Here is a 72,089-nt window from a genome sequence, read left to right on the forward strand (position 1 = left end):
TCCTTCCCGGAGTTCAGAGAGACGTTTCTAAAACACAAAACTGTCCTCTCCTCTGTCTCAAATCACTTCAATGTCACTGCCTTATTCTGTGGATAAAAGCCAGCTAGTTTAGCCTAACAGACGAAGGCTTCATGTTCCTGCACGGTTCATGATCTTGCTCCATACCTGGCACACAGTGGAGGCCTTGTTCTTCCACATGTGCCCTCCACTCGAGCCATATTGAGCTGTTTGCCAATCTACGCCCCTGCTGCTTCTCTTCTGGAATTCTCTTCATTCCTCTCCCCTCCCTCCAACTAGCATCACCAGTCTTTGCTAGATAATTCTAATGCACCCTTCAAAACCCAGCTTAAGCAATACTTTCTCTTCCACTCCGAGGCTAACCTAGATGCCCTGTCAGGGTTCCTAGCAGCCAAAGGTTTTCTCCAGCACCCCTCAGCACTACTGGTTTATTCGTGTACAGGACCCTTCCCTACCCACCACTCACTTAGACCGGCGCCACTCAGAGTGACCTGTGGACGGTATGGAAGCTCATTGGTTAAGCAGTTGCTTAGGTTCCATCCAAGATACACCAAATTAGAATTTCTGGGGAGGGAGGCCAGCAATCCATGATTCTGTGTGCTAACAGCACGCCAGCACTACACTGGACCAGAAGCTTCTGAAAGCACACACCATGACTTACTGGTCTCTGACTCCCCAGCACCTCTCCTATTGCTTGGGATGAGGCAAAGGATCAATAAATAATTAATGAATGAATAAACGTTGGGTTAATCCTTTGAATGATTTATTAGATCTTATCTCTTTCCTCAGGAGCTAAATTATCCAGGAAACAGTAAGTATCCATCAGTCCATTAATGCCTCCAAATAGTCTTAGAATTGGAATTTTTCTTTAATTTTGAATTGTTGTCTCAGATGTCCTGAGTTTGTTTCAGCACTATTATAAAGTGGTGCCGAAATAAAGTTTAGAACTGGTTAAGACAACCACAAAAACGAAAATTCTGTAAGATGCATGGAATGTTTCTCGAAAGTACATTTTTTATGTATTCTACTGTATAGCAGAACGTGGGACCCTCTGCTTCAAGCTTTGAAAGATTATTTTGCAGCTTCCTTAGTCATTATCTTTTGACTTTTTGAACATAGTAGTTTAGGAAGGAAAATGCAAATTGTACAGCCCCAGAGTAAAAACTGCTACATATCAAAATATTATCTCATAGACCTTTCTGGTTTCTCACAAAATGGTCTTCATGCTATATGCTGTTCATAAAGATTTAATGCAACATTTCATGTTAAAATTAACAAGGCCACTCGTATGCCTTATTTCTAAATTTTTTCAGGTATAATTTCAATCCTCTAAAACTAATGTAAAAGAGAGTCTATTAAACTACTCACCAAAGTCATAAAAACAAAACATATACCTTAATTTTGAAATAATTTTGTTACTGTTGTTACACGAAGTAAAAAAGGACATCATTCTGGAAGTCAACAGCCCCTCCTTCATACCACTTAGACTGGTTACTACCCAGAACAGCTTAAAGAGAACTCAGTAGGAGTAAACCACTGTTTAAGTACCAGTAGTCTAATAGGTAACTTTAATTATGACCTGATTTATTTAAACTACAGAGTTGACAAGGTAAAGAGTGGGTGTTTTGTTTAACTATGTTATCTTAAGATTAGGGACTTTTTAGACGGCAAAATATGAGACAGCAGCATCTGCTGGTAAAATTACTGTCCAATGGACATTTAAGTAAACGGGCAAATAGAAAACGACCATAACGACAGTTAGGGTCTGCATAAATAGGAATTACACCCTGCCCACCACCCTCCCTCAAAAACGGTTCAGAAGAAGCAACAGGGGGAGATGCCCACGTTGGGAAAGCGTACTCAGATTCTTCAGCAACCCATCTACAGCTGCTAGTGTCTTACACTGCTTGGTATGTGACAAGGTCACTAGCGTCTTCACCTCTTCTTCCTCACAAATATTTTCATCTCACCTGACAATGTTGTCTTGGTTGAAAAGCTCTTCTCACCACTGCTTATGTTGGTTATGGAATAAATGAGGAAATTCTATATTTGAAAAATTTCCCACTTTTAGTTTTGTTAGATGATACAGTCTTAAAAAGGGGAAGAAAACATGAAGTTTTGAGCAAAGGGAGTAGTTGGTCAATAAATGTAAATGGCTCAGAAAGAATGTTGAAATGTACTAATTAGAAATCAAAAGGTGTAGTCAGGGGCCGGCCCGGTGGCACAGCGGTTAAGTACGCATGTTCTGCTTCAGCGGCCCAGGGTTCGGATTCTGGGTGCGGACATGGCATCACTTGGCACGCCATGCTGTGGTAGGCATCCCACGTATAAAGTAGAGGAAGATAGGCATAGATGTTAGCTCAGGGCCAGCCTTCCTCAGCAAAAAGAGGAGGATTGGCAGCAGTTAGCTCAGGGCTAAAAAAAAAAAGTGTAGTCAGCTTCTCCTGAAGCACCTCAAAGGCACACAAAGCCCTAATCTAATGAACACTTAGGATGACCACAGGTTTTCAGGGCCACTTGCTTGTTTGGGCCCCCAAGTTTCATACTGCTTAGTTCCTCAAGAAAGCTTTCCTCCTTCCTGCTTTCTTCCCAGGCTTTGCAGTTCAAGGGGTATTTGTAATTAAACTGATGAGAATGGGTATTTCCAGTTCCCTTATTCTTTGGAATAATTTCAAAAATCCTTTGAGCAGGTATGCTATAGAAACTGAACTCTGAGTAGATGAAGTGGTTAAGCAAATACACGGTTTCACAATAAACTCTAGGATAAAAGCAACAGAAAGCTGAAGAGAAAAAATATTTCTGTGTGTGTATATGACTATGCATGAATGTATTTGTGTATATACATAATTGATACAGGGCAATGCAATGGAAAACTAGTTGAGCACATAAAAATTATATTCAGAAGTCTCATATGTCATTTATTTTTTTTATTCCTAGACTTAAGCTATTGTAACACAGCAGGAAGAAGGGGCACTGGTCACATCTAAAGCTAGATGTATCAATACCCCCTTACATCCAGTGAGATCCACAGACGTTTGAGCAACTACAGCGGCAGAACGCCAGCCAACCACAAATGCCATAAGGGGAATATAAATGCATCCATTCACTCCCTCTCATTACCTCAACAGTCAAATTGCGAACAATGTAATTGATTAACATATTCATTGTTCTCTTATGCTTTTGCCTCAAATTTTCACTTCTTAGGAATCAAAGATATCTGAATACTTAGCAAACAAATGGTCCTGCAAAACCATCTCTGTAAAAGGCAGTGGCACCAAAAGTGCCAGAATGATTTTTTTACTACTTCAAGGGACCTACAAAAATACTAAGGAAAACAAATCTATGAACCAGTTTTATTTTTATTTGCATTTAACATGATTATACACATTCATGTGTCTAACAAGATCTGCACTGTTACATTAAAAATACAGTACAATAACATTCAACATGAGGTACTTCATATTTATAGATTTTTCCTTCATAAATAATGCTGTAAGCTACTAAATTCAAGCACTCTGATGCACAAGGGGCTAGTGTCTTGAATTAGCTGAGCTTATTTAAACACCTTAAAAAACAAAAAAGACATTTCAGTGCAATAATTATGTAGAAATTAGATCATTTACTTAAATACTATATTAAGATATGCTTAAAGAATGTTACATTAGAACCGCTAGCCTAGTTCCCCTTATCCCCAATACAAACAATGACAAGGACTGCCAGATACATCGGGAAAAGCATCTACAGAGTATTCTGTTTAATAAAGTTGTGTTTATACACTAGAGTTGCCCGCCTTGTCAGAACAATGTTCTGTAGTTTTAAAAGCTACAAAATTCGAGATTACCAAAGAAAATAAAGCAAGCACACTAGCCTTCATGCCATGTTGTTAAAAATGCAGAAGGGAGAATAGGATTTACAATAGAAAATTTCTTATTCTAAATACAATTTTCAAATTTAACCCACAGCTCTCAGCACCAGCCAATTAAATGGTGGAACTGTCTTTTTGAAAAAAATTTAAAGTCATAGTAATTAACACAAAATTAAGTTCTTCTATACCCAGTGTACAGGATCTCACGCGGCTTTCACCACACGGAGGGCAGCTGAGCTCACAGAAGCACTGACAGTGAGTGTTACTGAATGAACAATCTTCACTGTAAGGTTATCGCACCCACCCCAACAAAACCTCATATGATGAAATTAGTGCTAAATAACGTTTCTTCTCCTCTGGCCTAAAAACGAGTGCCTTCTAATCAGGTACATAGTCTACCAATTTGCATGGTAGCTGTGAGTTACTGAAAGGTTTAACCATAATTTACAAACAAAATCCTTTGCAGAACTATTTTTTAACTAAAAATGTACCTTTATTTCATAAATGTTTTGCCAACACTCCTATCTGTCATGTCCCTAATAAGAAATAATTGTTTGATAATTTTAGAAAGCTGTCCTGGGAATACTCATCTATAATCACCAGTAACAGCTTTGATCGTCCATGCCAACAGACATAGGTGATGGCAAAGGGGATAAGAACGTTTCCATAATCCAGTGTTCTCCTCCATCAGGGAAGCTGGCCAAAAGCAACAAGCCTGTGTCTACAGGGGAAGAAGTGGCCCAGAAGCACAGTGATAAGATAAGGACAGTCACTCACTGGGGCTTTGCTGGGGCCAGCAGGGGGACCGTTTCTGTCCCACCTCTCACTGGCCAGGCAGGGAGGAGGCAATTCCTGAGTCAGTAAACGCACTTGCATGCGCACAGGGGCCCACGCACACGTACCCACCCCAGGACTAACCCCTGGCTCCAAACAAGCCAGCTTTGGGCTCGTAGAGCAGGAGAAGGAGGCGGCCAGGGACCACACTCTGGGTGGCGGGGGAAGCCATCTCAGGATCACTGAGCAGAAAAGCTGCCCAGAAACACATGGATACTTCAACTGGAAGTGGACACACTGGACACTACCAGGGTCACAGGCACTAAACATCACAAGCCATCACTGGAGGAGAACTTTTTGATGAGCTTTTCCCTCCTTTGTTTCTATCATCCATGGACAAATAAGAGAGCTGGATGTGATGCTGATGCATTAAAATTAGGTATAATCAAGTGCATCTCCCCCGAACATTTTTTTAAAACCCTGCAGGCATATATTGGCACTTTAAGATGGCCAGAGGCCAGACAGATTCTAGCAGTCCAGAAACAGGACAGAATTATAATTAACTAAGAAGATAGTATGTGGTCAAAGATCAGGTAAAGTACATCTCAAATTAAAAAAAAAAAATCAATGAATAAAAGTATCTTATGACATTAACATCTAGTGCTACAAAACTGTTATTCCATTCATCTAAAGAATTGTTTGGTCCTCTTTTAATGGGAAAAGGGGAATAGGAATTCTATACAGTATGACTTATGAAAACAAGTAAATGGTGGGGATCAGAAGTTAAGCGGGGAGAAGAAAAGAGTTTGACTTTTCCAAACTGTGTATTCAAATGTGCCACCAATTAAACTATTTGTAGTATGGGACATTTTCAGGCTTTCTTTTTAAACTGTTTTAGTTTAAATTAATAGGCCTGCAACTTTTTTCTAACGACAATAAAGTTCTATAATTGAGTTACTTCTAAAAGAAGTGTCTGTACTGCAATATTCTGTCTTCTAAACTAAAAGAATATAAATCTGCTTGTAGCAGAAGTCACGGTCTAAACAAACATCTGATTTCTTATTTTCCTATTTTACACTGACACTCTGCAGTATTTAATATATAACAATCTCATGAATTTAGGGTTTAAGAAAAAGCAATGCCCAGAAGTAAAATATTTAAAAGGAAATAACGTAAAGCTAAACATGACTGTTGCCTACTTTCTAAATTATTACTTACTATGAAGCAAAACTTCTTTCAAAATTGTACACTGAGGTCTATCTGTTTTTTGGGGAAGAGGGGTTCTGTTTAAAAATAACTCTTGTCATTATTATTTTAGACTATTTATTTCTATTTGTCAAAATGAAGCCCAAAAGGAAATTCAAGGTGACCCAAAAATTTTCTTTAGGGGGACAAAACTGAGAGGTCAATGGGGCAGTTAGAAAAGAGCACAAAATCTCCCCAGGCATACAGACGCACTCTAAACCCCACAAAGTCTTAGTAAGAACCTGGCTCTTCTAAGCATCTAGTTAAAAGCTGAATGCTGCACTTTTGCCTGTACATAATTAAAAGGCTGAAAAAAATAAGAAACTGCCTACAGCTTCATTCATCACAAATTCCCTGCGCTTATCACGTATCTGCGGACGAGCTAAGCATCAAGCAAGGAGGAACCAGATGTGCTCCTCAGGGCTCACACTGCTTCGGGGAGTGTTCAAGCATAGAATATAAGTTCGGGGATCTGCCCTCCCTGTACCCCAGTGCCATTGGTGCTATCCGATGAGCACTGAAACTGGACTGTCACTTTCCCACACTGAACTTCCGTCATGCCTTCTTGTCCGAAGTAGCTGAGTTCGTTGCCGTCCAGTATCACGCTGGCTGTGTAGAAGGTGTCTGGCTCAATCTGCACTGGGTACTCAAACCACACAGGGAAGGTATTACTGGAGCCGTCTGAGAAGTACTTGCTCAAGTTCTGCCCTAGGACAACGCCCTGCCGCTTGAGTTCAATCTTGGCGCTGTACTCCGCAGAGCCACAGCTGGAGCCATAGAGCCCAAAGCCAGCGATGAACACTCTCTTATCAACTGCAAACTGGATGCTGTCACAGCGGCCCCGATAGCGCCACTGGTTGCTCCGATAGGCACACGACTGGAAACGGTGACAGCGCTGGGGGACAAGGCCCTTGCGGGCTTTACTCACAAACTGCAACTCGGGCTTCTTGGCTGCAGTGTACCAGAGGAAGATGTCGTTGGTCTCATTGAGAGTTAAAACTCCGGACTGTGCAGCACCATTTGCAAAATCATCCAGGGCCATTGTGGGTATGCGGATCAAGTAAAGTGCCTTTCCAAGGACCTTGCGCTTATTTTCAATGCTCAAAGCTAGATCTTGTCGCTGGCATTCTACTTCAGCCCAGTTGAGAGCTGCCTCAAAAACCACAATTTCTTTGGCATTCAGAGTTTCCCTGCGGAGGATACTTTCTAGTGTCTGGAAGTCAATATCACAGAATCCCTCAGACTTGAGAGCTAACTCAGCCTGGGCGTCAATGACCTCCCAGCAACGTTGGGTCAGGTCTGGCTCCTCAAACAGGCAGCTCTGGGAGAGGAGCACGCAGGCGTTCTTGGCGCTCAGGCTGGTCTCCAAAAAATTAACGCAGGCTCTGGCGAGATGAGGGACAATGTACTTTTTGGCAGCATAAAGAGTAGCCAGCACTGTGTCAGCAGCCAAATCAATTTCATCACAATAGATATATCTGAAAGGAAGCACACAGCATGTAAACGGAATTCTCACAAAACAAGCGCATCGAGCAAGAAAAGATGCAACTATTTTCAACTGAGTTCCAAGAAAATCATCTTATGTGATAGTTGTTACAAAAATGATTAGGGATTAAAGAAAAATCTAAAATATATTCATAAACTATTAATACTTCAACCCAGTAGTAAGTTTGTATAACCAAAGACATTAACTTTTTGTTACCCATTCTAGCCTTTATTTTATAAGCTGTATTCAATGTCTTCTCAACAAAATCAGAAGATACTAGAACTGTTAGAGAAAGAACTGCATATCAGAGATAGTTAATATTAAGAAAAAAATAGCAAAACCTATTACATATTCTGTATTATATCTAATCAAAGTATAATCCCCCATGTTTTAGGAGCAAAATATACATATATATATAGAGAGAGAGAGAGAGAGAGTTTTACTTTAAAATTTTTCTGCACATTCAGATAGAAACAAATGCCTTTAATACTGTAATGTCAGCAACGACTATATCTTAATGCTTTTAACTCAGTATGACTTGGATTTCTCCTAACCACAGAATAAAACCTGAGATTAAATAAGATATTTTTCAAGTAGCTCCAAATTCAATATATTATCAAATATGGACTTCAAAACGATCTTCCAGTTACCTTTACAAAGAATCCAACATAGGCTTTGCATCTGGCTTTTAAAAAAAAAAAACTCTTCTCCCCGACACATTCATTCCCCTTTCAAAATTAAAGAATTCTTGTTTTCAGATATATTTAATTAAAAGACAAAGTAAGAAAACCTAAATATGCACTATCTCTGTGTTCCTGTGAAGTGTCCTTCAACTAGCAGATAAAACACTTCTTGATGTTTTGGGGGATGATGGCAGTTGATCAAAATGGTACGTGAAGGAAGAAACCGTCTGCTTCTATGAGATTCTGCGGTTGACTAGCACAGTCAGTGAGAACTACATACAGGTGAAAAATACAGACTGATACTTCATTTCTAAATGTCTCCAGCTAAGGTGTTTGGCTACCTGCTGTGAAGTTTTCCTTTCACATAGTAAGTCATAGTTTTCCTTCCACACATAATAAGAAATTCGCAAGGGCTTCCGTAAAAAATTAAAAAACCACAATGATGGCAGTAAGAAAAATGTCCACAATCACAAACGGAACCTGTATTTCTGTTTCCCAGAAGCCCTTTCTCTCCTTAAGCCACCTATGACCAGCGAGAGCACTTGACAAAACTCCTGCAGCTGGTGATGCTCTGACCCGAGAATCAGGACTGCAGGGAGGACTCGAGCACAGTCAGCACTTTATAGCTCTGACCCTAGAAGTGTCAAGTGAGCAATCGTCCCTTTTTCTTGACAAACCCCTTTCCAGGTGTACTTGCTACTCACCCACGATGCAGGAGTGAGGCAAACCTGGCCTCCACTATCCCCAGTGACAACACTGTACTGATCCACTATGGCACAGCAGCAAATGGCACCTTACTACGTTTCTGATTCTTACCACTTCACGTGCACTGCACGGAGAATTTTAAAAAGCTGTATCGAGATATCTTCTAGGCAATGTATTTGTGAGAAAAGATGCTTGTCAAATGATGAATCAAATGACTTAGCTGAACCAAAACTCTCTGTGTTTCTTACTCATGTTTCCTAATTACGTATATATCTGGAACAACATAACACTACTCAACTGCAGTGAAGCCAAAATGCTGAACTAGTGTAAGCATTCTCCTCTGCAACAGATAATGTCAAATACGCCAGGCCGACTTGACGGGAAAAAGCAAGACAAAGCAAAAACTCTGACAGGTAAAATTGGTTTCTGTACGTATATTTCTAAAAGATTATAAAGGTCACAGTGTTGGTTGGTTAAAAGCGGTGGATTAGTTTACGTTTGGTACCTCACATGCTCACTGGCCTTTAATTTCCCTATCTCCCACTGCGAAAGTTCTAGTCAGCAGCAATTAGATTTCAAAACTATAACACGAACAAAGAATTAAATACTTATAAGTTATTAAATAACTATAATGCTTAACTTCTAGAATTAACTATAATACTTATTTTTCAGGAGGCAGCAGACAATACATAGCAACATTTTAACCATTTGTGGGATTACTGTCCAACTTGACCCCCTGAGTAATTTGTTCAATAAACATATTTATTCCAGTGAAGTGAAATCCCTACAGTAGCAGATAACCTTGAACTCTGATAGACTTGGTGTGCTAGAATAAAGATTTAACAAAAATCATATAAATATCATTTAGAACAATTACTGGATTTTAATTACTTGCTGGACTGGACTATCACATTGTCTAGCACCAGCACATGTCAAAGAAGTGAATTCTATTCACCTGGTTAATATGTACTGGATTCTGAAAAAGACTCATGCAACATAAAACTATTTTTTAATAAATATATCTTATAGCTTTACATTGCTATGTTACCAATTAAAGTTTTTCTGTATAAATCCATAGAAAACCATTCATCTCGCTCAAAAACTTTTCCTCTACTATCAAATGCAAATGCTTATCCTTAAGAAACGTTATCTGACTTTATGTAAGAGTATGCGTAAGTATGTGTGCATAAAGATCAGATTACTTCAACAAAAAGTGTTTTACATTTGCTAAAAAGAAATAATAACTCCTAGAAAACTAAAAAATTTCCTAACTGGTGGTATTTAAACAAGGTATGTAATTTCTGGAATTGTGAAACAAAAATCTAATTTACGTCCTTAAAGACTTCTTCACACAAAATGCTTCCAGAGAGAACACACTCGATCAGGTAGTACCTATACCAGGAAGTTATTTTTCTTTAATTATAAGTTGTTAAAAATCAAATCACTATATGTGCCACTTGCCCCCAAATCCCACGCCATGGTGTGACATAAATGCCCGCACCATTCCACACGCTTCCTACTGAGGGATGCACAGCAGTTTTCTCCAAAACCTTTACAAGGTAAGCAGCACCCTCTTTCTTCATCAGCCTCCCTTTTCTGTGACACACAACTTATATTTAACTGTGAAACCAGCAGAGTACAAATACAGCATAAACAAACTCTTTCCCAACAGACGAATGATGCTTACTTCAACATAGCAAGAAAAGCAGCAGGTTCAACATCTGGTATACGGATTTCATCTTTGTCCTCAGCAAGTTCTCCATAAAACATTGCATGGAACACAGAGCTCCCGACAGCTAAAACATACTGTAGAGAAAGGGAAATCTTATTTCTTGCACTAAATTGAAAGCATTTTCTCAAATCAATCCCAAATAACAACTCTAAGCAATCAGGTTTAGTGGGCATAGAGACCTAAACCTGCTCTTTTGAGAAAGTCAAGGTACAGGGTATCTTGCTGTGAAAGCATAAGGTAGCTGTTCATGCAAACCTGTCTCTATGCTAATTATCTCAAGGATTAACCAGATTAATGCACAAGTTCCCTCATTACAAAATAAATAAATAAAATAAAAGCTTATCTAACTGATTTCTAGGGGAAGAGTAAACACATGACTTTCCCAACCTGTCACAACTTCCCATGACCAGAGAGTTAAGAGGGGATGTTTTTATTCGGGATATAAAGCGGGGTAGAAGGAAACAAAGAAAAAAATTCAGCGTGGCCAAGGCCTTTTGGAGAGGCTGTTGCGTCTCTGTGGTCGGGTGCAACATGCACTGCCTGCCATTGGCAAGCTGCCCACCCCAAGTTCCAGGCTCAGAGAGGGTCCCTCTTTGTAAATCTCAGAACTAAATGGGTAATGCAGCTGTTGCTTACTTTGTGTCCTGGCAACCGCTGAGTCCCACCTGGTGGCCCAACCACAAAATGTACATCTGCCATCAAATCATTATTGAACATCACTGCATTTCTATAAACAGAGGCAATTCATTAATTCACAGCAGCCGAGTTTTTAATACCCCCTCCCCAACACACAAAACCCACAAAAGATCTGCAAGCTAAGCAAGAGTTTAATAACTTCAGGGTAAAGCTACAAATAAAGGTTCCAACTAAACAACTATTTGTAATCATTGCAAACACATGGAAAGTAACTAAAGTTAAAAAAAGTTACCCAAACTTTTCATTAGACTAAGGACAAATAAAAGGTTTCTATCTTCTATGGCCCATAGACACAACCCTGTCACTTAAATGTTACAGCTTGCAAAAACATTTTTATCTAAGAGGAAAACAGCTGTACTGTTTTGGAAAAGATACAGGGCAGTTTTCCATTACCAATAAAGCTCTGGGAAAAGAGGAAACACAGATTTACGTTAAAATACATTACAGATTACGCAAAAGCAGAAACTTCAACACAGGAAAACTTTTAAAGTAAATATGCTGGCCCTGCCGGCACTTACCTTTCTCTGATGGTGGGATAAAGGCCCTGCCAATTGGGGGCCGGAATAAGGTTATTGTTGCTGAGATTCTGCTGGTGGTACTGCTGGGCAGTGGTGCTGCTGGAGGGGGCTGGCTTTTTACGGGGGAATATATCAGCAGCCATCTTCTTCTTCTTTTTAGTCTTCAAGGTAATGATTTCATAACAAACTGGAGGCAACTTGCTGCTGTTGCTGCTGCTGCTGCTGGTATTTGTTTTCTTCGAGCTTTTCTTGGACCTGTTCTTTACCGTCTCTGGAAGCATCAAGAAGAAGGTGAGACATTTCATGTTCTTTTCCTTGTCATCTACCATGAGTACAGTGTGTCTCTCTTTATAGCCAGATATCCCAAATTGGTGCAAACATCAAGGAAAAGAGGCCAGCACGAGCTAAGATGTTAACAGAAACCAACACGCTGATATTTTGCTTCTTTTCTCAGCTGGGCAAGGTGACCTTTTCACTATGTTGAATAGAAACTGGCTTTAAGTTTTATCCAGTACTGGGTCTGTTAAATACATCCCCATCATGATTCCTGTTTCTCTTATTTGCTCATAAAAATAACCCAGTTTCCTAGATCACCTGAAAATGCTACACTGAGCAAAGATGACAGGCAGAGAGCCGTGGCACTTGTTTTCTGAATTAGGTTAGCAAGATGTGCTGGAGCCGCGCGAGTCTGTTCAGCCGGCCGAAGTTGTGTGGTGAATGGATCGGAGGAGAGTAGGTATTACAGCCCTGCAGATGGAGTCAGACAGCCAGTGCTCGGAGCCAATAGCTGAAGTCACCAATCATGATTGGACCAAGCAAAACAGTGACACCTATTGTAACGTGCATAGTTCTGATATTAAAGGAACAGCAGTTGCTTTCTCTTGTGTACTGTATTACTGTATATTTACGTAAGATAAACCTATGAAATATATTTGAAAACAGGAAAGGAAGAGTTTACGCCCAGAGATTTCTCTTCAGTAGATGTACATTTTTATTTCTCCAGTTAAACAAGCAGGATGAATTAACAAAGGGTAGAGACTGATTTCTAGTCTATATTTCTACTAAAATCTTTATCCCAGCAGCATTTAGTTTCAAATACATCAAACAAAATCTTCCATTCTACCAGCTAAAAGGGATTATTAATAGCAAAACCATACTAAACATATGTACTACAGCTTAATGGAAAAGAATGCTATTTTTCTTCTTTTTCAGTCTCTTTGAATTCAAGTTACAGTCTCCAGCAAAAGGAGAGAAGTCATGTGTGCACTTTGCCTCCCAATGTTTTCTAGCTCCTATAACGATCTTTGACAAGAGTCCCAGATCACAAAATACTGTTAATTAGACTAAGATTACACTAGTAGGCTTAGCTGCACTGAAACATAAGACAAACTCTAGATGTAAAAATAAGATTCAAATGAGAAAACACCAGCGTCGGTAATATCAGTAATCAGTGTTTAAAGGTTGTAACTGACTAAAAATATGCCAGATGAGGCCCTGTTCAGGATCTCAAAATCCAACCTAAATGTTATGGCTACATTTACCCTTGTCATAATTTTAAATTAAAGAATATAATCCACAACTTCTAACACAAAACCAACAATAAGGCTATTCAAAATGATAAATGTTCTGACGCTGCCTAGTTAAAATGCAAACATGTTCTCTCTGCTTTGAATCAGAAGGATATAAAGTACTATGCGGTTTTCATAGATGTGAATTCTCTAACAATTTCTAGCTTTGTTGAGCTAAGAAAAAACAAAAACACCTGCTGTAGGTTCCGCACATGCTTATCTATTCTAGAGAGAGACTAATGAAGAGGCTCAGTCTCCCCCAATATCTGGATTCCTCTCACTTGCTGGAACGCAGCAGCCATGTGCTGCCCGCCCCCCAATCTAATGCCCCCTTCCTGACCACAGCCCTGCTGGTGGCACAACATTCATCTGAATGATGAATGCCTGGCTGAGTGAGGGCCCCACAAACGGGAGCTTCGATTGCTATTATAACTCAGAATCTACTAAACACAACACACCAGAAATCAGGCTTTAAATCCCTGGGATCCTAAATCACTAAACTGAACCAAGGAATATCCTCTTGTCATCATTATTATTGTTATAACTGTTTGAAAGCAAAGCAAGACAGACTGTGTGTAAGAGAACCGTGATCTTTAGCACAAGGTTATTCACACCCATTTTAGATGGACCCTGAAGTGCTGCTTATTTGTCACAATTATCACGTTCCCAATCACAGGGCTACCACACACATACATACACATACTTCCAAATCGCCTTCAAACACACTAACACAATGCTGGAAAGAGAGAGATCTCGAAACTAGTTTTAAAAAGCACGTGGAGAAAGGCATGAAGAAGAAACAAATGAGTTTCTATATGAGCTAACTATTCAGGATATGGTTAAAACCAAAAGCTTTCTCTCCCTCCCAACTTCTACTGAACTTGCTGACCACCACCTTCCCAGGAAAGCCCCCAGGACAGGGAGGTCCTTCTGACTGGGATGAAGCCCATCCGTAGCTGGCTTTTCAGCTTTTCAGGTGAGAGAATAATCAACTAGAATGGAAAGGGATACGAGTTAATTTGAGACAGACATCCTCATAACTGGCAGCTGGACAGACAAAATAGAAAAAGCATAAAAAGCAGACACAAGACCTTAGGAGGCTTTGTGGTTTTTATTCATTTCACATACAGCTCAATATCCTTTACCAAGAAAGCCTGAAACAAACAGTGCTCTAACGCCACTAAAATAAAAAGAAAAGGAAAACGCATGTAATAGCTGAAGAAAGAATATTATATATTTTAGAAAACGTTCCTTCCGAAATTAAACGTTTCTGTTAATTGGAAAATTAAGTTTTGTGGAAAAGCCTGAATACACTAGTAAAATGAAGCAGGGCTAAGTCTGACTCACCTAGCACAGTGCTGCAGTGGGGGCATTACAACTCACAGATGTAGGGGCTGAAAGCATGGCTGTTCTAAAGTTATGTTAGTAACTACAAAAACTAATCCAATTTTTAAAAAATAAGAATATTTGAATTTTTGCAGCCATCTGAAAAGTATGGAAATGTTAAAATGACAACTGAGATCTTCCTTACCATGGTAATGGGCAGGTGACACAAGGTCCTTGCCACTCAGAATGTGGTCCAAGGAGCAGCAGCAGCATCTCCTGGGAGCCTGTTAGAAACTCAGAATCTCAGCCAGACTGTGGGCCAGAATCTGCATTTTAACAAGACCCTCCAGGTAATCTGTATGACATTCAGGTTTGAGAGAACCTCGTGTAGATAACTAACGAATGTTACAGCGTTTCCCCAGTGATCCAGTACCAACACGTGGTGCCACATTTTGCATTCAATTATCAAGTGAATGGACAAATAATTCAAAATAATTTAATTTGGCTTGGACATAAAACTTAACACCTTCACATCTTATTCTGAAATTCTTCTGATCAGGCCCTAAATCTCAAAACTCAGGCGTGTAGACAGCCAAGTGAGAGGCCTCAAAATATCTCAACTCTCTAGAAAGAAGAAGCTCAAGCCTAGATTATCTTAAAAGATAATAAGAGAGACGATTTTAGTGAGGAAAATAAAGGATTAAAAAATGCCAAATGTAAAACAGATGAACCACTTAGTATTTTTAAATAATCTACTTCACAATTCTATTTAAAAAAATTAGCACTGTGGCACAGCAAAATTAGCAATCAAGTAATCTGGTTCAGTTCCGGCTTGGCCACTAAAAATTAATGGGGTTGTGTGCGGGAGGATGGGAAACAGTGTTTGTCTGAACAAATCATTTAGCCTTTAAGGGCCTCAGTTTCCTCAGCTACAAAATGAGGAGGTTCATCTAGAATAGATGGGTGTTTCTCAAACATTACCATCAATCTACGGTAAGAAATGTATTTTATATTCGGACTCAGGACCAACACACACACATATACAAATGGAAAGAGTTCACAAAACAAAACTTACTCTTAGCATGTTATGATACACTCTGACATTTTCTATTTTATTCTTTTTTTCTTTTCTTTTTAATGCTGGTCTTGATTCATTCCATTGATTTCATGACTACAGTTTAAGTAACACTGGTATTGATTATTTCTAAGGGCTTTTAAGGTTTAACATTCCAGGGTTCTTTTCCATCAAGAATTTGGACCAGAAGCCACCAAATGAGGAAGAAGGCAAGTTTACATTGACCCATTGGAGCCCATGAAATCCCTCAAATTGCAGGCAAAATTGGGAGTTTGCATTTATTTTTCTGGAAAGAGAAGCCATAGCTGTCATCCATCTTTCAGAGTAATTCATGACTCGGAACACAATAAAAAGACTATGAAAATCTAAGATCAATTTGAATATACAAAATATTTGTATCACTCTATTCTCTGCTTTCATTTCTATGTCTATTTCATTGAACACAAATTATGGCTCCTTTCCTCCTCTTGAAATTAAATATAAATAGTTAAAACCCATCTGTTGAATCTATAGCCCAGAAACATCACCCATTGGGCTGAAGAATAATAAAGGGTACCAGCCCAATGTCTATTGTCAAATTTCATCTCTAAAATTTTTTTCCAACTAGTATTGCCGTTACTTGGTCCTATATCTCTTGAATTTTAAAGCTGCTAGACACACAGTTAATCTGCCCTAATGAAGTAAATAGGTCAAGAAGCCCATCAATCTTTTGTGAAAGTTTTCCCAAAATAAACCATGCTGATCATACAGTGTATTAGGTGTCAGGCATGCGATTGTGAGCAAGTTTAGGAACCAAGCTTAAAAGGTCAACTAATAATACTGAGTTTCAGAAGATTTTTATAATTGTCAGAAAGTTCAACCACCTTTACCTCTTTTCATTCAATTCCCAATAGTAACAAAATTATCAAGAGAATCCAAACTCATTTAGACCATCCTCTTCACCACTGGAAGGTGTGCCAGACATCCTACCTTTATTTAGTAGAATCTTGTTTATTCAGTTTGAGGAGCTGAATGAGCTTTGGAACTGAAAGGGACTCTAGAAATCATTTAATGCAACTTGGGCCCACAGATAAGGTAACTAGGTGTCTAGAAGATTAAGGGATTTGTGATAAGTCCATAGTTAAGTAGTGGGGCAACGTCTGGACAAGAACGCAGATTTCCTGACTGCTTGAGTAATTTTATCTGTTCCACTCACTCTAATTTTCATCCACAGTAATTACTCCACATCCTTACATAATGCTTTATCTACATATTTCTAATCTACTTTAAAAGGAAAATATATGTGCAAAATTTAGAAATGAAAACCACAAACATAGATACTCCACACCCTGCAGGAAGAAAGCTGGAAGGACACTTTGTGGCAAGAAATGGAGAGAAACTGTAACAGGGAGGAACATAAAAGCATAGCAGCCCCGAGGAAGCTGCTCATAAACAGAAGAGGATCCCCAGGTCAAATGAAAGTTAGAAAACCTGCCATTCATGGTTAACACCAACAAATTCTATGTCAACAACTAATGATGCTGACAACTCTTGTTTAACTTGCTCTAACTCTGGACTCCTTGTCTGGGCTTGTATTTGGTTTACTACAAGACACCTAAACAGCTATAGCAATGAGGTTAAGTGAGGATTAAATACAGTAGGGTGGACTGAAGAGATATACATCACTTACAAAAATTATCCACAGAATGTAACAGAGGAGAGTAATTTAACCTGGTAAATCATGATGGAAGAGTGTTTTGTGTTTGCTTATTTTTCTCTTCAATACCGAGCAAAAGTTATGGTTGTGATTTTAGGAGGTAAAAAAAATGGGCAACAAAATGTTGGTAGTCCCTAAAGATAGCAGCAGCTGCTGGAAAACAGACTATATGCTTTCTAAATTTGGAAATAAATAGGGAGTCAAGGATTGGCAGCAAGGTATAGTCAAAAAAGCAAGAGCCAGGAACAAGTGACCTTAAGGTTAGTTACTTCATATCTATGTGCCCCATTTTCCTCATCTGCCAAATGGGGTAATTATATCCAGCTCTCATCCCTTTCCCACATATTGTGAAAGCACGATTACGGGCTTGTGAAAGTGTTTGATAAAAGTTGAAAACACTCTGCAAAGGTAAACTTCCACTATTAGTAGCAACTGTACCCAAAGCAGGAAACATTTGTGATACAATCTGCCAAAACACAAAAACCCAGAGATTAATCTGGCTCCCTGCCCTTGTAATCTTCCAGGCTTCACAGCTCCTGACATTTCATCCCATCTGCAGGCTTGCTCCAGCCTCACCACGAGCCAAGCAGGTCCCAGGTTGCTGTGATCTTGGTTGGATTTTGTAGGTGAGGTTCAATAATCAAGATTTGTGTTGTGGATTGTAATGAGGTCCCCACTCAATGCCCAAATCTGCGCCTGGAACCCACAATACAGGCTGGATGCGTGCAGTGACTTGGAACCTCTGTGAGACCATCTGTTGACAGATGCCCTGCTGTACCCCGCTCCTAAAGAGAGGCCAAAGGTAGCCACCCAGCAATGTCTACACTAGCAACTCAATTTGGCCTCTCTCAACAATGACCCAGTTTGAATTCTAGCACCAAGGGTGATACCGAAGACAAGTATCTGAGCAAGGCACACCTCAGCACTGCCTGGAAGGATACCGCTCATGGACAGTCTCACTAAGTCGTCTCCTTTTTACCACAGAGCTCCAATTAATCGTAAATTACACTTTAGGTTTGGGGGGAAAAACGCCAAAAGGTAGACTGTGACAATTCTTTGAAGGCAGGAACAATGATCCTTTGTAACATTCCATATGGCATTTAACATGATACTTGATGATTATAGCTGTGTCTATGTGTACCTTGTTTGGAATACTAAACAACTCTAAATACCAAATCATTCTCTATCATATGTTAAATGAGATGATCTTGAAAAGGAATATAGAAAATTTATCATGAGATACTCTAAAGATAGCTATTTAAAGGAATACTACTATGAATTCTTTCGTAAAGTTTAAGATACTTACAAGGTAAGGTAAACAAGGTAACCAACTGCTAATTTTACATACTCTCAATCTCATACTAAGTTTCCTCATGTGTAAAAGTGTTGACTACATAATCTCTTTTCCACTTCTATTAAAGAATCTGTATAATGTGTGGCAAAAATAGTGATTTATTTATACATTTTAATATTATGATTACGATCAATGCCCAACTCAAACTCTTATGTGTATATATATGTGCCATATTTTATTGATTCTAAGATTCCTCTCCCATCCCCCCATTTTAGCATCTCTGGAATTGGGTTGCATCTTACAATTGATGGCATCTCATAAGTATACCTATTAGGCTTTTGTTCCCCTTTCTTCTTGGTACATAAAATAATGGCGTGTCTTACACTGATAGCATCCTACAGTCAGTAAAGTAAATATACAATTCAATAGAAAGAAAGGACTCTCTTCTTTAGGTTGGTTAATTATTCCCCTAACCAGGCAAGATGATGGCTCAGAATTCTGGCTGAACTACATTAGAATAATTGAGCTTTCATCGAGTAGTCATTTGATAAAGTATATAATCACAATTCTCAATTGAGACTGCTACTATGACAACCGATGATATGGTACAAAGTCTACATGGAAATTCCAAAATGAGAATTCCCAGTGCCGGGTCTAGTAGGAGTTCTAGTATTAACATATTTCTAACGTGTTCTCATGGCACACAACTATACACATAAAGTCATGTGCCGCATAACCACATTTTGGTCAACGATGGACCAAGTATAGGACAGTAGTCCCATAAGATTAGTACCATATAACCTAGCTGTGTACTGGCTATACCATCTAAGTTGGTGTTAAGTACACTCTATGATGCTCACACAACAACAAAATCGCCTAACAACGCATTTCTCAGAACATATCCCCATCGTTAAGCGACACAGGACTGTACATAAAACTGATTAGGAGAAGCCTATCAACCCTCTGGGTGATATTTGCTTAAGATACTTTATCAGTCAATCTAAGATTTATTAACTTACAAGAATGTTATACGCAGGTTAAACCAGGAGCTAAATGACTCCTTAGAAATTACTATTTTCAGAAAAAATAGAATCTATATTAAAATGTTAGTTTAGGAAGTAAAAATATTATATTACAATGATCCCATTATATGTATGACTTTCTCCTAGGTGCCTGAAAACAATTTATCAAAAGAAAAGTAAGATCAGGCATCAGGTCTCCTCTGAGAAGGCCCGAAGAGGGTTCTGATCTAACAGGAGCATTAATCCTACTGGAAATGGTAGAACGGAAAAAACCTTGCCCAACCATTGCTGTAGCTTTCTCCACGTTGTCTGTTGGCTTTAGTTGACAGAGGAGAAAAATAACGTGTTTCAGTCAAAGAAAAAAGTTTGTTTCATAGATAACCATTTTTTTACTTTTGCCAGTGACAGTTTTTTTTCCTGATTAGGAAGATAATAACCGAAAACATCTCCACAATCAGGTCATTAAAATCTAAAACTCTTGTTCACTTATATCCTTAACCAAAGAATGCCGTGATCTATTTGGGAAAGTCATCCTTTCCAATGAGCACATGGGATGGGAAGAAAAAATCCAGAGAATCCTCAAACCAAGAGATATTTTATATCAATCCTGATTATTAATGGGTATGTGTCACAGACCAATTTCCCCAACATCACAACTCAGTGAAAAAGTTCTATAAGATGAGAAGATTCCTGCATCCAAGTGGCCTTAAGTCACTCAAGGGTGCTTAGAAACGAGTATTGCTCTCCTATCCTTCAATTTACTACCACCCGCTAAAATGCCTGAAGTAACCACATAAATTATCTTAGTGTTTTTGGTAAGGAAGATTGGCCCTGAGCTTACATCTGTGCCAATCTTCCTTCATTTTGTAAGGAGGATGCTGCCACAGCATGGCTTGACGAGCAGTGAGTAGGTCCATGACCAGGATCCAAACCTGCGAACCCTGGGCCACCAAAGCAGAGGGCACGAACTTAACCACTATGCCACCAGGCAGGCCCCGATCTTATACTTTAAATTTTTATCAGTGTAAAATGAAAAGGACAGGTTTGGTAAAGTCAAGGCCAGAAAAACAAACTTTCATTTCTTATTTTAGCAAAAGAATAGACCAGTTACTAATTGTGCACTTTGACCATCATAAGACACACATTCACAAGGGCCTCGATTAATTTTTAATAAAATGCCTCCCTTCATTTTTACAATGTATGTGACTAGAATGAAATATAGTTATTTTAAGCAAACAATACAAGATCTAAAAATAAGAAATTCGCTACACTAAGAAATTGTGCGCTTTGGGACAACACGAACACATGTGAAGTTATAAGAAACCTTCACGCTCACTTTCTAACGTATCTTTTCTGGAGTGGACCACTAAGTGAAAAGGAAAAAGGCACATACACTTCTAAATTGAGTCACAAAAATATTGCCTAACAAAAAATTCAAGTAGATTTAGAAGCCTGTGACAGAGGATTATTATAGAAACCAGCTTCTGGCAAAAACTCAAAGTAAAATCTGTTCTAAGTCCAAATCAAAAAATATGTTTTATGCTACTTTTAATTGGCTTTAAAGTATACAATTCCCCATGACTGTTGTGAAGGACAGAATATAAAGGCACACTGTACTGTAAATGTTGGCATAACCTTAACTATATAAACACCAAGCACCATTCAGAGACGGCTTCCATTTGCTGCAGGAAATAATTATTTGGCACTGATAAAGTACTCCCTTGTTGCTTCCATCTCTCACGCTGTTGTATTCGGAATCAAAGCTCAGGGGGTTCTATACTTAACTTCATTGCATATGACAGAACTAAAAAAATAAGGTATTTCAAACAAAAATTCAATTCTAATAATACATTCAGCAAGTCTTTTTTTTTTAAATTAAGAGCTACCATATAAGTAGGTCAGTTCTTGAACTGCCCAGAGGTGTAGAATAAAATAATTTAATTGCTCATAAAATAATGCTCAAATAAGTCTCACTTAGAAAGTCAAGACTATTCATGGAAATATGTTCTTAAATTTGGGTTTCCTCAATCTCTACAGCACATAAAAATAGGTAGGCATTATTTACATGTGTACCTTAACTATAATGAGCAGATCAAAAGCATTCAAGTCAAAATACGTCTTCAAAAAGTGGCAACCTAACAATTACTTTATTATTATTTTTTTAATAACACAGAGAAGCAAATCACTTCATCACAGTTAAGAGCTACATGGACTCATACAGGATCCTTGGTAACAATGACGACTGGAACTAGACCAAGGAAGAGCAAACAGTCTGAAAATAGGGACCAAAATTTACAGGAGTCAGGGCTCGGCATAAACATTTTACTAGCCAGCTGTAGGCATGCCATGACCCACTAAGTGTTCAGTACAGAAGACCTAGATGATGTCAGTATTTCTTAAGGTAACATGCTCTCATAAAATTTAAAACATAGCATCAAAAAGGAAACAAAAAAGCATATTTATTAAGTGGCATGTGGCCAAGTCTTAACCAACTACTCTGGGCTGCTCTCCCTGAAGAGATTACCATGTGAAAAGAGGATGGTCTCTGTTCTATCAGCAGGCCAGGACTGTGGACCAAGCATCTATCCAGGAAGAAGGGAAGAAATTCTGTCTCACCTTTCTCAGGAGAGGAAGCCGCATGGTTTGCAATGCCATGACGCGACTCCAAGCTCTCTGACTCGTCCTCTTCATTCACTCACCTTGCAAACAAGACTATTCCGCACTGCAAATGAGCCCCTTGCTTCCCGCCATCCTCACTCCCCATTCTTCCCTCAACCCCACCCATCGGAAGCGTATCCAAGCTGCACAATGCAGTCCCAAGACACCTCAACAAGGAAGGTTTCCCAGTGCTTGCAGACTCTCTCCATGCTTCCCACACTCCATCTTGCCTTACGTTGACTGATTAGACTGAGTTCTCTGAGGCCTGCATCTCCATATCTCCTAATAAGAGCTACCGGCACCACATCCACACACGGCTATCAATCATTATGTAAGAGGAAGGAACAAGTCCAACACTTCCAAGTCCACCTAGATTGCATTTGTGGAGAAAGCAGCTGGTCCTGGGCTAAAAGGGTCTGAAGCTGTGGTCTCCGAGATTTCTAGCTGTCTGAGATGCAGGTTTATAAGAGGTACAGTGGTAAAGAACCTAGACATCCATTAAACGTGTCCCGAGGCTCTTCTGAACATGTCTAAGCACAAGTGTGGTTTTATAGTATCGCATTCATCTTGTAGCTAGGCCAACCGAAAATACTAAGGCTCAACTTGAAGCAAGTCCCCACATGTGCTCAAAGCCAGGCTTTGCCTCATGAGAAGTCTAAAATTTAACGTGATGTAGATATTTACATATTCAAAGAAAAGTGTGGCTTAACGAAGAGCAAGACTCAGTTACTAGGACAGAGCTGCCCTTATCAACTAGTCTCAATTCATGGTCTGGCAATATTTATTTATAGCACTAGCAGAGAATTTTAGTGATTTAATGAACCGGAAAGGATAACAAAATTCTCAGCAATTCACATGAAAGGAGAAAAGCAGTCATATGAATAACCTAAAAATATGGATAATTAAAAAGACTTTTATATGTGGCTTTGAAGTGTGTTTTGTCTATACTTAACATTGAATGGATGAATTTCCACTACATTAGACACACCCAATCTTCAAACAAAGTCATGAAACAGGCTTGTGTGTTCAGGACTGAGAATACGAACAGTTTAGAAGCTCACGTCTACCCTGCAACAAACCACGCAGCTAGGGATGACTTTCAGAAGACTGCAGAGCACAGCACAGTAGAAAAGTGCACTTCTTATACGCATGCGCTTCCGTGCCTCGCTTTACTAAGAACCACCACAGTGTTAAGTAATTAAGTGTTTGATTTTTTTCCAAAAATACAGAATTCTCAATGTTCATCTATATATTCTTACAACACTGTAGTAAGAATAAACGGAGATGGTAATATCAGTAGTGGAACAGCTGATTATCCCAGCCATGGCTGGAAAGCCTGTGTTTATGACAGGAAACTTTACCACCAGCAATGATTTTAAAAATCATTAGTAGGGTTGACAACATAAACAAACTGTTACAAAGTAGTGGTTTAAATTGTGTGTTGGAAAATAAAAAAAATAGCTTCTATTTCCAAATAAGGAGTTCAACTGGTCATAAAAGTGTATTCTTTGGAAAATGGGATGAGGTAAATACATTCTGTTTTGCGCCTGCTGTTTAAAGTTGTGTTTGATTTTAAAGTATTAAGAAGCACTTTAAGAAGTTTTGAATTGCACTGATTAAGAAAGTACCTGAAGTAGGTACAAGTGACGGAAGCCCTCCGACGCCCCCCACGTCACCTAGTAGTGGTGATGCACAACCAAAAGCCCTCAGGGGAGGAGCCACCTGCTCCAAACTGAAAAGGAACGGTTTACTACAGGAGCTTCAGACTATAAGGACTGGTCCATAGCCTGGCTCTGGGACTCTTTTTTTCTTTTCACTATTGAGGCTGCTGGTTCCTAAGCCACTTGAAGGTCACATCAGTGGACCCTGAGCAGCCAAAGAGAACATGCCTTTTGTTCTCCATTCCTCTGCACCCACACCTGGGGGCTGGCGGACTTAGGCATGGTGGTGAAACACCTTGATGAATGCAGATTAGCTACTGGGCATTCTTCTGCCGGAACCAATGTACTGCTTCATGGGGAATCTCTGGGAAATGCAGCAGTAAAAACTGTTTATTTTATTAAACCTTGGCCCTTGAGTACACATCTTTTTACTATTCCATATGATGAAATCGGAAGTATGCTTAAAGGATCTCTGGTGAAACTGAAATAGAATGGTTGCCTTGAGGAAAAATACTTGTGCAACTGTTTGTGTGAGAGCTGAACCAGCCGCTTTTTCCATGAAACACCACTGTGATTGAGAAAATATGCAAAGCACGCTTATTCACACTTAAGTATTTAGCAGACATTCTCTCAAAAATGAATGAAGTGAGCCTGTCACTTGAAGGAAAACTGACTATTTATTGTCAATGATAAAAGTCAAACCTTCAAGCAAAAATCAGAATTTTGGAAATCTTGATTATACCATCATGAGCTTCCCAATACTTAGACTGTTGCTGATGAGATTGGTGATGACATTAAATGAATGTAACTTTTTTTGATATTGTATAATGAAACATGTCAACATTTGAAAATTTGCATAACTCAGTGAACTGATGTTTTCTAGTAACAACGTAATTACGTTACAGAATCATGCATGGGTAAAAGGTCCATTCAATGTATCAGACAGACCAATGGGTTTTGGAGCACAAAAGTTCACTGATGGTTCTGAATTCCATGTCAACTAACCTTTAAGAAACTACCATTCAAATTTTGATGAGGTATCAAAGAATATCCATAATTATCTGAAAAGGCTATTAAAATACTCCTTCCTTTTCCAACTATGTATCTGTGTGGCCAGATTTTCTTCATATGCTCCAACCAAAACATTTATTTATTTTTAAACAAATAAGTAAATATTTAAAATTTGGGGCCGGCCCCGTGGCCAAGTGGTTGGGTTCGCACGCTCCACAGCAGCAGCGGCCCAGGGTTTCACCAGTTCAGATCCTGGGCAAGGATATGGCACCGCTCATGAAGCCATGCTGAGGCGGCATCCCACATGCCACAACTAGAAGGACCCACAACTAAAAATATACAACTATGTACCAGTGGGGCTTTGGGGAGAAAAAGGGGGAAAAAAATAAAATCTTTAAAATTTATCTTCGTTTTCATTTCTCCTCCAGTGGATATCAATAGATATAACGCCTATAAACAAAAGCTCTCTGGTCTTCTCAAAATATTTAAGATTATAAGAGTCCCAAGGCTGGAGGCAGCCAGGTGGCGCAGCAGTTAAGCTCGCACGTTCCACTTCGGAGGCCCAGAGTTCACCGGTTTGGATCCCGGGTGCAGACATGGCACCGCTTGGCAAGCCATGCTGTAGCAGGTATCCCAGATATAAAGTAGAGGAAGATGAGCACGGATGTTAGCTCAGGGCCAGTCTTTCTCAGCGAAAAGAAGAGGATTGGCAGCAGTTAGCTCAGGGCTAATCTTCCTCCAAAAAAAAAAAAAAAAAAGAGTCCCAAGGCCAAAAAGTATGAGAACCACAGATGCCCATAAGGAGTTTTGATTTTATTCTAAGTCTGACTGGTGGTAAGTTGCACTAGGTTTTTAACAAAGATTCTTAAAAAAACAAAAACCCTAAGTGATCGGGGCCAGGTTTCAACACATACCTGCTTTTTGGTTTTACTCTTCTAGAAAACAATAACTAATTCTCAATCACTCACACCAAAGAAGTTTTTTTGCACATTAGGTAGACAGAATGGAGGATACGAGAAATGTGACAATCTCTGCCACAAAAATTAATAGTACTCAAGGAGCTAATATTCTATTTGTTCTATGACACTGTTTGGCACCTTAGCTTTGCCGCAACCTCTGAAACGTCACAGAACACAAGCTGCAAGATATATCAAGAGAAACCTTCCTTGAGGACCTTCAGAGAAAAATGTAAATGGACTTTGAGTAGACAACTGTCCCTAGAAACTTCACATAAACAATCAAGAAAGAAGTGCATCTTTCTCTGATAATCTGCTTTCTCCTATAGCACACTGCTTTAGAAGAATTAGAAGTAGCAAGCTGTGCTGTTCCCCTAAGGTAGCCATGGCTGCCAATATTTAAGAACATTTGTTGTTCACTTTTTTCCTACATTTAAAGAGACACATTAGGTAGAATCTACCTCCTCCCACACCATTTTAATACCTTCCTATAAAACATTTCTATACAATATAGTATTTGATATCAAAATCTTTCCATGTATTAAGCAGTAGAAAACAGTTTGTTGGAAATAAAGTTCAGGTTAGGACTTTGCAGAAGTCCAGACAAAGGAAATATTTAATCTACCAGCAGTACCTTTTCCTTTAAAAATAGCCTTTTACTAAAGAGCTGATGTTCAAACACTTTCTCAGCTTCATTCTTAAAACGATTTTAGAGGTTGTGTATGTTAGTAGGATTGTGATCCACATAATGACTTTATACTAAATAATTATATATTACTAGAGAAAGGCTGGAAAATCAAAAATCTTGAACATCTGATTTTCCTATAACCCAACCCAAACACCCCTATATACTGACATCCCTAACCAACAGCCACCTGGTAGAGGACACCACTACTGGCGATGATTCTGAGTATATGGAGCTCTATGAAAGCCAAGAGTTCAGGATCAATGTTGGCATTTTAAAGAGTCTTTCATGGCACCGACAAGAGAAAAGTAAATTAACACAGAATTTCAGGCGAGCATGGGCTGATTCCACTAGGTTCCACAGAAATACTTGCTGAATAGTATTAAGTTAACCAGAAAATCTACTAATTCACATAAAGAAGTTCTACAGCACTCATTAAAATATGTACTGAAACCATCTGGGGGAGGGGTGGGAAGTCTGCCATGAGGGACTAACTACTAGGGGATCAGAAGTGACTGCGCTCTCCCTCCACTGCTGACCGCCACTCTCCAACAGATGGGCGCCAGCTTCAAGCATAACTCACCCTGTCTCCTAAGGCCACAGAAGAGGGTGAGGGGAAAACCAAGGAAGGGAGGGAGCACTCTGGGATGCATCCCTGCCAGAATGGGTCTCACATGGGGATGGGGAAGGGCTGCCCAAAAGAAAGCAACAGCTGTTTGGAGCCTGAACCTGCACCTTGGGCAGGAGGTGCTTCTGGGGAGCTTCTCACCATTTTTAACGTTGACAGTAAGATTATTTTGGGAAGAGATGCCTGCTGTAACTGAAATTAAGAATTTTATTTTCCAGACTTCCTAGGAATGTAGATCATTCCCTAATAACGTCTCCAATAACATATGTAAATGTGGTTTACCTACTACACTGTACATTCCACTACATTTTCCGTGAACAAGGGTATGAAAACAGGAGGCAGTCTATATGCACGCCTTTGTCTATCCAGAGACCTAAAGCATAATCACAGTTGAAGGCCAAAATTTCTCCCTCACCAAGCACCACTGTTCTGAAGGCATCTACTCAATGAATTTGCCTTGCCTTTGAAACTCCAATTAGCATTGTATCTGGGCTTTGTTATTGTGAAGACTCGTTCTTTTGCAAATATCACTGTTACAATTTATTTTATTTTGAACCCTAAACAGTCAGTACTATTGGCTAAGGCTGAATGGAAAGCATCGACTTGCCTTTCTGCTGCTGAATCACAAAATGTCCCTCAGTCTAGGCTATTAACACACAGCCCAGTTGGAAAACACACCTTGTTTTTATAGTTCTACACCTGGTTTTGAGACCTGTGTATGTATTTGTTCTCTTTGTGAAGACTTTTTTGTTAATTGCCATCTTTTCTTTTATTCATCCAGTTTTTTGGAAATGGTGATCTCGCCTACCCAGAACCAGCAAACATACCTTCAGTGTTGTGAAATTTTATTTCTAATGTGTATAGTGATCATGGCTAAAACGTTTACACCCTCTAACTGAATACAGGGACTGCTCTTGCTCATATACATTACAGAAAAAATAAGTAAATAAAATAAGGAACTAGATATGCTTCGAGGAAAAAAAAGTAGAAATTGAAAATTGTCGCATTTTATGTTTAAGTAACAGCTTTTGAGTTTGTGCATTTATAGAGTTACATACATTATGGTTTGGGTTTATCTATTCTTTGGTTGCTTACACAATCTCTAAAATGATCATCATTTTTTTGTACATGGCACCACCTATTTGCATAGCGACAGTAGAAACCATACAAATATTTCTTGCTCTATTAAAAGAGTAGGAAAGGGAGTCTCATGTTTTTGAGATATTCTTGGATTTGAAGGACACAAAAGGAGACTCTAGGAACACTGTAAGCAAAACTTTAAAATGACTGCTATAGCGATTGCTGAAGGCATGACTACAGTGTGCTCTCGTCTGGGAACTGAAGGCAAAGGACTGAGATCCTGTGATTTTGTGAATTCAGTATCATGCTCAATTATGTGTCTCTCCGCGGCTTTGAAGGGTTTCAACATCTCCTTATAGAAGAACTTATTTCAGCTAGAACCTCAGAAGAAAAAAGGTTTAAAGGGGACATGAGAGATGCCCTGAATAGCAAGAAAGCATTAAAGGAGAAAACAATGGGTTCCATTCCACTTGAACAGATCAGTTACAGACCCGATACAGTAACAATACATCACGGATATTTCCTAGGGAGCGCCAGGCATGGAGTATTTTGAAAAGCTCCCAAGGTGATGTCACTAACCACCCTTGGTTAAAAACTGAAATCCAAAGAGAATGGCTTCTAGAACACAATTCACATCATTCAGATGTGAATCAAGGCAGTGGCTGGGCTTTTCGCACAGTTAAGCACCTGGTCCCACACATTGGCACAGTTTAGCACTTTACAGACAGCATCCTATTTAATCCGCATAACCACTCTATGTATTATTATGTCCATTATAAATTATACATTTTCTGGAACTTTCCCCTTGCTAGTCGGATGCTAAATTATCAATGTTGGATCCACAGATGCCAAAGGACTACACTGCTTTATGAGAAACTCATTGGGAAAAAAACAGAAAAGGCAGACTACACTCATTCATGTATTCAAAAAATATTTACTGAGCACATTCTATGTACCAACACTTGGGACACATTACTGAACAGACATAAAATACTTGCCCACATGGAACGTTTGCTCTAGCAGGGTTCAGAGAAGGAGACAATTCACCAAAAATAAACAAACAAATAGGTCATATAGCAGTCTAGAAGGTAATAAATGCTACGGAAAAGAAAAAGTAGAGCACTTGCAAGAGGAATACAGGCATAGCTTGCAATTACAAATAAGGAGACCCTACAAGGTGATATTTCAGTGAGGACTCAGAAGGGGTGAGGGAATCGGGCCATGAATAATTCTGGGGAGAAAATATTACAGACAGGGGAAAAACCCAGCACAAAGACCTCAATGTGCTCAGGATGAGCAAGGAGGCAAGGATGGCTGGAATGGAGAACAAGAGAGGCAGGCGGCAGAAGGGATGTGGAGGAGACGGCAGTTAGTGGTAACCAGGTTGTGGCGGGCTCTGCGAATCATTATGAGGAATCTGACTTTTATTCTGAGTGAGATGGAAGGCCGCTGGAAGGTTTCAAGCGTAATCTGATTTAGGCTTTACAAAGATCACTCTGATAACAAATTAAAGGGAAGCCAGGGAAGGAGAGAGACCACTGCAATAATCCAGACTAGAGGTGCTGGAGATTTGGACAAGGAAGCGAGCAGCAGAGGTAGGAAAACGGGTTGAACTGGATTTGTTTGGAAGACAGGATTCTGGATGCATTCGGAAGATAAAGCAGCAGGATTTGCTCACAGCCTGGATGTAGAGTGGGAGAGGAAGAGCAGAGCCAGAATGAGTCCAAGGTTTCTGGCTTGAATAACCCGAAAACAATGGAGGTGTCACCCACCAAAATGGGGCAGGCTGCAGGGAGGGCAGGCTTGCAGAGAAGATCAGAAATCCAGTTTTACTCCTGTTTAAAATTGAGGTGTCTTTTACATATTCAAGCGAAGAAGTCAAGAAAGTAGCTGGGTCTGAGCATCAGGAGTTTAAGAGAGCTGCCTGAGCTGGAAATACACATTTGGGAGGCTTAAGAAGCTACATGGTATTTTATTAAAGTCTTACAAGTGTTTGTGACAAGAGTCCTACAAGAACTAAGCCCTGAGGCATTCCAAAATAACAAGCTGGTGGGAAGAGGAAACCAGCACAAAGTTTAAAAAAACAACTGAAAAAGAAGAAACCAGAGGGCTGATGGTATAGAAGGAAAATCAAGAGAGTGAGGTATCCTCAAAATCAAATGAAGAGAGTATGTCAAAAAACAGGGAATGACAAACCAAATTCTGCCAATAGGTAAAGATGAGAATTGACTGATGGATTTAGCAGTTTGGATTTCTTTTCTTTTCACTTTTTTTTGGTGAAGAAGATTGGCCCTTAGCTAACATTCATGCCAATCTTCCTCTATTTTTTGTATGTAAGATGCCACCACAGCGTGGCTTCATGTGTGGTGTGTAGGTCCACACTCAGGATCCAAACCTGCAAACCTCAGGCTGCCAAAGTGGAGCACGCACACTTAACCACTAGGCCACCAGGCCAGCCCCTTGGATTATTTTCTTTTGAAAAAGCCCTGTATCCTATCGCACCTTCACCCCAAAAGACACAATTACACATTGAATATGTTATCTTTCAACTTTCTCATGAATTGAACTTGTTTTTCTAAAGAATTATCCAAAAGGAAGGAATTACTCCAATTTAAAATTTGAGATTCAAATGAATAGATTTGTTAAAAAATACCAGTGATAGGGGCTGGCCCCGTGGCCGAGCGGTTAAGTTCGCGCGCTCTGCTGCAGGCGGCCCAGTGTTTCGTTGGTTCGAATCCTGGGCGCGGACATGACACTGCTCGTCAAACCACGCTGAGGCAGCATCCCACATGCCACAACTAGAAGGACCCACAACAAAGAATATACAACTATGTACCGGGGGGCTTTGGGGAGAAAAAGGAAAAAATAAAAATCTTTAAAAAAAAAAAAAAAAAAAATACCAGTGATAGGGGCCAGCCCAGTGGAGCAGCGGTTAAGTGTGCACGTTCTGCTTCTCAGCAGCCCGGGGTTCGCTGGTTCAGATCCCAGGTGCGGACATGGCACCACTTGGCACGCCATGCTGTGGTAGGCGTCCCACATATAAAGTAGAGGAAGATGGGCAGGGATGTTAGCTCAGGGCCAGTCTTTCCCAGCAAAAAAGAGGAAGATTGGGAGCAGTTAGCTCAGGGCTAATGTTCCTCAAAAAAAAAAGAAAATAACAGTGATAAACTTCAGATGCTATCAGTAATTTGCTAATATTCAATTTCTATCCTTAAAAAAATAAAAATACCTTAAGGTAAACTGGAAATAAAAGGACAGATTTTCTTTGTCCTGATAAGGACCGATGATAACCCAAAAGCTGTTACGGTACTACTGTTTTTCCTATTAAAATAAAGAACAACACAAGTTTCCACATTATCGCCATTACTATTTGATAATGTTCCAGAAGCATTTTATAATGTTCCAGAATGCTAACACTAATGCCATAAAACCAAAATAAAAGGTGTAATTATTAGAAAGAAGTAGACACAAGTGTCATTATATGCAATTGATTATATAACTAGGAAACCCAAGAGAATAAACTGCAAAGCTCTTAGCATAAGAGCCAGCTATAAAATAAATATACAAAATCAACAACCGTCTTATACCAGCAATAGCCAATTTGAAGAACCTACCACAACACCAACAAAAACATAAATATCTAAGGAGAACCCTAAAAGAAATATTAGGGCTTATGTGAAAAAAAAAAACAAAAAACGAACAAACAAAACCTCTGCTAGGACAGAGAGACGGTCTGAATAACCTTTCATAACCCTTAACAGAAACACTGAAAATTCTACATGTAGACTGCAGCTCTTGACAAAGAACCATAATACAACATAATTGGATATTTCTTAGTTCTAAGGATTTATCCACAGTCTTCCAGATTAAGATGGCAGGTTTAACAAAACATTCAATTATACCCTCTCTAAACTCCACTAAAATGGTAGTAAAGAGATCTTTCTAGAAGACAAAGACCCAAGGACTTCAAGAACTGTAGTGGAAACCACAACAAAATCATGAAAGTGGAAAGCAGATGGACAAGTAGCAACTTAGCAGACCTAAAAGAGTGAAAAGCTACACCACCAGTGAGGAAGGTTGAGAAGCGCTCCAGTTTACTCACAAACTAGAGGGGAAAGGGTGGCAGGCTAAATAAGGTTAGTACAGGCTGTCTGAGAAACCTTCCATCCCTGGAAGCCCTTCCCACTTCACCAGAGAGCTCTGCTGACAGTTCCAGAGCCCAGCAAGACTGGAGACCGACTCTCAGAAGAACAGAGAAAACAGGCAAGTCTCTGGACTGTGAGAGCAGAGGAACCTTCCCCAAAGTGACTCTGCACAGAGGATGCTAAGACTCCAGTCAGATGCCTCCAGAACACCAGCAGCTAGACCCGTTCCTCAGCACAGACGCTGGAAGACCACTCTGCCCAGCCCAAGAGGAAAGACCCTATGAACGGCCCTGTGAAAAACCCAGGAGAAACAGTGAACAAGCAAAAGGCTGCCAAGGAGACTGGGGGCGGAAAGGGGACCCCTGACTTTACAATATGGCTTTTAGTACTCTTAGACTTAAATTATGTGCATGTACGAAAGATAAAAAGATAATCTTTATCTGAAAGGACAGATGAACGTAATTATGATTTTTTTTTCCTTCTCCTCCCCAAAGCCCCCCAGTACATAGTTGTATATTCTTTGTTGTGGGCCCTTCTAGTTGTGGCATGTGGGACGCCGCCCCAGCGTGGCTCGACGAGCAGTGCCATGTCTGCACCCAGGACTCAAACCAACGAAACACTGGGCCGCCTGCAGCGGAGAGCGCCAACTTAACCACTCGGCCACGGGGCCAGCCCCCCGTAATTATGATTTTTTAAAGAACAGTGTGACTTGCTCTACCAGATATTTCTATGTATTCGAAATCTACAATAAAAAGATTTGGCATTGATTAAGATTAGAGATCAATGCATCGATGAGTAAGACCTAAAACAGAAGCAGACTGAAAAGTTAGCCTAGATTTTAAAACATAACAAAGGGAAGACCACAAACCAATGAGGAAAGGATGCACTATTTAAGAAATGATGCTGGGAGAACCGGCTAGCTGGGGAGGAGGAGGTGGTGTAAGACAATCCATATCCACAGGCTAAGATAGAATTAAAAATCTAACATAGTTCCAAAATGTTTGTTTCATTCACCTGACCTCCAGGCTTTCCAAACATAAACGTTTACAAGGAAAAGCATAAAGGACAAGATAGAGAGAGCTGACCATAAAAAAGTGAAATATTGCATTGTTCGGAAAACACCATAAAGTAAATTAAAGGGCAAATAATGAGCCGTGGGGGAAAAAAATCACTACCAATACGATAAAGCCACAATACTCTTTATTTAAAACAGGTATTTAAAATCATTTTTTTAAAAAATCATCAATTAATAAAGTGGGCAAAGTAGATAAAGGGACAATTCTCAACAGGTAAAACAAACAAACAAAAAGCAAATGACTAATTTTACTAGTTAACAAAAAATATAAATTAAATTAAAATACGACCACATTTTTATAGAAAATTAGGAAAGATTAAACACTGGCGTGCCAACACCATTCAGCGCGTAAGGGGATCAATGTGTCTTGGCATAAGCAATTTGGCAACAGGCCTGGAGAGTCATAAAAGCGTTCACCTCTGCCCCAGGAATTCTGCTATAAATCTAGCCCTAAGCAAGTCACACACCAAGTCTTTCAGACAAGGACTTTTATCCCAGCTCTGCCCACCTGTCTGCTAGTACTTTCTAAGCCTACTCCCTTTGCCAGACGCTGTTGAGAACCTCTCTCTACATGGTTCACTCCATCTCCCAAAACTCTATGTTGCAGGGACCCTTATTACCCTCCTTGTACAGATAAAGGACATGCAATTAAAGAATTAGGTAATTAAGTTCACTTAGAATGGAAGCGGCCAAGCTAAGATTTGCAACCAATGCTCAATATCATATTCTCAATCACTAAAAATGGAAATATAGAAAACTAGTTAAACTCTGCCATATCCATCATTAAAAATCTTATTTTCAAGGGGCCAGCCCTGTGGTGCAGCAGTTAAGTTCGCACATTCCACTTTGTCTCCCTGGTGTTCGGGGCTTCAGATCCAGGGCACAGACCTACACACCACTTATCAAGCCATGCTGTGACCAGCATCCCACGTATAAAGTAGAGGAAGATGGGCACAGATGTGAGCTCAGGGCCAGTCTTCCTCAGCAAAAAGAGGAAGATTAGCGACAGGTGTTAGCTCAGGGCTAAGCTTACTCAAAAAAAAAAAAAAGGCTTATTTTCAAAGAAGATTTAAGGGCATAGGAAATGTCCATGATTATTAAGTGAAAGGACAATATTTAAAACTACAGATGACATTAAAATGCCAATTTTGTTTAAACATGTCTATGCAGATGAACAAAAAGTGACAAATGGAAGCACATCATCCCAGGAAGAGTTGTGTATTTCTGGATAATGTGATTTTTATTTTCTTAATTTTATTTTTTGTAATTCCCAAAATGCCTACAACAGGGATAACTGCTTTTTTAACAGAATGTTTAAAAACAACAGAAATTCTCAACTGTAGTTGCTTAGAAGGCCTCGATTTTTTGTTGTTGTTGTTGTTTTGGTTTTTTGAGGAAGACTGGCCCTGAGCTACCATCCGTGCTCATCTTCCTCTGCTTTCTATGTGGGATGCCTGCCACAGCATGGCTTGCCGAGAGGTGTCATGTCCGTATCCGGGATCCGAACCCACGAACCCTGGACCGCTGAAGTGGAACGTGCGAACCTAATGGCTGCACCACCAGGCTGGCCCCTGGAAGGCCTCAATTTTTAAATACGCAACGAAAACGGAAAGACAAAGTCCATCAAATGAGAGGGTTTCCCATCATTACTCTTTTCTCAGAGTGAAATGGACATCAGCCTTACAGAATTTGCCTGATGGTCCAGTCAACTGAAATTCAGCACATAAAACGAGATAGTAGCAAGAGAAAAATCTCTTCAACTCCCAACACATCCTCCGTCAGTGGACTACTAAAAGCATTTTGGAATCGACTGACTGAATTCTGATTTATTCACACTGTAAAGTTTGAAAGGTTTCAAACAACAAAAAGCCTGAGATACAAAAATGACATACTTCCACACTATTTTGTTTTAAGAGTTCCTTGCAAGGCAACTTGGAATTAGATGGCTACAGAATATATACTTTGAGCATAAAAGATTGAATTTTTAAAAATTATCTTTATTTGGATGTGTGTGTTGGGGAAGGAAAGGAGTGGGCGAATCTGGACAAACTGTGCCTTTTCTTTGTTATGTTTAAGTATAACATTACAAGTGGTTTTTATTTTTTGTAAAGAATCATGGCAAAGCACTTTCTAGGAACCGAACAACTTAAAAGCTGATAAAACATTTTTTGCCACAAATTATCAAAGGTTTTTGGCATGGATATAGGATTTTATCTCACTTTTTAAATTTCTTAAATAAATCAGGACTTTAGAGAAATTATGCATACAATCTTTAGGTTTGTGCGCCCCAAAGGAAAATTCTTAAAAAAAAAAAATAGTTTCCAACTCATTTTGGAACTTTGTTAAAACAAGTTCTCAGTGCAAAGACTGGGAAAGAATGAATATTCAGGGGAGAACGACACGGCTGCTAGAAGTATGACCCCATACAATGGTATTAATAACTAACTCTGTAATTACTTAGACAAACTAGAACCGGATGAGCTCACCCTTACCTGCTCGGAGGCCAAAAACTGAAAAGGGTAATTCAACATCTGCAGGAAAGGAAGAGTCCTACTCAGAAAGCCGAAGGTAAGAGGACCCGCCCACTTCCCCTGGAGGACCCGCTGCTATGGGAACCCGCAGGAACCCTTCAGAGCCCCTACGGCCTGGGGTAGGCGGATCCTCCCAGAGGCTGGCGGATGGTTAAAAAGCGGACGCGGGGAGAGTACAGGGAGGGGGTTTGAAAGAGGGTTAAAAGATGAAAACGTGGCAGGGGTGAGAGAAGATGGGCTTCCAAAGCCCAAGAGAAATTCAAAAGACCAGTTAGAACAATGTTCTAGACGCCAGAGTCATTCCAGAGCTCAACTAAAGTTTGAGCCATTAGAGACGTTTCCCTCCCTCCCTGGGGTGGGGGGAACAGACCAGCCTTTGTGAGTTCCCGTCTAAGGAAAACGAAGCTACAAACCGCATGCTACTTCGTAAAACAAATCGTGAGTTTCTTCTACTAAACCAGTGGTTCCCAAACTCTGCTGCACATTGGAATCACCTAGGGGGTCTTTAAAACACACATTGTTCTAATTGGTCAGGGGTGCGATTTGAACCTAAGAGTTTTAAAATCCCCCAGTCATTCTCTTGTGCAGAGAATTTGGGGAACTACTGTATTCCATGATTTGACGAGGTGCCGGAGAGTATTAAAAAAGAAAAAGAAAAAGACAGCACAATTATCTTTGTCTTTTTAAGGCTAATAATAGAATTAGTTGGGTTTCTCCAAGCACACACAGGACAATAGGTTTCTTGATAAATAGGAATCCCCAGCACGCCCTAACAATACTTTCTTTGACATAAAAAGGCCGGGCAGTATAAGCTTTTTCTTCCCAAGAGACCAAACATCCTTCTCACTGAAACACCAAACTTACACATCTATTTTAAGAGTGAATGGGCCGTGAATGCCGCTCGGAACTTGGAAGACGAGCTCCAGGATCAGAAGGAAACTGAACCCCCGCAGCCCCCCGTCATTCGCCGGGGCCCTGCTGCGCCCAGGGCTGGGCCAGGCCAGGGTGTCGGCCCCTGAAGCCCTCAGTCCGGGTCCCGCCCCCCGGATCCGGCTGGCAGCGCCTCAATAAAGTTACTTGGGGGAAGTTTGCTCCGTTTTCCAACCGTGCGCCCCCAGAGCGAGGGGCGCGGCCCCGCCACCTGCTCGGCGCCAGGGCTCCCGGCCGCGCCCCCTCCCCTGACCTCCGTCCCCTCCGGGGGTCGCGCAACTCCGCGGGCGCCCGTGCGGCCGGCTGGATCAGAGGGGGAGCGGGAGGCTCGCACCGCCCCCCACCCCCCCGCGCGCCGCAGCACGTCCCCCACCGGATCCCTGGGCTGCAGCTGGCCCTGCCCCTTGGTCTGGGGCAATAGGACCCCCGCGCGGGCCCCACACCGTCCCGCCTGGAACCCCTAACGAGGCGCGCCCGCGCGGCCACAGCCTCTCGAGGCCGGGGGTGGTATCCCGGCGCCCCTGCATCCCGGGGCCCCATGCCGGCCCCGGGGTCCCGGTCCCAGCCGCGCCGCGCTCTGCCCCTCCGGCCCGCGGCCGGGAGCGCGCCCCTAGCCGGGCAGTCCGGCGCTGCGCACGCGCGGAGGCGCCCGCTCCCTCACCCGCGGCGCCCTCACTCACCGCCCGCGCTCCTCGTCGCTTCGGCAGCTGCCGCCTTCTGCACGGCTCGCCGCTCGCCGCCCCGACCCCGGTGCCCGCTCCTCAGGCCCCGGCCCGGGCACTCCAGATCTAGCGCCCGGCGGGCTCGGCGAGCACCCGCACGCAGGGCACGCTCCGCGGGGCCGCGCGCGCGTGCCCTAGCGCCGGGAGGGGCGGGGCCGAGAGAGCGGCGCGCCCGGAGGCGGCCTTGGATACGGGGCATGCGCACTGTGTGTCCCTTCCTAGGGTCCGGTTGCGGAGCGGCGGTAACCCAGGACCAGTGAAAGGGAGGAAAGTGGAAAAGTGCCAGGAGTCCCTTGTCCCAAAAACTGCAGTTTTCTTCTCTGGTTCATTCATCATTTAATATGTTAAACATTTATTGAGCACCTACTTTGGTAGAGCCGGTGTGCAGGATGCAGGACATCCTTCGGAACCCATTGCTTTCGGCTTTGGGAATCTTTCCTGGCACAGATTCGAGCCCAGTCTTTGAACAGATGAGGAGAGTGCGTAAATAAAGATCACCCAGTACCTAAAACTGCAGATCTTAACTACATTCTTCAGCAAATTGGAGAAGGAGAGTTGCTGCTGGCTGTGGTGATGAGGAAAACTTCTTTGAGAAGCCTGGTGGAGTAAGAGCTGGAGTCAGAAGATAAGTTCACCTGGCCAGAAAGGTGAATTCAAAGGCATAGGTGGCAAAAAAAATAAAATAATATGTCAGCTAATGAACCCTGTTGGGGACAAGTTTAACCTGAGTGTATTCTTCATAGTGAGAGGCAAAAACCATGGGTGGAAGGGTAGTCAAAGCTTGTCTGGAAATGATTTTTAATGCTTACCCTCAAAATTTAAGCTTTTTGCAGTGGGTAATTGAGAAATACTAAAGATGGGAGGAGAGGGGTCCATGGTGATCTGATTAAATACAGAATTTAGGAATATGAAGACTAGAGACATGAAATGATGTAGTATATATTCTAGTAAGAAGTAGTAGAGTCCTAAATTCAAGTGTTGGCACCAGAAAGGGAAAGCATGGAAAAGTTTTCAGAGATTGTGAAGGACAGGAGCATTCCCTAGCTTTTGTCACTGCTGCTTTGGGTGTACAGAGCTGTTGATAACAACAGACACCTACTTCGTTAGATTAAATTATCATCCTTGGTAAATATTTATTAGTGGACAAATTAGACTTCTAAAATATACAGCTACAGTCACTAAATGCTTCTTGTAACATGACTTTGGCCCAGGAAGAACTTACTTCTACTCAACTGAAAAACTGTTAATTTGAGAGATGGTGGTTGAGATTTGAGGCCCTCACTGCCACAGTCCACGTTCAGTTTCCCCATCAGGGAACGACACCAGCCATCTGTCAATTATCATACTGTGGCAGCTGGGTGTTGCTGTGATGCTGAACGCTATGCCACTGTATTTCAAATACTAGCAGGGTCACCCCTGGTGGACAGGTTTCAGCAGAGATTTCAGACTAAGACAGACTAGGAAGAAGGACCTGGCCACCCACTTCCCAAAAGAAATGGCCATGAAAACCCTATGAATAGCATCAGAGCACTGTCTGATATAGTGCTGGAATGTGAGAGGATGGCACAGAAGACCAAACAGGGTTCTGCTCTGCTGTACACAGGGTTGCTAGGAGTCTGAGTGGACTCAACGACACGAACAACAAGTATATAGTGAAAGACACGTGGGCTTTGGAAAACAAAAATCTCTTTTATAAAGTCCAGAATCTCCATAACAAACTCTGAAATTGTGCAAGTTACTTAATATCTCTGAGCTTTACTGTGCTCATCTACTGTGGGATGGTTAATTTTGTGTATCAGTTTGGCCAGGCCACAGTACTCAGATATTCGGTCAAACATGTTCTAGATGTTTCTCTGAAGATATTTTTTTCAGATGAGACTAACACTTAAATCAGCAGACTTTGAGTGAAGCAGGTGGCCCTCCGTAATGGGGGCGGGCCTCATCCAATCAATTCTGCCAGCAGACTGCCTTTGCACTTGAACTGCAGCTCCTGGGTCTCCACCTTGCAGGCCCACCCTTCAGATTTTGGATTTGCCAGCCTCCACAAGCACGTGAGTGTCTCTCTCGATAGATAGACAGATAGATAGATGTTAGTTCTGCTTCACTGGAGAACCCTGACTAATATACCTTGCAAGGTTATGAAGATTACGTAAATTAATTATCATCTGAATCTGAAAAACAGAGATTATAATCTTTAACTTGTGAGGTTATAAAAAATTAAATACAAGTGAGTAAAGCACCCAGCACGTAGGAGGGGCCGAATAAATGGCAACTGCTGTTACTTGTGAGTGAATATCAGAGACAAAACCAGAAGAAGAGCGAAGGTAGACACTTGCACTGTGAAAGCATTTTCTCAGTTCACTGAGCAATAATATTAAATTTAAAACAGATTTAAGAGGTAACAGAAGATTTTAGTCTCCCTAGCTCTGACATGCTACAAAGGTGATACATATGAATATTTAAATTATTTGCAAATAAATGCCATTTAAGTAAAAAGAAACTCTAGCTGTACTCTTAAAACACCAACGATGTAAAGCAGAGCTATGAATTCACCTCTGAACATTTTATTGCAATTTAAGTGCCTGTTCAGGTCACTCTACTTCCTACTAGGAAGGAGAAACCTAAGAAGAGCTTACTTTTGAAGTAATTCCCGGTCTCAGAGTAGGTGCATGATACAGCACTCAATCAATGTGTTCATTGAATTCCTTCTGGGGCACAGCTGTAGCAATTGGGAGCATGCAAAAATGGGTAAAATGTTCCATTTAATCTACAAATATTGCCATTTATTATGTACTAAGCAACATCCCTGCCCTCTAGGAATTTATCAAATCCTAGGAAAAAAACTAATAACCATAAGTATAATTTAAGGCAGAAGGTGGCAGTTGCCTTAGGAGGGACATAAATGATTGGGCCAATTGTGCTTTGTTCAAGAAGGTCATGTTGGGGGCTCACTCTCCAATCCTGCCTCCGTTGTGGCCCCAGCTTTGCACAGTTTAGTATGGTGCAAGCCAATGGGATAGAGCAACATCTTGTAAAAATATTTTGAGCAAAGTTGATAAATATCAAAAGTATCAAAGCAACATTCTTGTTCCACCAACTCACTTGTTTCAGAGTTTACAGGATACAGTAAGCAGGTGTGGGGCAGGAGAGGTATTTACAACCCATTCAGATGTAATCTCTTCTCTTTGTTTTCTCTGTCTTTATTGTCATGGCTATTGTTTTATTTAAAGGAGAATTTAACTTTCGAGTTAAAAAAAATGAAAACAAAAGACTGAGATAAATTTCCCCAACATAATGGAGATTTATGAGGAAAATACATAAAAACTAACATGAAAATAACAAAAGGTGGCGTTTGGATTCATAAAAGGACGAGGAATGACTGAATTGGAAATCATTAGCCAGGTGGACAGATATGACCATCATGTTTGTCCTGTAACAAGTGCTGTCATGATGTGACCTCTTTTTTCCTTTTGGCTGAGAATGAAATATTCCACTGTGGATGAGAATAAACCAACTCCAGGACTGGCAAAAGCAAGTGATTTGGGGAAAACATACAGCATTTTAGTAATAATTATATTTATTTAGGAAATGTCAATGCGAATAATCCATAATCAATCTATAAAGCAAAATTGGTGTGAGTTTACTATGAGCCAAACCTAAGGACATATAACCTGGGAGAGTACCTTCACAAAGGAAGGAAATACTCCAAAGAAGTGGGGTGTACAGAGTGGTCATATACCATCTTGGGACAAAGAGCATACATCACATGTGACAAGAATATCCCTTTTACAATAGTGAAGGGATACTTTTGCTGGCACAGTATGTCCATGGTCAGCAGGTCAGTGGTCACAAGGTGAACACAGCAAGTCAGCAATTAATCCTTAGTGTCTGGGAAGAGATGCTTGTCCTTAAAGAAATGCTGATATGGGGGAAACCATATCCCTATCTTTAATGGCATCATTCTTAGCTTTGGGACATTGTAAATGTTTAAAGCAGATGTAGAATGCATGCTCAACAGCAGACATCAGAACTTTCTGGAAACACAAGTTCAGGCCAAATCAGTTCTAAACCAAATAGCTTCCTCATATACTCCAATATATCCTATTTCTTGTCATTTATTCATCAATAATTATATAAATAATTACAAATTATTATGTAATTTATTAATTTACATTTATATATTTTTAAAATATATATTTATATACTTTAATTAGGATATTATTTTATTATGAGAATTAGTGAACATATTCATTTCAGGAGCTTTGCCACAGTGAATGAGAAATAAATTAATCTGGGATTAAAGGAAACGCTATACTAGAAAAGGAAGAGTTTTAATAAAATTGAAAGGAATGGCCTCTGGCCATAGATGTTAATTATCATCTGATGAATAATAATGATGATGATAGGAGATGTGAAATAAGTTAAAATACATCCTGAGTCGGATTTTTTTAGCAATTACAAACCCTGAAATGGTGCCTTATAAATTTAACCAATGTGTTAGCATTAAATGGTTTAAATTAGACTTAAAACACAATTAGCTCTACACTATTCATGCGCACTACTCTCCTTTCCATCATTTTTGTTTTATTAATGCTATTCAAAAGAATTCAACCTGATCAGTATCACAAGCAGAATGTTGCCCACCCAGTAAAGAGAATGGCAGTATAAGTGGTTCTCACTATAAGAATATTTAATCATGAAAAATCGAAATTTAATAAAATGGCTAATAGCCACAATATTGGTTATTCTTTATAGGTTCTACCTCTCTCTTCCTTTTAATATTTTATCCTACTGACAAAATGCGATTGATTGACACAACTTTTCAATAAGTTAACTTTTGTACATTTTAATTATACCTGTATTTTTAACACATCTTATTTTACTTTATTTTTGAGGAAGATTGGCCTAAACTACTATCCGTGCCTGTCTTCCTCTACTTTATATGTGGGACACCTGCCACAGCATGGCTCCATACATGGTGCGTAGGTCCGCACCTGGGATCCCATCTGAGCCAGCGAACCCAGGACTGCTGAAGTACGCAAACTTAACCAATATGCCACCCGGCGGGCCCCATAATTATACCTGTATTTTTTTTTAATATTTTATGTTTCCTTTTTCTCCCCAAAGCCCCCTGGTACATAATTGTATATTTTCAGTTTTGGGTCCTTCTAGTTTTGGCATGTGGAATAAATGCCACCGCAGCATCGCTTGAGGAGTGGTGCCATGTCCATACCCAGGATCCGAACCAGTAAAACCCTGGGCCGCCACAGTGGAGCACATGAACTTAACCACTCAGCCATGGGGCTGGCCCCCATTTACCTGTAGTTTTGAATCCTAAATAAACTTTACATCAGTATGACATTTAGAATGTTGAGTATGTATAATCATAAAAAGAAATGTATATAAATTTTTTGTATAAGCAATGACAAAAACAGTGCAACAAACTCAATATTGGGTTACAGAGGATTTTTTAATTTAAAAATGAACCTCCTACAGAACATTAGATCCAGTTTTCTAGAATGTAAACTCGTACTTCAGTAAGCAAAGTTTTGTAAAGTCACATGAATATTAAAATAGTTATTTCCATACCTTATATTCTAGTTTAATGGGACAGTCTAGGTCAGTGCTCTCTAATAGAAAGAAATTTTAGCCTCAAATGCAAGGTACATATGTAATTTTAAATTTTCTAGTGGTCATATTTAAAAAAACAAAACAAAATAGGTGAAATTAACTTTAATAATGTATTTTATTTAACCCAAATATCCCAAATATTATCACTTCAACAGGTAATAAATATAAAAACTATTACATATTTACACTTGTTTTAATACTCCATCTTCAAAATCTGATGTATATTTTCTGCTTACAGCTCATCTCACTTTAGACTAGCCAAAATTTCAAATAATTAGTAGCCACATGTGACTACTGGCTATGGTATTGGACGGCACAGATCTCAGACTAGATCACTGGTCCTCAAACTTGGCTGCACATTGGAATCACCTTAGAAACTTGAAAAAATGTTGATGCCTGAGTCACGGTCCCATGGTTCTGGTGTATTTGCTCTCGGCTGTCACCTGGGCATTAGGATTTTTTTAAAAACTCTTCAGGGGATTCTAATATGCAGCAAAGTTTGAGAATCACTAGTCTCATTTACTTTCTTTTTAAAATACTGTTATTAAAACTTTATTATGAAATCAGCGGCAATTGTTCTTTACTTCAGACTAGTAGCATTTAAAAATCATGCTGAGGGGCCAGCCCAGGGGCGCAGCAGTTAAGTGTGCACATTCTGCTTTGGCAGCCTGGGGTTGCCTGGTTCAGATCCCGGGTGTGGACATGGCACCGCTTGGCAAGCCATGCTGTGGTAGGCATCTCACATATAAAGTAGAGGAAGATGGGCATGAATGTTAGCTCAGGCCCAGTCTTCCTCAGCAAAAAGAGGAGGATTGGCAGCAGATGTTAGCTCAGGGCTAATCTTCCTCAAAAAAAGAAAAAAATCATGCTGAAACATACTAATGGTGTAGCATATATAGTGTACATGGCATATGTACATCAGTAGTATTTCTTAATACACTTAATAATTGCTAATAAAATTCCAAAGCTTTGATTAATCTAGCGATGAGTTCAAATATAACAGTCCAGGAGATGGTTTAACCTTAGTACTTGTTGAGAACTGTTGAATGGTGGCACTTCTGTATATGTTCTCTGGATTTTTACTTTACATCTTTTAGCAAATCTCCTAATAGAGAAATCACCTTTGACAATGGGGTCATGAAACCTTTCTACGATGCCTACATTTATTTGATATGTTTAACTCTTGTGTTCAATATCCTATCCCAAGTGTAAGAGCTAACCCACATTCATGACAAATATTTCCCATCTTGTTTTCTACTCCAGTGGTTATTGATTATCTGTACCTAATATATAGGGTATATCTAATATTACTCGGAACAAAACGCTCTAAGACTTAGTGGTGTTAAAACAACCTTTATCATTTCCATCAAGTCTTTGGGTCTGCTGCACAGTTCTGCTTCTGGGCCAGGCTTGGCTAATCTTGCCTGAGCTCTCTCAAGCATCCACATTTAGCCAGTGGGGTGTCTGGAGGGTGCTTGGTCTAGGATGGTCTCAACCAGAACAGCTCAGCGCTGCTCTTTGTGGTCTCTCTAGCAGGCTAGCCCAGGTTTGTTCTCGGAGAAGTGGTGGGCTTTCAAAAATGGTGTAAGAATATGTAAGCACATTTTCAAGCCTCTGATTGTATCAAGTTAGCACTGTTTCATTGGCCAAAGCAAGCTACATGGGCAAGCCCAGAGTCAGTATGGGAGGGAACTACCAAAGGGCATGGATACAGCATTGGTACATTCAACCTGCCATGCCTAGTGATTTATTTGATTAGTCTTGTTATGTTTCATTCTGTTCATTTCCACTTGTTCTTACTCTGCATCATTTTTGATCTATCTTAGCTATTACAGTGTTTAATATATTTCAAATGAGATCTCTCTTTAAGTTTTATTAGTATCCTTCTGTATTTTAGAAAGTTTCTTTGTGGGTTATTCATTTTTACACTTTTAAAACCTCTTTTTAAACTTGATTATATGGATAAATAATAAAATTCAATATAGTTTTTGATCAACTAATCAATCAGTAAACAGATAAGTGTTTAAAAGATTTCATGCATTGTCTTGAGTTTCAAAAAGGTTTGAAATGCTATATATTATGTCAAAATCCTAAACCTGATTTCAAAAAGATTAAGTAAATAAGCGCTCATATGCACACAATATTGATAAACACTCACTTCCTGCTTGTCCGCTGTCCATTTAACATTTGTAGTTCACACCTGTGTTTTTCACTACATTCCTTCACAATAGATGGCTCAATTCATCATGTAAAACCATTCCAGTTGAATTTTGAGGAAAACATACTGAAGAGTTATATATGGAGAGATTTTTAAACCCAGACATTAAAGTAAAAGGCATTCTATTTTATCAATTGGATATATGAATAAGCTATGTTTTAGGAAATAAATCAAGTACATTTCCTTTTCTAGGGCTACTCATTTGGCGTCTGTGGAGATTCGAGGTCCTACAGAAACCTTTTCCTTTTTCCCTTTAAACAGGCATTGTAAATTGTTTGTTACTAGATTATAACCTTATAAGAGTAAATTACAGTTCATAGAGCTTTGAATTACTGTGAACATTTTGTGCCTACATGAGTAGATGACAAAAAATAGACAAAGAAAACACCACCCACTTATATTGTGCTGTTTGTCCTTTTAGAGAGGGTTATTACTATGAAACTCCCCATTAAACTGGAGAAGGCATTCTTTCTGATCAAATAACTTGGACCAGGTGAAGCCCTGTGCATTCTAATTCTCCCAAGGTTAGCTTTGTGGGGTGGGAATATTCTAGAACCTGATGTGACAGCATAAAGCTGTATCCCACCAGACCCTCTTGCTCTGATTTTCCTCAGAACCAAACCTCCAAACAGGATTCAAGTGCAAGTAGTTTATTTGGAGGTGATCTGAGGCAACACTGGTGGTGAAGTGGGGGAAGTGAAACAGGGAAGGGGAGGCAGCCAAGTTACCGGCCGAGTTCCATCCTGCGGGGAAATCTGGGAGCCCGCACAGAACACACACCTCAGGGATATCCCAATTGAGGGTCGGGGGAGCTGGGATCATTATCCACTACTCCCATTCATCAAGGGACAAGACAGCTGGAATCATTGTGCGCCAATTCCCATGTAGTCTATCAGAGACTGAGGGCTGCTCCCAGTGAAACTAATTTCCCTGCTCTTTCATTCAGCCCTTGCTCTGAGCTAGAAGGTGTTCTGTGGCCAGAAAAAAGGGTAAAGAATCTCAGTTGCTGGCAATTGGAAGTCTTGCACCAGTAAGTGTAAGGGAATATGAGCAGGGCAGCACTAGTATGCGCCAGGGACGTGGGGACACGAAATGGCATCATGAAGTCCCCTCCCAGGCAGACCCGAATCTTATCTTCATTCCCCTCAGCGATTGCCTCTTTTCCCATGTTTTCTATTCTTGTTCTCTCTGATCCTTTCAAAATTCGATACTCTCAGTGGAGATATGCTCTAAAGATATACACACCAGAGAGTGACCCACTATGCCCAGAGGACAACATGACTTTGCCAAACCACTAGGCTACTTGCACACCCTCTGAGCGGGGCACCTTCAATCCAGACTGTTTCCAGAAAGTTTGGAAGATATTGTACAAAAGTGTAGACATCTTAGAGAAGATCTGAAGGCAAAGATGTTAGCAGATAACCATCTAGAGCAGTTGTTCTCAACTGGATGAAATTTTAACCCTCTCTCCCCTCCTCGGACATATTTGGCAATGGCTGGAGACATTTTTGACTGTCACAACTTGGGGGGAAGGTACTATTGGCATCAGGTGGTTAGAGATCAGGGATGCTGCTGAACATCTTACAATGCGCAGGACACTACCCTCCCACCCCGCAGAGAAGTAGCCATCCTGAAAGTTCACTTGTGACACTGTTCAGACACTCAGATCTAGAGAAACATTAGTGGGAGAGGAAGAAGCTACAGGTTGTATGTTCCAATTTCCTCTCCTAATCCTTACTCCCAATTTTTACTCTAACAAAGTTTCCATTGATTTCTAAAGGTGTTTCTAAAGCATATCTGGAGGCACAGAAAGAAAGCTCATTATGTTTTGTGAAACTTTACTAAATTGAGTAAGGGAGTAGCAGCCTGACCTTTTAAAATGTTTCCAGATGCTGATCACTGGATTAAAATGCTAAATCCAAAGAACCACCTACTGCTGATTAGCAGTGCTATGGCAGAGGGCAGTTTTCTTTTGACAAACCAAGTCACGAAGGACAGAAAGATACTGACCCTTGGTGATTAATTTCTGGAAATGTGGTTGAACGAATCAAATTATGTATCATTTGATGCCATTAAATTTGAGTTCCTGCATTATATGTGGACCTTTCACTTTTCAAGCATTCTCAGTGTGTGAAATTGAATGTGCCATTTACAAGCTATCATGTAATTTTCTGTTTTCTGAAACAAAAGCAACAATCTGAGTACATTAAAGACCATTATATAATTGACAAACCTGCTTTTTAAAACTTGATCCAAAACACTTACAATTACTATCATTTGCCAAAGGGAGTTATTTCTTAACAGTGCAAAATCATTTAAAAATTAAAATTAAAGCTCCCTCTTGCTTTGTTCCAACAGTTCCTTCCATGTGTATGCATTTTCAGTTTACAAAGTTTCTTTTTTTATGCCCATTAACTTACTTGATTTTCAAATCAATGCTATGAATAGACAGAACAGATATCATTTCCTCCATTTTTAAAACGAGGAAGCTGTAACTCAGAGATCATAATTTATTGATTCAGCTATGAAGACAGGGTGTCTGTTATTTATAAGGTAACCAACTTTTTTATCACATTATATTACTTCAACTTGATGTTTAATATCAATTTTAAAAAATTTTATCAAAGTATAAAATATACGTAGAAAAGTATACAAATCGTAAGTGTGCAACTCAATGGTTTCTCACAATCTAAAAACATCCATGTAACCAGTACTCAGATGAAGAAGGAGGGCATGACCATAATCCCAAAAGCCCACCTCTTGCCCCTTTGGGACACTACTGCCCGATTCCTCCAGGATAACGCTATCCTCACTTCTGACAGCATTGATTCATTTTGCCTATTTTCGATCTTTATCTGAATAAAATCATACAGTATGTATCTTTTGTGTCTTCTTTGCTCAATATTAAGGTCGTGAGCTCCATTCAGATTATTGTGGTTGTGGGTTGTTCATTCTCGTTGTATCGTGTCCCATGTGTGAACATTTCAAAATTTAATCATCCACCTGATCATTGATGGGCATTTTGGTCATTTCCAGTTTTTTCCGATTACAAATAGTGATGCTGTGAACATCCTTATACGTGTCTTTTGGTGAACATGGTACTTATTTTTGTTGGACTTATGCCTAGAAGTAGGATTGTTGAGTCAGAGGATTTGCATATATTCAGCTTTGGTAGACATCTCCCAAGATTGGTTGTACAAATTTACACTGCCATCAGCACTGCGTGAGAGTTCTTGTGTCTTATTCTTGCCAGCACTTCATATTATTTGTCTTTTCCATCTTATTCATTCTATTAGGTGTGGTATCACATCATGGAGATACTAAATTTCAATTTTAATTTTAACAGTTAGAAACCAAGCCTCTTGTCATCATTAGCCTTTAGATTAAACACTGATTTCAGCACTAAAATTTACTTTGTTGTCCTTAGTCCCTGCCTACGTAAATACAGGGCCTTAACATCCACTTCAAAGCTATTTCTAACTATCCATTTAGCCCAGAGAAAACTTCTTCTGGATTTTGTCTCTAACCATTTTTTAGCGTTTGGTGCTCATGAGGTAGGTGGCAAGTGGTTTAATCAGAACTGTGGATTCCAAATTCTCTTAGTGAGTACTATGTCTCCACCAAGAGGGATTTTGCCCCGCACTCCAAGTGCTTCCAAAGTCCAGGGCTTCTGAACATATTATTCAGTGATAACTGGAATTTATAATAGGATCCTAGGTGTAATAGGAAATGAAGTTAGACAGCTGGGCAGGGGTTAGAGCGTTCCTGACGGGCCTTTTGTATTATCCCAAGAGTTTTCATTTTGTAAGGAGGGGAGGGCACTAAAGAGTTAAAAGAGGATTGGCATGCTTAGAACGTAGTGTTAGAAAGACAGGCAGGGAGGACAATAGGATGATACTGCAAGAGTCCAAGTGAGAGATAACCTGTCCCTGATACTGGATCTTGGAAGGAGGGATGAAGAGAAAAGGATGGATATGACATAAAGTCGCTGGTGCTAATGGGACATTGTGATTGACGTGATGGATGAAAGAGATATACCTGCCCACAATAGGCGTATGAAGAGTATTCAGTCAGGCACTGTCTGAGTCAGTTAATGGACTGACATTTACTGAGCGCTTCCTTTGGGCAGACCAAGGAGCTAGTCACTGGCATGTCTATAAAAATGATGAGGATACAGACCTCTGACAAATAGTAAGCAAGTAGTTGTAGTAAGTCATGGAGTAGAAAAGAGCTTCTATCAGAGAGGAGTCAGTGTGCTATGAGACCATCAAGAAAGTGGTGGATGACCCAGCTTAATCAGCTTATTTTAGAGAGCTGGGAAGTACTATGCTAAGACTTGACTGTTCGTGTCTCTGTTCATTACCATAATGGATTCTGTTCCCTTCATGGCAAACCAGCTAAATGCCTTTCATTCTCTCTTTCTAATGTTTGACAATAAATAAGACTCAAAAGTGGAGAATTTTTTTATAGAATGGCTGAGCCAGCCCAGTGCCTATCTTTGCTGGTTGTTTTAAAGGACATATAAGTAAGCATGTAAATTTACTTACTTATCTGAAACATATATTTTGAGAATTTTTTCACAGCCAAGTCAATTCTGAAGTGAATCATTTACAGTTGGAATAGAAAAGCATAACCCATCTCGGAGGATGCTGAAATGGCCCACAAAATACTGAGAGTGACTTCAGGCGGATTATACACTTTTCTTACAGAAAAGTGGACCAGTATCATGGGGATGATAAATGAAAGGACTAGGTTTCTCAGCTAAAAAGCAGGTCACACTGGCATCAAGTCCTGTAAGTGCTTCCATTGGGACCATGGAAAATTCAGTGGAAATCTATGTAACCCCCAAATGGTGAGTTAACTCACAGTGTTTTAGCATTAGGTCATCTGTTCGGGCAGGTAGTCAGAAAGAACTTAACAGAACAATATTAAAGAAAAAAAATCATTTTCTGAAATAAAATGTCTAAAGAGAATAATAAACTTATTTCCTGTCCCTTTCAAGTATAATTGATATGTTAATCAGAGTCCATAATAAGATTTCATTTCTTTCCCCTAGTAATATAAATTTATAAGGAAATTCAAGATTGATTTACTTTCTTGAGCAAAAGGTAGGCAGGCAATATAAATGAATAAAGAAGGTGAGCTGGAGACTATGAAATTTTCCCCTTTGTAAAGGAAGCAGCTACTTTTCAGCCTCTGTCTACAGTTTCCTTGTGGGAATGAGAGGTCTCATGTTATCAGCCCTTCTGAGGATTCAAGAAAAATTGGAAATTTGAACATTTCCAGTATTAAAATTTTGTCAATTATTAAAAAACTGCTATGCTAGCCAAATCTCATAAATAGCAAGGACATCATTTCACAACAGAATAAACCATGAAGTTGTTGCTTAACTTAAAGTTTATAATTAACCTTTCATGTTGAAATAACTTGATTTATTGCTTAGCTTTAACTCATATTTACTTTTTTTTCACCTCTCTTCTTTCTCAGTGTTATGTTTATGTTCTTGATATAAAACCTATTCCTTAACCAATATTTGTTAACCCCTGCTCCATTTTCTTGGGATTCCAATGTTAGAAGCATCTTTCGCATATGAAGATGTCCATGAGGACCACAATGAAGATCTAAACATCTGTGGCCAGCGGGCCAATGAAAAGAACCAAAACAAAATCCACAACTTGTATTCTGTTTCTGAGTAACCTCTATTTTCTAGTCCGTGAAGATGGAGGTGACATTGATTGCTATACAACAACAGTTAAAGTCCTTGGAGAACTACAAGAAAACCCTCTTTGCATATGACTACCTCTAAACTATCTGACCTAAAAATTTACACTTCCTAATGTAAAATAAAATTTGCCATGATCTCTTATTTTGTGCCAATACAAGTTCAATTCAGTTCAACAATTCAATAAAAAAATCCAAAAAAGTGTTTTACTTCTTGGATTAACAAAGATTAGAAAGATTAAGAACACCCACTTTTGATGTGGATTCTGAGTATTGGATTCTCTTTCACTCCAGGAGGAAGTGTAAATTGGTGTAAGTTTTGGAAACTCAGTTGAGTTATATATTATCAATTAAAAAATAGACATACCTACCCTTTGACTTAGCAATTCTACTTTTAGGAAGTGTATTGTAGCACTGTTGATAATCAGAAAGCAAAATCAGCAACTCAAATGTTTTTAATAGGAGAATCGTTGTATAAATGTTGGCACAACCAGTCAGTGGAATAGTTTGCATTCAGTAAATGCAAAATGGTGTATATTTATATTTGTTGACGTGGAAATCACATATGTGAAGCAAAAACGATTTAAAACATTTCTATTATGGTACCATTTTTGTTAAAGTACTGATATGAGACAGAGATAGAGAAGAGAGAAAGAGAGAGAATGAATGCGAGAAAGAAATACAGGCAGCACTTGCGTTGCATGGTGGAACTGTAAAACTGACACTGCAAGCTCCTTTTTACTATCTGTAATAAGTGTATAGAGAAATGAAAAAATAGTAAAATTAATATCTATTTAGTATACAATATAAAACATTAGAAGCATTGGGAATTAAAGTGTTTTATTTCTTAATAAAAAATTATCAAGAGTAGTTTGAATAGTGCTTGCCTTCTTGTTTTACAACTTACAATAAGGAGCAAGCATCTTTTCTATACTATGGCGAATTGTCATGCTCCTTTTTCAGTTTGGGTCATTTTCCAACATTTTACCCTTTCCACTGTCAAAGTCAGGAAATATCTCTGAGAGTTTCTTTAATGGAAAGACTTTTGCTAGCATCACTTCCTCTGGGACATCTTCATTCTTTTGTCACAACTGTGTTTCTCATTTGTGTCTGTCGGTTTGCCTTCACTAAGTTTCCCTCCAGGGGCAGTGTCAGCATTCTGAAAGTCAGCCATTTCTTCTATAACTCCATTTACATTCTATTCAAATTTCACTTCTAACATTACTACTTTTTGCTGAGCTTTCACTTTGTTGGCCAATTTCCTCTTTCAATTTATTCAGTTTTCTAAAATGTCATGTGGGTTTATCACTGGGAGACAAGGAGGCAACACAGCTACAATCTTTGCTGTCTGTGTGTAAATGGAATAACAAATGTGCAGTGACCAATCACTGACAGACTTTGAAAGAAATAATACCATTGGTCACCCATCCTGACGTGCATCTGTTATTTATGAAGTGATTGGTGGACCGAAGAGCTAGAAGCAAAGTTTGTACTTTGTGCAGTTACTCACAGTTAATATAATGAAGAAACTGAAATTCAAACCTTTTTGTTGGGAGACTGAGATATAACTGAACTGAAATTTTTGCATATTAGTACTATGCAAATCAAGGATTGCAAACAGAAAAAGCCTGGAAGAGCGTGCAACAAAATGTTGAGCGAGTGGCAAGGCCAGCCCCGTGGCCAAGTGGTTAAGTTCATGCTCTCCACTTCGGTGGCCCAGCGTTTTGCCAGTTCAGATCCTGGGCGAGGACATGGTATTGCTCATCAAGCCATGCTGAGATGATGTCTCACATAGCAGAACCAGAAGGACCTATAACTAGTAGAATACACAACTATGTACTGGGGAGCTTTGAGGAGAAGAAGAAGCAAAAAAAGAAGATTGGCAACAGATGTTGCCAGATGCTAATGCTCAGGAGCCAATCTAAAAAAAAAAAAAAAGAGAGAGTGGCTGTCTCTGGGTCTTGCATTTGCAGATGGTTTTATTTTACTCTAAAGACTATGTCCTTATGTGTATTCTAAATTTTCCTACACTTAATATATATTATTTGTATAATACAAAAATAAACATTATTAAGAAAAAAACGTACTACTTACTTTTTACTCCTATAAAATCCAATTAAGTTTTGACGTGAATCAAAATTAATTTGATTCAGATAACTTGAGGATAATTTTGTCCATAAAAGTTTTTAAATTATTCTTTTAAATTTCTTCCCTCTGAAATTGGTTTTGATTTGAATGAATAAAACTGATTAAATTAATTTGACGATAAAATAGTCTCTTATAATATTTAGTCTTTCTTTCCAAGAACATTGATTATGTCTCCCCATTTTTTCTTGTCTGTTTTTATGCCCTTCAGTAACATTTTATACTGTTTTTCATAAAAGTCCTTCATACATTGTATCTGTTTCTATCCACATGTATTTTTCTTTTGGGACTGTGAATGGGGATTTTCTTTCCTCATTAGTTTTTTGATATAGGACAGCTATTGATTTTGTATAGTTAGTCATATAAGTTGTCATCATACTGACCTCTCTTGTTAATAAAATTTATAACTAAGACAGACATATATTTGTTATCATAATCACTCAAGTGATGGGTGAACTTCCCATATTCCATTATAAGGCTTATGTTTCAGTTGTGTGCTGAATCCCATTCTTCTTTTCTTCTTAAGTATTCCTATGTCTCCCACATCATCAAATCTTCTCTCCTTACTGGATCATTCTCTTTAGCCTTCAAACATCCTATAATTTTACCCATTAAAACTAAGATAAAATAAAACCCTTTGACATCCTATATTCCCTCAGCTGCCATCTGATTTCTCTTATCCTCTTTACAGCAAAATTCATGACAGGAGTAGTCTCTGCTTGCTGACTCTCTCTCCTTGTGAAGAAAAGAGTTAATATAAGCAGGCCTGACTTTGAAAGGCCTGCTTACGAGGGAACCTGGATTTTGGGAGGGCTCCCACCACTGTTAGTTATAAGACTGACTGAATGTGTCTAAACTGTTTGCATAAACAAAGTGGTTTATGCTGAATACCTGCTTTCACCTGGGCATCTGGAATTTTGGTACATGCCAGTAGAGGCTGCCTACATGTCCAGGCTCCAACAAAAACCTTGGGTTCAGAGTCTCTAATAAGCTTCTCTGGTTGGCACAACTTCACACGTGTTGTTACAACTCAGTGCTCACAGAATTAAACACATTCCATGTGACTCTACTGGGCGAGGATCCTTGGATGCTTGGGCCTGGTTTCCCTCAGACTTCACCCCTTGCGCCTTTTCCCTTTGCTGATTTTGTTTTGTATCCTTTCACTGCAATAAATCATAGATGTGAGTACACTATATGCTGAGTTCTATGAGTACTCTCAGCAAATTGTTGAACCTGGGGGTGGTTTGGGGGACTCTCCATCACTCGCCTCATTCCCATTCTCTTTTGAACCCCCTCCATTAGGTTTTCATTTAACTGTCTGCATGGAATCCACTCTTGTCAACGTCCCCCATGACTTCCAAGTTGTGCAGTCCAAAGGTCATTTTTACCTCTCCGCAGATTTTGAATCAAGTCATCATTTTCTCCCTTTTGAATTCTTTCTTTCCTTAGTTTCTAGGACAGCACATGATCCTAGTTTTCTTCCTACTTCATTGCCATGTCCTTTTCATTCTACTTTGCTGTGTGTGGCTCTGCTTCCTAAACTTCACATCAGAGGTGACATTTATAAGACCAGTGGTGTTGGCATGGTGGGGGAGAGTGTCTAATTCTGATGGTTCAAGAGAGAAAGAAATTGGAGGCAGTGAAAAGGAAGAGTAGACAATTTTTTCACAAAGTTTTGCTGTTAAGGGAAACAAAACTGAAGTGCTACCTAGGGAGGGAAATAGGGCTAAGAAAATGTTTTTCAGATGGGAGAAATTACAACATGTTTGAATGCCGAAAAGAATGATTCAATAGAGAGGAGAAGAAAGACAGGAGACAGGAGAGAGAGTGAAAATTATGGGCACCCGGTGAGTAAGCATTAAACGAAGGGTTTACCTTCGGCAGAAGTGAGAGAAACATTATACGCAATTAACAGAAAGGGGAGCAGGATACATAGGCCCCTTAGCTTCTAGATTCGTTGATATGGTGGGGTGAGTGCCTCAGGGTCCTTCAATTTTGAAACTGAAAGAAGTGAGCTGTGTGCTGGAGATTTGACGAGCAAGGAGCCGATGCAAATAGAATAGGCTATAGGACTTGGTGATGGATAAAACATGGGAGTGCAGGTTACATAGATTTCCACGAAGTTTTTCATGCTCCTGATGGAGATACTTCCCAAACTTGATGTCAGTGGGATCTGCTTTGTTACTAAGAAATCTGCTGTTATTAATTTATCAATCCCACTAATATCAGTTCAATTTCCCCTAAGATTGCTAGTGTGCAATCTGCCTGAAGGCCTGTGCAACATTTTGTAGGCAAATTTTAATGTACTCTGAGAAAGGTTAGGTTTGTCTGCTTTCACCGTAAGTTATTTAATTTAGAACAGACTTGACTAAGACAAAATTCTCAAAGCCTTTAGAGTTTAAGGGGGTTTGGAGATATTCAAGCAGGCATGCAAGGAAGGAGGAAGGCGCTTGCATATTTACGTCTGGGTGTCAGAGAGATGACCTGAGCTGGTGCTAAAACTCTCTGTGAATCATTTGCTTGTAGTTAGTCATTAAAACTGTGAGTGTAATGTTTGAGTAGGACTAAAGTGGAACAGGACAGAAGCTTGTGGACCACCACATTTACTGACGGAGTTAAAGAGAATGAACCTGCACAAAGTCAGAAAAGGAGAATCTGAAGAGGTAGCTGGAAACCCAGAAAAGCGTGGAGGGCATAGTATTTGAAGAAGGCGGGAACAGTCCAGAGCTCCGAAAGGCTCGAGGGTTATGTTGGATGAGGTGTTAAAAAAATAATCATTGGGTTTATGCTCAAGTATGGCATCCCTGACACAAGAACCATTTCAATGAAGTCGTGAAGAAAGCCAAATTGGAATGAGTGAAGGCTGTGGGCTTCAAAACGAGATGCTAGTAAGATGGAGACTCTCCAAGGCATACAGAGGCGAATATAAACAATTTCTCAAAGAATTCTAAGAAGCAGACAAAAGGGAGAGATATGGAAGCTGGAGGGGAGATGTTGGTTTAAGGAGAGTTATGTTTTGAATGGGACAGACTTGAGCATTGGTAAAAGCAGTTGGGAAGAAAGTGGTTTAAAGTATGAGTCAGAAAGAGGAAAAGAGTAGCTGATAATGTAAGACTCCAGAGAAGCTGAGAGGGCATTGGAATTCAAGCATGGGTTGAAGCCTTGGTTTTGTTTGGGAAGAGGGATACTCCTTCCATGGAATTGAAAGAGGGTGGAGAGAAAATGAGTGCAGATGGGTGTAGGTATGTATATCTGGCATACATTTGCTCCATGGGAGCAACAGCCTGAGCCAGGCGCTGTCTTAGTGCTTGAGATGCATCAGTGAATGACACAGACAAAGATCTTAACGAGTTTACATGTTAAAGGGTAATATGGCTGAAATTTTCTTGAGAAGTCAAAGGTCAGGCTATTGATATGAGGAAGTTGGCAGGGAGTTGGGGAGGCCCAAAGGAAAACCAGCAATCTTAGAGAATTTACAGTTTTAGAGAATATCGGAGAATTTAACATGTCTCCGAGAATTCAACAGATCAGTTAGATTAAATTTCATTAGAATATAGAGCATCTGATACTATGTACAGTAAGCTTGTCGTTGAGGGCAAGACATAGAAACTTGCTCTGTTTGGGGGCATTGTTGAGGCCCTTTTGAAGTTGACACATACTATGCCTTTATGGGAAAACCATTGTGTGAACTGTTATGCAACTCTCTCCTGTGGAGCTTGGCTCCCAGGCAGAGGTCTAGAGAAAGCAAAGAGGAAGGTTCAGCTAAAAAGACTCTTACAATTAAATTTATTTTCCTCCCTGTGCGTATGATGTGCCCAATTTCATTTCTAATACTTGCTCATGTTTGATCTCCTTTTCCTTGAGTGCTGTTGACAAAAGATTATCTATTTTATGGATATGTTCAAATAATTTTTTTCTTTCCTTCTTATCTCCAATATACTGTTTTTGTCTTGATTAATTTGTTTTACTCTCATTTATTTTTGTCATTTCAATGCTTTTTTTCCTCAGCTTCTTTTCGTGAATACCTAGTTAATTTATTTTTATTTTTCTTGCTTAAAATTAGAAAGCACTTAAGACTATACATTTTCCTGAGGTTAGCTTTGGATCCGTGCAATTGATTTTGAAATATAATGTTCTTTAATTTCTAAAATCTCTGTAATTGTAACCTTTAATTGTCTCTTTTTTTTCCTCCCAAGAGTTATTGAAAGTGGAATTTTTAGATTTCCAGCCAGTTAGGATCCATTTTAATTATTTTTGCCTTATTATATTTTTGGTTTTATTACACAATGGTAAAAGAATGTAGGTGGTGTAATTTCTACGTTATAGAATTAATTAAGGTTACGTCCTCATCTGTGATTAAATTTGTAATCACTCCACAGACAGACATTTGAAAATAATGTGTATTGTTGATAGGGTAGACGATTTGATAACCATCCTTTGTATGGCAAGTACTTACCGAATTTCTAACATGTACAAGGCATTGCATTAGGTACTGAGAATGTAGGGAGAACAAGATAGTCAGGATTCCTGTCCTGTTGGAACTTATGTTCTAGTGCAAGAGTTGGTGGGGGGGAAGGGCACCACACATCAAATAGAAAGAGTTATAAGTTGCTATAAGTGCTATGAAAAAAGCGAGGAATTGAGAGAGAGATTCCAGGCTGCCCTCAGTTTGGAAATATGATCAGGAAAGGCTACCCAGAGGAACTCATACTCAGGCAGAGTCCGAAAGGATTACAAACTGTCGGCCAAGTAAAGGTTGGAGGGAGAGCATTCCCTGGAGTGAGACTAAGAGAGAAACAAGGGAGCTGGGGGTAATTGCAAGCGAGTGATTATTTCGAGAATTCGCGGACCCAGAATTGGACAGGGAAGGGAGGAATAAATAGGCAGAAAGTTACCAGGTCAGTATTTTGGCAGTCTCCAAAGAGCTTAAGACTTCTGCAGTGGGAGTGTGTGAGTTAGTGAGTTGGGCAGGACCAGGGTGGCAGACAAATAGTGGGATTTTTAAACTCAAGATTTCAGAGATAGTGCAGTTTTTGGTGATGACAGTGTCTACAGTGTGACCAGGGGAGTGGGTGGTTAAGCTGGACTGGAGAAGATGACAATAGTGGTGAAGGGGTAAGTATCTAGGAGTCTGGAGTGTTGGAAAGTTCATCTATGTGGATGTTGCTTTAGGACTTTGGGCAAAGAGGAGAACTAGAGGCCCAAACAAGCTTATTGTACACATTATTCAGATCCTCTATATTTTAGTTAAATTTAATCTAATTGATTTGTTGAATTCTCAGAGACATGTTCAGTTCTCCTACTGTGATTGTGATTTTGTGTTTTACGCAGCTGATTCTCATTATTTCTGATAATTATGTTCTAAAACTCACCTGGAAGACTAAATTAGCAGATACTGAGTTATTGCACCCAGGGGAAATGGTAAGTTAGGTTCCTACAAGCCTCTGGTCACAACATTGTCATCAACCCATCAATATACAATCTTGCTTTATATGTGTTTCTGTTTAAACACATCTTATTTAATATATGTTGTTGATTCATTAACGCTGAGCTCAGGGCCAACAGCACGAACACTCACGTCTGAATGAAGCTTATTTAGCACAGATTTTCTCCACAAGGCACGTTCAGCCTTCTTGCACTTTGGAACACTAGTGGCACTTCAGCACTACACTTGGGAGCCATTTTAAGGAGTGAAATCACCAACGAAAATCACAAAAATGTGAAAAACATGGTGCTCACTGGACCATGACAAGAACACTTGTTTGCAGTCTGAGAGCTGAACAGGAAGGCAGAGCTTTGCCCGGGTTGACCTCAGCTGGTCATTGCACATGAGGTGACTCAAATTTTTTGCCACACAGTGCAAGTCTGTGAATGACTGCAAAACCACCCCGAGTACTGATTTTAGGGTTACAAATACATTTTAGCCAGTAGGCAAATTCACAAATATGGACTCTGTGAATAATAAGGAACAATTGTATACTGTGAGATTATTAATTGGCTGATTCATAACTATGTTATTTTCAATGTTTTTATAATTTTGGAAAATAAAATGAACCCCTTTGCCCAAATTAAAGCTTTCTGTCTCAAATTTTATTTGGCTAGTGGTTATATTGCTGTTCTTTATTCGTTTTGTTTTGTTCATTTGCTTGTTTGTGGTTTGTATTTTCCTGGAAGGTACTTCTCCAGACAGCTGAATTTTGTTTTATTTTGTTTCTTGAAACAATCTGAGAATCATTGCCTTATAATTACCAGATTTACCTAAAAGTAGTTGTTATAATTGTTTTGTCTAATTTTGTTTATGCCACTTTCAATTTTAACTTTAGAACGTCTAGGTTTTTTGGGATTTCTCTATTTTCTTTTCCTTGCCCTTTGCTATGGTGATCAAAATTTGTTCCTTTTTTTCTTTCTATCATCATGTGAAAGTTATACATCATAATTCTCTTCTATCAGTGATGACTTTAACATTTGGTTGTCATTGTTTTTATCAAACATTTGGTTGACTCAAAAAAATATAACATAAAACATGAGGAGATAAAGAATAATAATGCAATGCTCACCCTAGTACCAGTCACCCAATTTGATTGATAGAACATTTCTATTAAAAGTAAAGTCCCCCATGCCCCGTGCTAATCCCATTCCTCCCATTTTCCTCAGAGGTAACTGGCTTGAGTGTTGTGTTATATCATTCTTCTGTTTTTATTTTTCATCTTATCGCATATGTTTATACGTCTAAACAGCACGTTGTTTCATATTGCATATTTTTAACTTTAGATTAATGGAATCAAACTGCATGTATATTTCTGTGACTTGCTTTTTTTGGCTTAATATTATGCTTTGAGATTCATCCAGGTTGATATATTTAGCTGTTCATTTTTACTAAAAATTGAACTATAGAACTTATTTATCCAATCTACTATTGAGGGAAATTTGTCTTGTTTTTTTTTTGTTGTTTTGTGTGGCACTGCTGATAAACATTCTTGTAAAAATCTCCTGAAGTGCAGGGATAATGGTTCCTCCAGGGTATATTCCTAAGAGTGAAGTTGCTGGGTTATAAGGTATGAGCATCTTTGGCTTTCCTAAACAATGACTAATTGTCCTCAAAGTCTTTGTTTCCTTCTATGTGAAGTGCCTGTTATCTCTCTTGCTCATGGTCTTTTAATTTTGAGTTGTACGAAGAGGATGGATGGGTGGATGGATGGATGAATGGAGATAGATAGACAGAGAGATAGATAGATAGATAGATAGATAGATAGATAGATAGATAGATAGATAGATATTCTAACACTTTGGGTCAGTTACATGTGTTGCAAATACAGTCACTCACTGCATAAGGACATTTTGGCCAATGATAGACCACATATACAACAATGGTCCCATAAAATTAGTACCATATAGTCTAGGTGTGTAGTAGGCTATCCTATCAAAACTTGTGTAAGTATACTCTATGATGTTTGCACAATGCCAAAATCACCTAACGATGCATTTCTTAGAACTGTTCCTGATGTTAAGTGATGCATGACTGTATCTTCTCCTAGTTTTTTGATTGACTTTTTACTCTCATTGATATCTTTTTAAAAATTTTATTTTATAGACATTTACATAATTACATAACACGATCCTATCATAACCCATTTAATCTTCATATCAACTCTATGATGTAGGTATTGTTATCAACCTTACTTTCTTTTGAGGAAGGAGAGGCAGAGAGTATAAGTAATTTGCCTAAGTTCACACTGGTAGTAAGTGGCAGAGTCAGGATTCACACCTAGAGCAATTAGTCTCTAGAGTGTGAGATCCTGACCCCTATTCTATCAGGAGGAAATTTTAATGTATCCAAGTTTATTAATCTTTTTCTTCATTGATTGAACTTTCTGTATCTTATTTAAGAAATTCTTCCTTATAGTGATATTATACATATGGTTTTCTGGACTGTCTCCTGAAAATTTTATAGTTTTGCCTCTCACACTCGAATTTTTAATTCCTTGAGAATTGTGTGTGTGTGTGTGTGTAGCATTTTTTCCCGTAAGGATAACCAATTGTTAAAATCTTAATCTTTCTCTGCTGATGTATAGTGTCATCTCTGTAATAACCAAAGAATAAAAGCTACTAGAAATAAGTGAATTTAGTGATGAACAACTGGAAAATGAAATGGAAAATCTACCATATACAATAGCATAAAAACATGAAATACTTAAGGACAACTTTAACTTAATAATATGTGATCAAACTGTACAATTAAATCTCTAAACATTGCTGAGGGAAATCAGAGAAGACCTAAATAAAAGAAGGGATATACCATTTTTGCCAATCTTCCTCTTTTTTTGTTTGAGGGAGATTAGCTTTGAGCTAATATCTGCGTCAGTCTTCCTCCACTTTATATGTGGGTTGCTGCCTCAGCAGGGCTGACGAGTGGTGTAGATTCATGCCCAGCATCCGAACCTGCGAATGTGGGCCACCAAAACAGACTGTGCCAAAGTCAACCACTACACAAGGGGGCTGGCCCCAAGGATGTAATATTCTTAAGACATCAATTCTTCCCAATTAGATCTATATATTCAAAAAAAATTCAATCAATATTGCAGCTATCTGTTTTGTGAAAAGTCACAAGCTAGTACTAATTTTTATTTTAGGTGTTTTTTTGACCAATCATGGTTTCTATCTACTATTGATGGTTTATAGAAATGCAATTAAATTCTCTATGTTGATTTCGTTCCAGCAAACTTGCTAAATCTTCTTATTCATTATAATGATAGGCTATAGATTTTGGGGAAATTTTCTGTAGACAATCATGTCAGCTCTAAATTATGGCAGCTTAATTTTCTTTCCTTCCAACCCTTATGCTTTCTAGTTTTCTTTCTTTCTTTACTTTACAGGATAATATTGCATAGAAGTGGTGACAGCAGGCCTTTTTTTCTTTTCCTCTTTCTTGTTCTTAAACATATTAAAATGTTTACATAAAATTAAGTGCTTGTCACAGTCCTTCCTTCCTTCTTTTCTCCCTCCCTTCTTACTTCCTTCTTTCCTTTCTTTCTCTTAAGATGCTTTATCAAATTAACACAATTTTTTTCTATTCCTTCATCCAGAAGTTTTTCTAAACAAATATAATAAATGTAAACTTAATTTCATCCAACATCCTTTCTAAATCTATTAAGATTATTTTCATATTTTTTCTTTTAATCTTTTCACCTTTATTTATTACATTTTTCCTTCTCTAATGCTCTTCCTTTCTTTATGTAGATCTGAGTTTTTGATCTATATCTTTTCATTTCTCTTTAAAGAGCTTCTTTTTAACATTTCTTGTGAGGTAGTTCTACTGGCAACAGAAACTTGAGAAAACAAAAATTGAGAAAATCTTTGTTTCTCTTTCATTTTTAGAGGATAATTTTGCAGAATACAGAATTCTAGGTTGGTGGATTTTTTCTTTTAACACTTTACATATTTCACTTCACTTACTTGTTTACATGGTTTCTCAGGAGAAGATAGATATTATTCTTATCACTGCTCCTCTATAGGTAAAGCATTCTTCTTCCTCTGGCTTCTGTCAAGATTTTTTCTGTATCTTTGATTTTTCTGCAGTTTGAATATGATCTGTCCAGTGTAGGTGTTTTGTTTTGTTTTGTTTTTGGCATTTTTCCTGCTTGGTGTTCTATGAGCTTCCTGAATCTGTTGTTTGGTGTCTGATGCAAACTTGAGGAAATTTTCAATCATTATTGCTTCAAATATTTCTTCCATTCCTTTCTCTCTTCTTTTTCTAGTATTCTCCTCATGGGTATGTTACACCTTTTGTAGTTGTCCCACAGTTCTTGGATATTCTGTTCTGTTTTCTTCAGTCTTTTTTTCTCTGTGCTTTTTCAGTTTCTATTTACATATCCTTAAACTTAGAGATTCTTTCCTCAGCCATGTCCAGTCTGTTAATAAGTTCATCAAAAGTATTCTTCATTTCTGTTATAGTGTTTTGATCTCTAGCATTTTTCTTTTTGGTTCTTTCTTAGAATTTCCATCTCTTTGCCTACATTACCCATCTGTTCTTGCACGTTGTGTATTTTTTCCATTAAAGCCCTTAGCGTATTAATCATTGTTATTTTAAATTGCTCCTCTGGTAATCCCAACCTTCCTGCCATATGTGGCTGTGGTTTTGATGCTTGCTCTGTCTCTTCAAACTGTGCTTTTGTTTGCCTGTAGTACGCCTTGTCATTTTTTTGTTGATAGCTGGACGTGATGTACTAGCTAAAAGAAACTGCCGTAAATAGGCCTTCCTAATGTGGTGGTAAGGTGTCAGGGAGGGGAAACATTCTATAATCCTTTGATGAGTTTCGGTCTTCTAATGAGTCTGTGCCTCTGGACTGTCAACTTCTCAAGTGCCTCTCAGTGTTTTCTCCCACTTAGAAGGGACAGGATGGCTACCGGGAACTGGAGATGGGAACTGACCTTCCTCCAGGTCACTTAGGCTGTGATAAGACCCCAATAGGTTAGGCTCTGGTTAAACAGTTTCTCCTGAGGGCAAGCCTTGTTAGGAAGAACAGAATGCTCTGGCATATGTCAAAAGGGCACTTTCTCCCTCCCCTGCTGAAAGCTTGAGGGTTTTTTCCTCCTATCTTCACTGTGAGAACCTGATAGAACCCCAGGAGGTAAAACTCACAAAAGTGTGCTCCTCCCCCCAACAAGACTGTGGCCCCCCCAGAGTTTTTAACTCTCAGTCTTATCCACACTGAGCCTCCAACAATTCAGCAACTACTGTTGAGGTCTTCCTACCCAGGCACTGGTTCCTGCAGAGCTTTCTGTTCCTGTAAGTTGTGATTCTCTCTACCTGCCTGTCTGTGTCCCCAGTATTTTGGGCAACAGTTTGCCCTGTGACCTCAACTCTCTAATGTATCTAAGAAGAGTTGTTGATTTTTAGTTTGTTCAACTTTTTACTTGTTGTTAGGACAGAGTGATGACTTCCAAGCTCCTTATATACCAGACTGGAAACTGGACTCTTTTAATCTGTCAATGTAGTGAATTTTATTAATTTATACACATATATATATACATATGTTTTTTAATCGACCTCACATTTCTGGGATCAATCCAACTTGGTCATGATGTATCTTTTCTATATTCTGCTCAATTTGGTTTGCTATAATTTTCTCTTGGGTTTTTTTTGAAGATTAGCCCTGAGCTAACATCTGCTGCCAATCTTCCCTTTTTTTTCTCCTCAAAGCCCCAATACATAGTTGTATATCCTGGCTGTAGGTCATTCTAGTTCTTCTATGTGGGATGCCACCACAGCATGGCTTGATGATCGGTGCGTAGGTCTGCACCCAGGATCTGAACCAGTGAATGCTGAGCTGCTAAAGCAGAGCATGTGAACTTAACCACTCAGTCACAGAGCCAGCCCCTTGGATTTTTATACATATGTCCATGAATGAGAATATCCTGTAAATTTCCACTCTCTGAGCTCCTTGTTGGTTTTTGTGACATGATTGTACTCACCTCGTAAAATGTTGGAGGATATTCTTTCTTTTGTTGTTCTTTTGAAGAGCATGAGTAATGTTTAAATTATCATTTCTTCGAATCTTTGTTAGAACTTGCCCACAGATCTGTTAGGATCTGAGATTTTCTTTGTGGAGACTCTTTTAAGTGCTGATTCCTTATCTTTAATGGTTATAGAGCTACTCAGATTTCCTACTACTCCTGAGTCACTCAGATTTCCTATTACTCTTGAGTCAGTGTGGATACATCATTATTTGGGGGAAATTGTTTATTTTCAATTGCTTTGGTGTAGCATTCTCTTGTGTTGTTGAATAGTCGTAATACCCAGAGTTATGTCTCCTTCATCTTTAGGCTTGTTTCGAACTTTGTTCTAATTCTTTGAAGTCTGGAGTAAAGGTAAATTCCTTCAGACACTATCTGTTTCTGCCTGTGCTAAGTGCTTGGGAACAGTGGAACAGGGACCATTTCTGTGGCAGAAACAAGCTAGTTGTCCACCAAAAAATTTTCTTCCTCGTCCTAGGTACATAGCTAGACTCTTATTTCCCAGCCATCGATGGAGGTGGATGTGGCATTGAGCCTGAGTTCTTGTCAATGAACACGAGTGGAGGGATGCATCCATTTTCAAACCTAGTTCATAAAAACCTCGCCACTGAATGAAGACCTGTTTTAGTTACCTACTGCTATTTCACAAACAACCCCAGGGCCCAGTCCCTTAAAACAACCACCATTTTATTATTTCTCATGAACCTGTCAGTTCACTGGGCAGTATTTTACTACTCTTTCCTGGGCTCAGTTATGTGACATTACACTGTAAGCTGGATTGGGCTGAAAAGCCTAAGATGGTCTCTCTCACACATCTGGGCCCTTGTTACTCATCGTGCCATGATTCTCCCCTTTGTGGCTTGTCTCTCCACGTGCCATCCCATACCTCATGCCCTCTACGTGGCCTCTCTCTCCAGCAGGATTGCCTGGATATCCTTTCAACATGGCAGCTGGGATCTCAGAAGGAAAATGTGGATGCTGCCAGCCCTGTTAAGGCTTAAGCTCAGAAGCCCCAGAAGGTTGCCTCTACCACATTCTATTGGCCAACATGAGTCTTAAGTCCAACCCAGATGCAAGGGGTGGGGAAGTAGATTCCAGCTCTTCATGGGAGAAGCTTTCAAAGTCACAATGTGAATGGCCATGGGCATAGGGAGACATGATTCCTTGGGGACCATTGTTAATATTCTATTGCATCACCCCTTAATATCCCCCCACAGGATTCTCTCCTTCTTCCCCTGACAGCTAGATGCAGATTCTCAGAGAGCCCTTATCAGCCATGTAATGAAGACAGAGGTGCCTCTGTTAGAGAGCTCCTCACCTCCAGCCCCTGCCCTCTGGCAATTGGATGTGGTGTAAGCAAGAAATAAATGTGAGTTGTGTCAAGCCACTGATATTTCGGGATTTATTTACTAAAGCAGATACTCTTACTCTAAAAACACAACTTTAAGCTAAATTCTCAGCTTGAGATTTTTCAGACCATGCAGATAGTGTGAATTGGATTGCAAACCTATGAGAGGAACATCTTGTGACTATAGTCTCTCAGGGGATGTTTCTCTTTTCCATCCAGTGTCAAGGTCTGAGACGATCAACTTTCCTTGCTGAGCCATGTGATGTGAAGTGTGGGATGGTTCGGAGAGGGTAGGCAATGAGGACAATTTTTTTTTCATTTATCTTTTCTCTGAGTGTAGTTCTTTGTAGACCCCATTTTATGTGTGAGCTCTGACATTGTCACCTCATGCCAGCGAAGCCTATCCCCAAACCAAGCTGTGAAACCCACCAACTCTTAAGTTCCCTTGGACTTGCAAATGCCCTTAGGCTGAAGCTGGCCTTGACCCTCTGCTGGCCTGTATGGATTCCTGCTCTTAATCAATGTTTGGCCTCCGAGAATTCCAGACTTTCTCGCCCACTCATGCTTGCATGTAAAAATATGTTATTTATATTTTAGCTAGCATTTTAAATTTTTTTCAGTAAGAAGGGCAGTCTGGTTTTGTAAATTTCAATACTGCCAGAAAAAGAATCAGGCATTTGTTTTTAGAGGCATTTAAATTTATGATAAGTTTATGTGTTTCTCATGACTTCTACAGATGACCTCATCTCATTCTGCTTTTATGAACTTCCTATTTACATCCCCTGCTTTGGTTTTAAACTGGACAGTAGTACCAAGTGTACTCTGAGAAAAGTTCTGATGATATTTCCACTCACGGTCATCTCTGGGAGCTAGCTTACATCCCAGAACCACTAGTAAGATCCAAACTGACCCCACCTCCACCTTTCCCTGCACACAGGAGTAGTGAACGAGCCCATTCGTGCCTTCAAGTTCTGCTTGCAGAGTTCAGTCATCTCTGTTTCATTCCACTGGGCTCTCTGCTATGTCCTAGGTAGTCTGCTATTAATTTTAGGTTTATCCATATTTCCTTCAATTTCACATTCTCAGCACTAACTATACTTAGTCTTAGTCTGAGAAGCAGACTAAGTCCAGAAGCAGACCCTGAAACAAGAATTCAAAGACAAGTATTTATTTGGGAGGTGATCCCAGAAAGCTGGATCATCCATCAAACCAAATTCTGTTTGCATTAAGAAAAGAATGTAAATGTAAATGTCCAGGAGGTAGAAAACATAGTCGATAAGAGTTGGGTTCTATATGGTAAGGTATATGCCAAGGACAGAGAGGATTAAATGAATAGCACACTAATTTTATAATCAGCAAAGTAACGAAAGTGATGATGATGATGAAGAACACTTACTGAGCATTTTCCATGAGCTTTTCACTAAATTTAATTAATTTATCCTCAAAAAAATCCAATGAAGTAGGATGCTTCTTTTATTCCTATTTTACAGAGTGACAAATTAAGGCATGGATAGATTGCTTAGCTGCCTGATGTCACACAACTAGCAAGTAGTGGAGCAAAATATGAACCCAGGCACTCCGAAGAAGTCCATGTTCCTCAATACTATGCTATATGCTGCCTCTCAAGTTTATCCTAGAAATGTATCCAGTGCAGAAAATTTGGGAAATGTAGAAAAGCAGAAAGGAGAAAATAGAATTACAGACAATTGTTTCCATCAAACCATGATCCCAACAGGATTTGTAAATTTATGAGGTAGGGATTTTCAATCTCTATTTTAAAAGTGAAAGAGCTATAGCTACTAGATTAGGAAAACTACTCAAGGAATTGCAGCAAAAAGAAAGGAAGAAGGAAGGAAGAGAGGGAATAAAGAAAGAGGGAAGAAGAACCAGCATGTAAATCAGATTTTTCTCCATCCAACACACTTCTTTTTTCTAATACTCCAGTTGGCACAGAGATTTACTTCAGGAACACTTTAGGAGATCTAAGGACAGTTCCGTTAGAGCGTGTGGGTGTGGGTTTCATTGTAAGAGCTCATAAATCTCTAAATCTGTACTTGGAGTGTAGGATTTTTGTTCCAGGTGTCCCATCTCAGCTCCCACATTTACTTTTACCTTTATACCTTTGGACTGGATGCTGAAGTGACTGTAAACTCTTTCATAGTCATTTAAGGGTCTCTTGCTCCTTGAGGCTTCTCTATAGTTAAACAGACTCAAAATAACATTCAGGTCATTTTTCTACTAATAAAAAGTATAATCCAAACCATCAAGATAAAACGAAGGTAAGTTATGCAATTTTAAAAGGAAGTGATTTGCTCTTTTTATTCTAAGCAGTGAAGTAGAAAGATGGGTAGAAGAATGAAATCATTACAGAAAATTAAATTAGAGATCAAGGAAGGGTAGTCTAATAACAATCAGTTTAATTATAATAATTTATAAAGGCTCATTATAGGATGATTTTCAAATATTATTCATTGGATCACAACAGATCTGACCCGGGACACCTGAAGTAGGCTGCTTCATTTGCGATTGGTCTGAATCTTGAGGACTGCCAGGAGAGCATCTGCAATCTGTTATTAGTGGGAAAAATAGAAATTATTTTGAGCCATGGAATATGTGGTTGTCATGGAGTGCGCCATTATTAAAGATTTCAGAGAGAATTCGACAAATGGCACAGTTAGGTAGAGCAAAGCCTTCTAAGTTAAGAAAAACTTGAGATGGATTTTTCATTTTGTACACGGTCTAAGAATTAAAGCCTGAGATATATTCTTTATTTTGTTTTTGTGTTTTGATTTCAGACTTTGGCTGCTGGTTACTGTCTTTGGCCTAGATGAGCTTTTCCCTCCTGTGAATAAACATGAATTATCTATAAGGAACCTTGTACTTAAAATGGCATGCAGTTGCTAACTGGTCAATTCCTAAGGCACAATTTTGAGATTTTTCACAAAGTGGCTTGAGTTTTTATGGGTTTTTAATCTATTAATACCTTGCCATTTTAAAAATAAGGATTTAATACAATTAAGTTACCTTGGATGGTTAGAGCAGTGCCACCTGAGTGTGGGCCCTAAACTGGGAGCATCAGCGTCACATGGGGGTTTGTTATAAATGCAGCTTCTCCGGCCTCACCCAGCATCTCCGGTAGGTAGGATCCAAGAATCTGTATTTTAAATAAGATTTCTGGGTAATATGCAATAAATGTGGTATGGGTAGTGTGCAATAAAAATTTGAGGTGCAGGAAGCTATTGCTGGGTTTTCCTGTAAAGGGCCAGATCATAAATAATTTAGGCTGTATGGGCCATAAGTCCTGTTACAATTGCTCGTCTCGTAACTGTAAAGCAGAAGCAGCCATAGACATGGGTGTGGCTGTGTTCCAATAAAATTTTATTTACAAAAACACACAATGGGCCTGATTTGGCCTTTGCCCCATAGTTTGCCAGCCCCTGGGTGAGGGCTTGGACTGCCAGTTGTTCCAGGTTTTAGTATTACGTATGGAAGTTGGAAGACAGAGGAAGGAGACCTAACCTTTATTAAATGCTTATTATGTACAAAGCATCTCATATTTACCCCAAACAACCTATGGCTGCCATATCCAGCCATGAAGATTGTGTACTGAAGAACAACAGCTGATGACATTTGGACTTGTACAGTACACAACCTGGACAGCTTTACATGGGAGGGTCCTAAGTTTGCATCCTTATCTTCATCTTACAGATAAAGAAACTTGCCCAAAGATATACTACCAGTCAGTATCAGACAAAGTATCAGTCAAAGTATCAGTATCAGACAGACATACTATCAGTCAGTGTCAGAACCAGGATTAAACCTGGGTCTGTCTGGCTGCAGAGGCTGTGCTCTGCCCATTGATTCTGCTGAAAACAGGAGATACAGCTGACCCTAGCTGTGGGCTATATTCTTCGTTCAAAAAGCATGAATGCAGAAACTTGCCACTGGACATTAGAAGAATGAGAAAGAAAGAGAGCGACTGTGCGTATAAATGAGTGAATCAAGGAAATACATTCGACAGTAAATAAAAAATGACAACTAAAATATTACTTTGGAACAACATACAGATTAGTTGGCAGATTGGTAATAAGTTTTCTATAGATTAGCTGTTGATTCATAACAAACCTCCCCAAGACCCAGTGGATTAAAATAATAAGAATTTGTTATTACCCTCTGGTCTTCGATCAGCTCACTCATGTGGGTCGCGCAGCAACTCTGCTGGTCTTCGCTGCACTCTCCTTCATGTTTGAGAGTTGGCAGACTGTAGACTAGTCTAGGATGGCTTCAAAAGGACAGCTGTACTCTCTTCCACATGGTTGCTCCTTCTCCTGCACGTTAATGCAGGCTTTCTCTCATTGTGGTGGTAAGGTCTCAAGAGAGAGAGTGCAAGGCCTTTTGAGGCTAAGGCTTAGAACGTTATCATCAGGACTGAATCTCCTCCTGCCAAAAGATGGGGTCATTTTCCTACTTCTTGAGTTTCATCTGCCCTTGTGATTTGCTTTGGCTGATAGATTGCAGCAGAAATGACGGTGAAATAGTATAAGCCATAGCCCTCAAGTGGTCTTGAGCCCTGCCCAGTAACTGTGCCCAGGATAACCTGCTGGAGGTAAGGTGCCATTTAGAGCGGAGACAGGCTATCCTAGACTAGCCAGCCCCTTGCCCACCCACAGCTGACCAGATATGCATGGGTGAGCCTAGGGACACCAGAAGAACCACCCAGCTGAGCCCAGATGAAACTGTCAACTCAGAGAATGCTGAGCTAACTACAAAGTTTAGGAGTGGTTTTTTATGGCACAAAACCTAACTGCCATAGATGTCATACATGTAAGATGATCAGCATTTATTCTGTATCCTTTTGTACGGATGGTGAAGTAAGCACTATTTAATCTTTCACTCCAATTTGAACTTCAAAAAGTTGGCCAAGTATCAGTGTGGATCCTCTAGCTTATCTGTGGTTACTATCCACTCAACAAACACCTTTGGAACAGCACTGAGAAGCCTTTGAGACCTAATTCTTATCTGCAAGAAACTCATAGTCCTGTGGGTAAGATAGCTCTGTAAATAGATCCATGACAGTCCAAAATGATCCATGTTGACATGGAGCTACGGAAGCACAAGGCTGTCACAGAAGAGAGTGTGATTTATTCTGCTTGGAGAATTTGAGGGTGGCTTTCCAGAGCTGTTTCCTGTGCAGTGGTGAGTGAAATTTCAAACAGAGTGAATGATATGTGCAAAGATGATGAGGTTCTAAAACCCCCATGGGTTTAGGGAATAATAAGGCTGGAATTGAGGATATTTAGGAGCCTCTCCAAGCTCCTAAGTTCTGGAGTCCTTTTCCCTCTGTTGATTTCAGTCTTCAGGATAGTAACTACATCTTTCAGGCATCAATAATTTAGATTGACTCAACCCTAGAAGTGACAATGACTTTGAAATTGCTAATGTCTGGCTTTACCTCAGTGTCCTCTTTATGCTCTGAATAAAAAGTTCCCTTTATTAAATTCTCTCTGACAATACTAAGTGTGGATTCTTTTTCCCTAACCATATCTTGACTGGTCCAATTTTTAAGGGAAATGATTCTGAGATTTACCGGATAACACAGAGGATAATTTTGAAGAGGATTGGGTGGGGAGAATGGGAAACTGAAAGAAAATGGAGACCAGGATGCTACTGTAATTTTGTCCAGGCTAGAGCTACAGAGAAGCTTATCTAATGCAAGGGCCACGGGGG

The 72,089-nt window shown here is 39.5% G+C and overlaps 1 protein-coding gene across 2 annotated transcripts; it reads right to left on the reverse strand.

Moving 5' to 3' along the window:
• Window positions 1-2,930: 2,930 nt before the first annotated feature.
• BTBD3 (BTB domain containing 3) lies at window positions 2,931-37,874 on the reverse strand. Of its 2 annotated transcripts, XM_046678777.1 has the most exons (5): window positions 37,744-37,874; window positions 11,723-11,993; window positions 11,145-11,235; window positions 10,464-10,582; window positions 2,931-7,380 (listed from the first exon to the last, which is right to left on the reverse strand). In XM_046678777.1, exons 2-5 carry the CDS (start codon window positions 11,863-11,865, stop codon window positions 6,348-6,350), a joined length of 1,386 nt encoding a protein of 461 aa, XP_046534733.1. In that variant the 5' UTR covers window positions 11,866-11,993; window positions 37,744-37,874; the 3' UTR covers window positions 2,931-6,347. The 2 variants fall into 2 exon arrangements, with proteins under 2 accessions (XP_046534733.1, XP_046534732.1); XM_046678776.1 differs by lacking the exon at window positions 37,744-37,874 and having other exon boundaries at window positions 11,723-13,088.
• Window positions 37,875-72,089: the final 34,215 nt, after the last annotated feature.

This window comes from Equus quagga, chromosome 12 (assembly GCF_021613505.1).
Source record: "Equus quagga isolate Etosha38 chromosome 12, UCLA_HA_Equagga_1.0, whole genome shotgun sequence".
Taxonomy (NCBI): Eukaryota; Metazoa; Chordata; class Mammalia; order Perissodactyla; family Equidae; genus Equus; species Equus quagga.

Excerpts from the sequence above, each read along its gene's own strand:
- BTBD3 (XM_046678776.1), bottom strand. The coding sequence starts at position 12,051 with ATGGTAGATGACAAGGAAAAGAACATGAAATGTCTCACCTTCTTCTTG. Across the intron at positions 11,236-11,722 it reads TATCCCACCATCAGAGAAAG|AAATGCAGTGATGTTCAATA; the intron begins GTAAGTGCCGGC and ends CTCTGTTTATAG. Across the intron at positions 7,381-10,463 it reads GCTTTTCTTGCTATGTTGAA|ATATATCTATTGTGATGAAA; the intron begins GTAAGCATCATT and ends GCTTCCTTTCAG.